General features: G+C 39.4%; 4 protein-coding genes across 4 annotated transcripts in view; 1 reads left to right on the top strand and 3 right to left on the bottom strand.

Annotated features, from left to right (window-relative positions):
- Positions 1 to 430, bottom strand: part of LOC148755274 (olfactory receptor 7A17-like) — a 2,760-nt gene extending 2,330 nt beyond the window's left edge. The window contains exon 1 of the mRNA XM_088791725.1: positions 1 to 430. This exon is cut by the window's left edge and continues 2,330 nt beyond it. Coding sequence (XP_088647851.1) covers positions 1 to 427 — 427 coding nt within the window. The 5' untranslated portion in view covers positions 428 to 430.
- A 10,156-nt stretch (positions 431 to 10,586) lies between these two features.
- LOC148755273 (olfactory receptor 7A17-like) lies at positions 10,587 to 11,616 on the bottom strand. Its single transcript, XM_088791724.1, has one exon. The coding sequence runs from the start codon at positions 11,608 to 11,610 to the stop codon at positions 10,687 to 10,689; it is 924 nt and encodes a 307-aa protein (XP_088647850.1). The 5' UTR covers positions 11,611 to 11,616; the 3' UTR covers positions 10,587 to 10,686.
- A 12,735-nt stretch (positions 11,617 to 24,351) lies between these two features.
- On the bottom strand, positions 24,352 to 25,305 carry LOC109439627 (olfactory receptor 7A17-like). The gene has a single exon (XM_019719917.3). The coding sequence runs from the start codon at positions 25,297 to 25,299 to the stop codon at positions 24,352 to 24,354; it is 948 nt and encodes a 315-aa protein (XP_019575476.3). The 5' UTR covers positions 25,300 to 25,305.
- An 18,704-nt stretch (positions 25,306 to 44,009) lies between these two features.
- Positions 44,010 to 44,957, top strand: LOC109454325 (olfactory receptor 2Z1-like). Its single transcript, XM_019744824.3, has one exon. It carries the CDS (start codon positions 44,010 to 44,012, stop codon positions 44,955 to 44,957), a length of 948 nt encoding a protein of 315 aa, XP_019600383.3.
- The last annotated feature ends 27,132 nt before the right edge of the window (positions 44,958 to 72,089 follow it).

Raw genomic sequence — 72,089 nt, 5'->3', positions numbered from 1 at the left:
GTCCACAGAGCCGGGTGTGCATGATGACCGTGTAGTGCAGGGGATGACAGATGGCCACGAAGCGGTCATAGGCCATCACGGTCAGGAGGAAGACATCCAACACTGCAAAGAGTATGAGAAAATATATTTGTGTGATGCAACCTTCATAACTTATGACTTTATTCTGTGTCTCGATGTTCACCAGCATCTTAGGGATGGTGGTGGAGGTGAAACAGATGTCCACAAAGGACAGGTTGGCCAGGAAGAAGTACATGGGCGTGTGGAGATGGGAGTCTGAGCTGACAGCCAGGATGATGAGCAGGTTTCCTAACACAGTGATCAGGTACATGGAGAGGAAAAGCCCAAAGATGAGGGGCTGCAGGTCTGGCTCCTCTGAAAGTCCCAGGAGAACAAATTCTGAAACTCTTGTAAGATTTTCTGCTTCCATGTGGTCTAGACGACTATGAGGATAGATGCAAATAACATGACTAATTTTAACACAAACTTGCATTACTCACATATTTGAAATGGTACAATTTATACTTTGCAGTCAGACATTAATTTTAATATTTTGTGTATGGATATGGTCCCTTTATGGGATACCCAGTGCCACCTCACATAGGGCTGACCAGGTTTCATGTTTTGTCTAGGCATTGCGTATTGCATACTCAAGAACAAAACTTCCTACAATTCAATGATGGAGAAAGAATATAGAAGCAAATCACAAAATTACATGTTATTTTTGGTGGTGACAGGTGGTATGGAGAAAAGGAAAGACGGTCGAAAGCAGAGTGACTGCAGCATTCTGTTTTTCATGGATATGTAGCTAAGGCCTGCAAACAACGCGACATTTGAACAGAGACCTCAAGTAAACGAGAAATTCTGAGATGTCCTAAATTAAATCACAGTGGGACTGGATAGTGAGAGAAAGAGACAACAGTAGTTAACCAGCTAGTAGCGATGAGCCAACTAAAAAGACTGCTCACATTCCTGAATGAATGTTGGATCTTTGAAGCAACTTCTGTAGCCACCACTAGATGCCACCACATCCTGCAGGTACGTGACCTTTTAAGACTGTTGCCTATAAACAATCAAAAGTAGTAAATCTTTCTTCCTTACAGATTGTGCATCTGTCCTAGAACTGCACCCACTTCACCTTTCCCGACCCCCCTTATTGTAGCCAATGTAAATTCTTTCGAAACAACTTACATCATTCTTCCCAAAAACATGTATAAAAAAGCCCATCAACTCCAGGACAGTGGACATGTTTGTCTTTTCCACCTAGCCCTGGTGCTGGTGGTTTATGGCACAGGACATGGTCCTTTATTGGCTAGCTTTGGATTAACAAATCCTTTGTGTTAGAAAAGCTTTAGGCCCTGAAAGTTTTTTGTTTAATAAAGAGAGGAAGGGAGATGCAAATTTATGTGGAGAAGTGTGTGCACGCAGACAGATTTGCCATGCAAAGTTCCTGAGGAATATGCTTGTTTCAAATGTTCAAGTCAAAAAGGGAAGCCAGTGTTTCAAGCGAGAGTGAGGCAGACGATGAAAGAAGGTGTCAGAGAAAACTGGGTAGTGAAGTGGCCTCACTGCTACTGCTAAAACCTCAGACACAGGATCTTCCTCATCCACACTACCTCTTGCATTTTATTAGTATTATTGTAAAGGTGTACCATGCATGGAAATATTAGGTTGGTGCAAACATAATTGTGGTTTTAAAGGTTAAAAATAATTGCAAAAACTGCAATTACGTTTGCTCCAACCAAATAGATCCCCTCCTTAACATCTTTGCTTGATTGAGTTCTGGCCCCTGTATTGCAAGATTCACCAGGAGTATATAAGTCCTAGTCTCCCTTTTCTGGGGATTGCTCAGACCCAGAACTCTCTCTCTCTCTCTCTCTCTCTCTCTCTCTCTCCAACAAACACACACACGCATGTGCACACACAGAACATCATAGCCTTCTGGTTGTGTCATTTCCATGTCTGTCGTCTGTCTCAGGCCCAGCCACACTATTTCAGTTAGAAACGGCAACAACCCTCGATGGCCGGATCAGTGATCTTTCCCCAGTGTGCTGTAGAAATATTCCCCAGCAATTCCAGTTCTTAAGCCTGCCGGGGACACATAAACTACTGCTCCATGTTGGAATAGCCATTTTTTGCTGGGTATTTAAACAAACATTTAAAACAATCTGTCCAATAAGAGGAGAAAGAGAGGGCAGTGGGGATAAGAATAAAGTGGATGAGGAAAAAGAAATTCAACAAGTGCAGGTGGTCCCTGAGAGACTGTGAGGAAGAACAATCTCCCTTGGTTCTGGCAGCTCTCCAACCCTGATGACATTTCCTTGATGCCCAGATAAACAATAAGAAACCCAAAATAAACTTGTCCAAAAGACCAAAGTACTAGTACGTTTATCGTGTCAAACACCCTTCAGATTATACACCTAAGAGGTCATGAACAAAGGATTAAATCAACACTTCACAAAGCAAAATATATTAAGGATCAAAAAAATTGAACATTTTTAGTATCAAGATTTGTTTTTCTTGTGCCTATTCTTGTTATTTGAGCAATTCACTTTTATGTGGCATGATTGGGGTGAGGCTGGCCCCTTTCTCCTTTTTCCTGTTATTTTTTCCCGACATCTTTTCTATGTTATTCATGGGCTTTGGGTTTTGATCTCTTTGGTGACAAACCCAATGGGCACACTCTGGTCCTTGTTCTGGTCTCCATCCGACACACAAATACCTCCCCAGGCCATGCTTTGAAGTCCTGCTCACACTCTGACAATTCTATCTGTTTACCCTAAATAACTTTCTTCATATGATTCTGCCTGAGGACATTACTGCAAACACACATTGATTTCATTGTTCTCTGTCCTTGCTGTTATGCTGCACGATGCAGAGGGGGAGGGACTTCACCTGTTCTGTTCACTTGTGTATTTTTCACAAACACATGTGAATGCAACATATGTGCACTTACATAGGAACAAATCCAATAATATGAAAAGTGACAAAATGAAAAGAATGAAGGGATAATGAAACCAGGTTAAAATGAGTAGTTTTCAAACAACCCTAGTAAGCAAAATTAAATGGAGAATCAAACACTAACTGAAACAAGATTTAAAAATACCAATTTAATGATATTAACATGGATTAATAATTAAATTGTCAAATTACTGGACATAAAGGAATATAACATTTAACGTCCCTGGAATGTTCTGTCACATATCAGATGCTCCTAATGATTATTGGTTTAATGAACCTGGAATGAAGTCTCAATATATATGAAGATTTGCAATATGGCAAGCTTATATTTCAATTTAGTTAGAAAAGGATGAATTGTTAAATAAAAGCTGGCTTAAATGGCTATCTTTCTGGAAGAATATGAAATTGGTTCCCTTCCACAAACACCATACAAGAAATCAGAGATTATGACCTCAGTAAAGAGTAACCAGTACATTTTATGTGAATATCTAGAAACCACATATAAAATTTACAGATGTGAAGATCCATTTTAATTAAAGCAAGAAACTCAGTAGATCCCCATATCAAAACATCTGAAGATGAGCGAATCGGGGCAAACAGTGGAGGAAAGAATAGATAAGAGCAGAGATGGTTGCCACAGAAACAGCAGGGATCTCACTGCCCATCCCAAGACAGGGGACAATTTAGGCTGCAGGGGCACTCTCTGGTGCCCTGAGCATTCTTGCCTGAATGACCAGCATATAATATGCTGAACCCAGACATTGAGGCACACTGAATCTAAGAAACAAACAGAATACTAATTATCTCAATCCAAAAAGGCCTTCTTCAAGACACATTATATTAAAACTGTCAAAAACTAATGACAAAAAAAAAAAAAATCTACCGAAAGATCCAAGATGGCAGAGTAGATAATCACTGTGCCTGTGTTCCTTCCACAAACTCAATAAAATGGCAACTAAATTATAGAACAAACAACGTGGAGAACCATCTGAAGTCTAGGCAAAGAGAAGTCCTATAACTAAAAATGTAAAGAAGCCATGTGGAGACAGATAGGAGGGGCCGAGATGCAGAATGGGCCCCACACCTGCCTGTGGCAGTTGAGAATCAGGAGGGATATCTGGGCTGCATTGGTTCCTGCCAGAGAAACAAGGGACTCCAGGCCCCACACAAGGCTCCCCAGCCCAGAGTACAGGTACCAAGAAGATGAGCCCCACAACATCACATCTGTCTGTAATAAACAGTGCAGGTTCTGACCGTTGGGTGGGTCAGAAGACTGCGGGAACCCAGACGTCCTCTTAAACAGCCCGCACACAGACTCACTCACTCTCTGGCACTCACCTTGGGCTCCAGCAGAAGGATGGTGACTCGGGGGTCCTCGGACACATACTGGGGGACAGACTGAGGTGTGTGGCCTCATGGAAGGACTGAAGGACAGTTGATATTTTCCCTGTGAGGAGTCCTCCTGTGCACCAGGCAGGCAAGCGCCATCTTGCCTGTGTTGAGCCCGCCTCCCACAGGCCAACTCTGAGTCTGATTGGCCTGGTGAGCTCCACTGCTCTGCCTTGCTGACTAAGCAGGAAATGAGGAGATATTTATAGCTCTCTGTATGTGCTCATCAGGCACATTTCCCTCTTGCTAGCACATGATTCCTCCATGGGAAAATGTTCCAGAATTATGCAAAATTTCCTAATGATTCTCTGTTCCCAAAGACCAGGTTACAAGTCACATGAATCCAGTTCTTAAATTAGTTCTTCTCTAAGAACTGTCCTCCTTTCCATATCTCTAAATCTCTAAGCACCTCATCTCAACTCTGAGTTAAGTTTCCTCCAAGTCTGAGACTGAGGAACCTGTCTGTACTGGGTCCCTTGAGTCTGCAGCACTGACTTGTGGTGATGATCCAGCCCCTGATTTCTCCACAAAATTTTTGTTCTCCTTTGCAACCAGGGGAGAGTGATTCTTTTGATATTAAACCTTGGGTACCACATGCATTGGCTTCATGATAACTTTGCCATAACAATTAGGAATTTCGTACTTACCTCAGAAGTTAAGAGCTGTCACTTAGCCCCTCATTATAAAATGTTTGTTACCCCTAAGGATATATTCAGATCTCTTTATGCACTATAAATGAAACTTAGCACCTTGCAAGGATTTTCTGATTTAATTTTTATGAACATGATGAAGTACATTTTTGAACTCCATTCTGTGTTGCAGAAATGGAGAAATTTAGTGATTTCTCCCTATGTCCACACCCTACCCCCTAAAGTTAATATAGAAATATGCGATTGGGCCTTAACTGTAATTATGTCAGGTGCTTCTAGGTAGTGGTTGCCAACTAGAAATGATTTCTCTTTGGGGATGTTTGGCAATGTCTGAAGGGTTACTGCTAAACACGTACAACCCACAGGAAAGCACCCCCCCCCCCAATTATTATCCTGCCCCGATGTCAACAGAAATTGATGAGAAAACCTAGTCTAAACCAGCACTTCAACTTCAATGTGCAAATGACTCCACAAGCGTTTTACTAGAAATGCAGAATCTGAGTCAGCAGGGCCCTGGGGGTTCAGAGAGTCTGCGTTTCTAACCAGCTCCCAGGGGGTGTTGATGCTGCAGCTCCTGGTCTGTGGCCCACGCTCTGAGTAGCAAAGCTGAGGTCCTATGTCAGAATCAGGTGTAGGCAGTTTGAGCTCTTCTTAACTAAAAAACATATTTGTATGTAATTTTAAAGGAATAGTGTATTCACTCATTCCAAAGGCTGTGATAAATTCTGTTTGTTTCTCTCATATAAGGGACCTTGAGTGACACAAAATAATACACTTCTGAAAAGACTTTGTACTAGACAGAATAAGGGCCTCCAAGATATGTCCACACCCTATCCCCAGTGCCTTTGAATACATTTATATAGCAAGGGAGGATTAGTGTAGAAATGGGACAGAATTACTAATCAGCTGACTTTAAGATGAGCCAGGACCATGAAAGTGGGACTAAGTTAACCACAATGGTTCTGTACTTGTTGAAAAGAGAGACAACAGCGAGATCTGAAAGTGCTACATCGCTGACTTTAAAGATGGAAGAAAGGCCATGAGCCAAGGAATGTAATGACCAGCGATACAAACTGGTTTTGGGGAGAATCAGATTCTCTGCTGAGGATCCAGAAGGACACAGCCCTGCAGACATCTTGATATTAGCCTATGAGATGCATTCAAGCTTCTGAAATCCAGAACTGCAAGAGCATATATTTGTTTGTTTTAGACAATTAGTGCAGGAATACTTTACAGCAGCAAAAGAATCTAATACAGACATTAATTCAATAAAATTAGGTGAGGGAACGGAGTTGAAGCCTCTTCATTCATAAACTTCCCTTTATGTTAAAAAATAGCATGAAATAGAAAATAAATTTTAAATAGATTTGGAGACATTCCAGGCAACTACCATGTACAGTGAAGTCATCATTGCTTAAATGTAAACTGACTATGATGCCTTTTTGTCATTAAGATTTAAGGTACAATAGTTGACCTTAATTTCTCCATCATTGCAGTACAGACTTTTTTTCTCAGTACCATATCCCAGTACCATATTTTTGCATAGTCAGTCCTCAATTTATGTTCCCCAAGTAAATGACAGAATTTCTCATTAAAAATATAGAAACCATGACAACTTGTGGAAAAGGATGAGTGTGGGATAGGAATTCCTACTAACTGTTTCAATAGAGAAAGGAAACAGTAACAAACTCAAGAATATGTGGAGCCTTGTCTGTAATGAAATAATTCAGAGAAAAACTATTAGTATTCCTCATCAGACCTATTAAATAACTTTTCCATCAGAATACCCAGCATGAGAGAAGATACTGCAATGGTGTCTCACGAACAGCTGTTGCAAGGTAGTTCCTACCTCCACTGGTCTGGATCTTTTCAGTGAATACAAAACATGCTCAAATCACCCCATCTTAGAAATTTCATACAAACGTTCTCGCTTAACTGCATCAGCCTCCACACCTAACACTCTATTTCCCTGCTCCCCCAACAGCAAAACTGCTCTGATATGTTTTCATTTTACTTCACTTATTCTACAGGGTCACCTAACGGTACATCCATACCCATCACTTAATTGTCAACTATGGTCCCTGTATTGCAGATTCAAACAAATACATCTTTATTAATGTATTAAACAACTTTACTTTAAATTAGCTACTTAACCAAGCAACAAACACGGTGACCACTTGTCTCTGGGCTAGGCTGACTAAGGTTGCAGTGACTCAGCTAAGAGTTCTCAGGAAGCATCCCCTCTAACTCTTTCCTTCAGTACCTGCTAGGCTCTCACTCACCTGGATGGGGTCTCCGAGACGGAGAACTCTGTGTGGAAGTCAGAATTACTCCCTGGCAGGTTCATGACGGAGACTGAAGCTCTGTCCCCCACGAGACAGCAGGAAGGAGTGAAGCATCAGTTCACAGCCAAGCTTGGAGTCAAAAGTAACACCAATGTCCTGTGCATCAACGTGGTACAAGCTGAGGAACCACACAGAAGAGGCGTAACAATGCTCTCTGTATCTGCTCATCAGGCCCAGTTCCCTCTTCTTATTCCAACTGCTAAGCACATGATTTCCCCCGGGACCCCTGGAATAAACAAAAAGCAAATTTTTCCTAATGATTCTCTGATCCCCAGAGACCAGGTTAGAAGTCAACGAATCCAGTTTTTATGACTCCTTGTCCTGGATCTTGCCTGCTTCTTAGAGGTGTAAACTCCTACCACTTTATGCCATCCCTGAGTTCACATTTTTTGCAAAGTCTGAGGATAAGGAACTGTCAAGACCAGGTCCCTTTGATCCTTAAAGCATTGACTTGTGATAAGGACACAGACCTATAACTCCACACAACTGCTATTCCCTCTTCAGTACGGGGGAGAACTGTCTTCCTTTGATATGTAACCTGGGGCACCACAGTTTTGGCTACGTGACACATTTGTCAAAATGATTAGGTATTTTATACTTATATCACAAGTTAATAACTGTCATTTAGTGCTTCATAAAGGATTTTTGTTCATTATAAGAGATACGTTTAGATACTTTTATGGCCTATATTTTGAGCTCAGCATCTTATAAACATTGCATGATTTAATTTTTAGAAAAGTCCATTCGATGAGGTGGTATTATTATGAACTCTATTCCCCATGCAGAAATGGGGCTTGAAGGGGTTTACTGATCTGCTCAAAGTTACAAACTAATAGGCGATGAGCTTTGGATAGGAATTCTGTCAGAATGCTTTTAGGTTTTGAACTGTGGGCCATTAGTTCTCTACATGAGATGATTTTGACCCTGAGGATATTTGGCGGTGCCTGGAGGGAGGGTGCTAAACACCTACAAAACCCAACACACAAAAAAGCCCCCCAATTGTCAACAGGAGAAGGTGAGTAATCCTAGTGTAGACTAGCACTTTTCCAATTTTGATGCCTATGAATCACCCAGGATTCTAGTTCTGATGAAGAGCCTGGTGGGCCCAGAGATTCTGAGAATCAAACAACCTCCCAAGTATACAAACCCTTTCAAATATAAAGGAATTATATTAAACCATTTGCTTTTAGGATGGCTGGTTATATAACAATAGCTAACCGATAGAATAATTAAAGTGAACTGAACTGAGGGAACATATAATAATCTACTACTTCTTACTTTTGGCATTTGTACTGATATTTGAAGACAGCATTCACAATCATTCTGTTATTCAAATTTATTTCAAACATAACTGCATAAAAGTGACTCCATTGAGGTTCCCTTCCATGTAGTCCGGATAGGGTGGAAGGGCATGCATGTTTCTGCAGGAAAATATATAATTCTTATGGACATGACTGGGCATAATTTTAATTCCTGTGTGATTTAACCTTTGATGATGAAGATTGAAGACATTCCTGAATATAAAGGAGACATATAATGGATGACATTCATACTGTTCATTCCTTGCCTCTTGGGTGTTTATGAAGAAATTTAGAAAACGGGAGATATTTCATTTAAATATTTGATATTTGAAACATCACTAGGAGGAGTGATATTTGTAGACAGCACCCTGGAAGTTTTCAAGCAGAAACCAGAAGATACTTCAATACAAAAAATAAAATAAAACACTCCAAGTAATTCTTCACTCCAATGAATAAGGACTTTTACACATGGACATAGCATTTCACACTTCAATGTGTAGATCTGCAGCACAAAAAAATATATTTACATAGTAATACAATGTATGACTATTTTTCTTCATCATATTTAAGGTCATCTCTGACTCTAACCATTTAGGCCTATTTATGAAAATTTATAATTTCATATAGAATCTTCTTGGAAACATGTATCTGATAGTCAATTTACACTGGTGACTATGAAAGGTATATGGACACATAGCTGGATAAGAGACTGTAAAATATACAGGAGACCAGCTATAAAACATACTAACACATTAAAGTCTACATTATTGGCAAGAGCAGTAAAGGCAGTGCTGTAGAAAATAATAATGAACACGTAAGTAAAACTGCGGTCTCAGATTTTCCTCTACAATAAAATTATGTAAATGACCTTAGTGGCCAATTTTAGCGTGGCCCATAGGAGTAGTATGATGCAGGACTATCCTTTCAGTAAAATAATAGAACAAGTACTTAGAATGATACATGTCATAAGAGAATAAATTATGATAAAAAAAATTCATGTTAACCCATGAACTAAATGAGAATTTCTTAATATTTATGATCCAAGTACTAGAATAATTTCTGTCAGAACTTCAGGCTCTGAGGCTTTGAACTCTGCATTCACGGGCATTTCTTCAGTCTAGTACGAGGTATGATAAAAATACAGTGAATGTTTAAATTTAAAAAAAATATTACAGTAAAATACACATTGCCATTAACGCCTCTCAAAATCCTCCCCCTTGCTTTGAACACATTATCCCATTGTTTTTGCCACTTTCTGAAGCAGTTCTGGAAGTCCTCTTTTGTGAGTGTCTTTAATTGCACTGTTGTGGCTGCCTCGAAGTCCTGAATTGATTCAAAAAGTTTATTTTTCATGGTCATTTTGACTTTGGTGAAGAGCCAGAAGTCGCATGGTGCCAGATCCTCTGAATAAGGTAGATGAGGACACACCATAATGTTTTTATGTCACAGAAATTGCTGCTCCAGAAGCTATGTGTGACATGGAGCCTTCCCATTGTGATCACAAAATACAGTGAATGCTGCTGCAGAGTGCCATCCAAAGAAAGGCAGGGATCTTCAATACGGGAGCTACGTGTCAAACCTTAGGAACAGTGTGTGACAAGTTTCAACTTGTTTGGTGTAGTCAGTTGGGTGTGAGCTATGGTTGAGAAAAGGGGTGTTTTAAAGTTGCGGTAAATCATCCTCCATTATGACAACGCTCCATGTCACACATCACTTCTGGTATATGGCAATTTCTGTCAAATAAAACATTACGATGTGTTCTCATCCACCTTATTCACTGGATCTGGCACTGTGCGACTTCTGGCTCTTCCCAAAGTCATACAGATTCAGGACATGGAGGCAACAACCCAGCGCAACTGAAGACACTCATGAAAGAGGACATCAAGAACAGCTTCAGGAAGTGGCAAGTATGATGGGATAAGTACTTTTGAAGTGAGGGGGAGTATTTTGCGGGAAATTAATGACAATGTGTCTTTTACTATAACAATTTTTAAAATTTATCATATTGTTTGATCACACTTGGCATAGTGGCCTTAGAAAAGCTTATATACCAAAGAATCTTTTCAGAGCCCCTTTTATGTCTTTGTTCCTGAGACTGTAGACAAAGGGGTTCAGCATGGGTGTGACCACAGTGTACATCACCGAGGCTGTTGCACTTGAATGTGAGCTGTGGGTCACCGCAGAGCTGAGGTACACTCCTAGACCTGTACAATAAAATAAGGAGACAACTGAGAGGTGAGATGCACAGGTAGAAAATGCTTTATACTTCCCCAGAGCTGATGATATTCTACATATGGAGGAAACTATCCTATAGTAAGAGTAAATGATCCCAGCCAGGGGACCACCACCAAGCAGCCCGACTAAGAAATACATCACCATGATGCTAAGAAAGTTGTCAGAACAGGCAAGCTGTACCATCTGATTGAGTTCACAAAAAAATTGGGGGATTTTCAAGTCTGCACAGAAGGACAGCCTCAGCACCATTAAGCTTTCTACCAAGGCATTCAGGACACACATGATCCAAGACACCAGAAGCAGCAGTCCACAGAGCCGGGGGTGCATGATGACTGTGTAGTGCAGGGGATGACAGATGGCCACGAAGCGGTCATAGGCCATCACGGTCAGGAGAAAGTCATCCAACACTCCAAAGAGTAGGAAAAAGTACATCTGTGTGATGCAACCTTCATAGGTTATGACTTTGTTCTGTGTTCTGATGCTCACCAGCATCTTAGGGATGGTGGTGGAGGTGAAACAGATATCCACAAAGGACAGGTTGGCCAGGAAGAAGTACATGGGCGTGTGGAGGTGGGAGTCTGAGCTGACAGCCAGGATGATGAGCAGGTTTCCGAGCACAGTGATCAGGTACAAGGAGAGGAAAAACCAAAAGATGAGGGGCTGCAGGTCTGGCTCCTCTGAAAGTCCCAGGAGAACAAATTCTGAAATTCGTGTACTATTGTCTGGTTCCATGAGGTAGAGGTAACTACCAGAAAATAGAAAAAATAAATAACTAATTTTTACATAAGCAACATTAGTAACTAAAAATAAATGCTATGTTTATATTTTATAATCAAGATAATAATTTTCATATTTTGTGTATGGTCTGGTGCCATTGAGGCACCTCTAGTGCCATTTCTCATAGAATCTCCTATTGTACCATCAACCTGTTCTATAAAGCTAATGTATACCTATTGTTTTAATGAGAATATCTTTCATGCATTTGTGAATCTATACTAAATATAGACTATGTTCAAAGCCCTGTTCAGAGTATGAGTTGGTGAACAACAAGTTTCTACAATCTAATAATGGAGAAATGATATCATCAAATAAAATTAATTTGTGACATACCCAATGTGCTATGAAAAAAAAAGGAGCTCACATATAACTGAGAGAGTGGAGGAGCATGTTATTTTTTTTATAGAGTTCAGCCAAGACCTGCCAACAGGTGACACGTTAGCAGACACCTTAAAGAATACTAAGCAGGAGACACAATTTAATCTGGGGAAGTGTTTGCCTGAAGAAACAGCCAGTGCAAAAACCCTGAGGAATACGGCTGTTTTAGAAAATCAAGGTTCAAAATGAGCCAGTGTGTCAAGGGCATTGAGCAAGGCAGAGAGTGATGGGAGATGGTGTCAGCAAATGTTAAGGAAGGAACAAGATGGCCTGACTGTTGCTGTTGAAACTTCTAGTCACAGGGAGTCCCTGGTCCACACTATGTACAACTTGCACCTAATTAATCTGGTTGCAAAGGCACTTAGTGAGTTGAAAAGGATCTCCTCCTTAGTACCGTCTCTCAATAGAGTTCAGGACCTTGTATCAAAAACCACCTTGGTATATATGATACCAGATACCCTTGCTCCCAGGACGGCTCTCAGTTCACAAGACACACACACACACACACACACACACACACACACACACACACAGAGCATACTGTGGCCTCCTCATCTGTGTTATTTCTATGTCATTCTCACTTCCTCCCACACTATTTAGGCTATGAGTAGATACACCTCAAGTTGTCCAGATTAAGAATCTTCTCCAAAAATATTTAAAATGATACCTAGATATTCCTATTATAAGTCTCCCATGGACAAATAAGCTTAGGGTTCCATATTTGTATGTCCATTTTCTGCCCTGTATTTTAAAAAAACATAAACAATATGTTAAATAAACGTACAGGGAGACCGAAAAGAATGGACATGAGAAAGGAAAAAGATCTTACAATAAGCTCAGGTGGTCCCTGAGAGACGATGAGGAAGAAAAATCTTCATTGGATTTAGGTGACATTCCAACCCCGATTACACCCCACCTTGAAGCCACGCAAAAATAATTAAGGAGAAAAAATATAAATGTGTTCAAAGGACAAAAGTAGTAATAAATATATGGTGTGAAACATCTTACAGATTGAATACCCCAAGTGAAAACTGGCCCAAACAACAAAGGTTGGTTGTCTTTAATATCAAGCAGTAGAAGACTGCTTTTATCTGTGCCTATTCTCTAATTATTTGACCAGTTGGTTTTTAGTGGTGGGTAGCAGATAAGGCAAGCAACTTTTTCACTTCTGTTATGTGGGATCTTTTCTTTCTTTTTTTTTTTTTTGGACTTTGGGTTTCGATCTCATTTTTGACCAATCTAGTGAGTACCGTTTAATTCTCGTTCTGGTTTTCATCCAACATGCAAAGGCTAGACCATACTCTATAAAATCCTGCTCACACCAAGACAATTTCATCCTTTTACACTACCCTTCTTCATATGATTTAAGCCTACGCACATTACGTCATGCAAACATTTATTTTGCTACACTCTGACTTCACCTTCATAATGCAAGATCAAAACAAGCAAGGATTCACTTGTTTTCTTCACTTTTGTGTTTTCACAAATGTATGTGAATATATGTGCACTTGTGTATGAACACATTTAAGTAAATATAAAGTTATGAAACAAAAGGGATGTCAGGGGGAATGAAACCAGGTTAAAGAGAGTGATTTCAAAGAAAATTGCGCAGAGAATAAAAAATTAAAAGAAATTAAGACATAAAATAGCAATAGTTTAATGATATCAACACGGTGGTAATTAAATTGGCAAAGGCATAGACATAGAACTAATATATAATGTTCCTAGAAATTATGGCACAGAGCAGATGCTCAGTAATTGTTTGTTGAATGAATCAGGAATTAGGTCTCAGTATATAAGCACATTTAAAACATGGTAAGGTTGCATTTCAATATATTCAGAAAGATTGGAGTGTTGAATAAAACCTGGAAAATAAATATAGACTTGGAAGAAAATGATATTGAGTCATACCTCGGTCATATTACAAAAAATCACAGGGTTGCCTACTCATTGACTACTTAGTAACCAGTTCTTTTTAGGTGAACAGATGGAAAACTACTTATTAACATCTTTGGGTGGGCCAAATCATTTTTAAAAGGTGACAAACAGAAGAAAAAGATAGACCTATTTAACTAAATTAAATTTAAGACATTTTTATAGCCAAAACATCCCCCAAAGTCAATTGAGAAGTAATCGTTTAAAAAAATATTTGCAAGGCTGATAATGAAAGAATAATAAGAAATATAATATACGGGCATATAATAATGCTCAAAAATGGCAATCAAATAAATGAATCTTTGATCAAATTCAGAAATAGTTTAGAAAACAAAAATTTCTTTCACAAAAAATTTCACACCTGTCATCTGGGAAAATAACTAAAAGAGCTGTCTCATTGATTGGGGTGGAACTTTTAAACAGGTAGCAAGGGGGTACTTTTTCTGGGAGTTCTCTAAAGTGTTAAAACAATCTGAAGACAGCCATAAATACTGAAAGTAAACATATTCTTTAACTCTGGCTTTCTCAGTCTCTGCACTGTTGACATTCTGGCCAGATCACTGTCTGTGGTGTGGTCTCTCCTGCACATTGTAGGGTGTTTAGAGCATCCCTGGACTCTACTGTCACCTCCCATGTGACAGTCAAAAACATGTCCAAACATTGTTCAATGTCACCTGGAGAAACAATATTGCCTCTGATGGAGAACCAGAGTTTTCACATATTAACCACAAAACGTTCGTATAATTGTTATTAGGTTGGTGCAAACGTAATTGCAGTTTTCACATTGTTGTAATTTGATATTTGATATTGGAATACATTCTTAAGTAAATGTGGCTATGTTATATATCATTTTAATGCACATTTCTTGGTTTATGTTTTTTGTAATGATTTATTACCTGCTGTTTCTTTTATATTTATTTTAGACTATGGAAATGATGTTAGACAAAAAGCAAATTCGAGCGATTTTCTTATTCGAGTTCAAAATAGGTCGTAAGCAGAAGAGACAACTTGCAACATCAACAATGCATTTGACCCAGGAACTGCTAACGAACGTACAGCGCTGTGGTGGTTCAAGAAGTTTTGCAAAGGAGACAAGAGCCTTGAAGATGAGGAGAGTAGTGGCGGGACATTGGAAGCTGACAACGACCGACTGAGAGTAATCTTGAAGCTAATCCTCTTACAACTACATGAGAAGTTGCCAAAGAACTCAACGCCAACCATTCTACAGTCATTGGGCATTTGAAGCAAATTGGAAAAGTGAAAAACCTCGATAAATGGATGCCTCATGAGCTGACCCAAAATCAAAAAAATCGTTGTTTTGAAGTGTCGTCTTCTCTTATTCTATGCAAAAACAGCGAACCGTTTCTCAATCTGATTGTGACGTGTAACGAAAAGTGGATTTTATACAACAATCCGGCCACTGAGAACAAACTCCAAAGCACTTCCTAAGCCAACTTGCACCAGAAAAAAGTCATGGTCACTGTTTGGTGGTCTACTGCCAGTCTGATTCACTACAGCTTTCTGAATCCCAGTGAAACCATTACATCTGAGAAGCATGCTCACAAAATTGATGAGATGCACTGAAAACTGCAATGCCTGCAGTCAGCACTGGTCAACAGAAAGAACCCAATTCTTATCCACGACAATGCCTGGCCACACGTCGTACAACCAACATTTTAAAAGTTGAATGAATTGAGCTACGAAGTTTGCCTTATCCATCATATTCACCTGAACTTTTGCCAACCGACTACCACTTCAAGCATCCTGACAACTTTATGCAGGGAAAACGCTTCCACAACCAGCAGAATGTCGAAAATGCTTTCCAAGATTTCGCCAAATCCCGAAACAAGGATTTTTACACTACAGGAATAAACAAACTTATTTCTGTTGACAAAAATGTGTTGATTGTAATGGTTCCTATTTTGATTAATAAAGATGTGCTTCAAACTAGTTATAATGATTTAAAATTCGTCGTCCAAAACCGCAATTACTTTTGCACCAACCTACATATAACAATGTATTGAGAAAGTATATGCAAGGCTTCCAAAGTGTGACTAGCACAACCACACCATAAATTATTATGTAGACATGGAAACAATAAATCAGCATCACCATACCTGATTGGAAGAGAGATCATGAGGTATTATTGAGTAAGAAGGAAGAGTAGACACATCAGGAAAAAGACTGCACTAACACATACACAGCATTTCTGATGTGCACAGGATGCTGTGCATGCATATGTATAAAAGCATAGGGATATGGATGTGCGCATAACATAGGAAGAGAATTTTTAAAAGAGATTAAGAACTTATGGAATAAATATCATCAGTAGGAAAGAAATTACTTTTAAATATAGTAGTTACAAAACAATTGTATGAAACAAAACTAAGTGAGAATCAAATTAGACATATAAAGACATAAAGTAACACTAACTTAATGACATTAACATGGGTCACTAATTCCAGATTAAATTTCGATAGAGTGGAAATAAAAGACTAGAAGAGCTTTTAAAATTGAGGAGGAAGCAGTACCTAAGTTATCATTTCTTCCTTTATAAAGATATATGGATGCAAATATGCTTATTGAAGATAAAGGTGATCTTTTGTCAAATACAGAAAAGAATACCTTCCAGAGGATGGTAGAAGATGATGCAACTTTTGGAAATAAATATAATGACAAAAGGCCAAAAGGAACAATGAGGAATAACAGACATATGAAAGCAAGTTGGCCAAATTAGACAATCTGGAAGAAATGGATAAATTTCTAGAAGCATACACTCTTCAAAGACTAAATCAAGAAGATACAGAAATTCTGAACAGACCGATTACTACCAAAACAATTGAATCAGTAATCAACAAGCTCCAAACAAACAAAAGTCCTGGACCAGAAGCCTTCACAGGTGAATTTTACAAAACATTCAAAAAAGAAAACCTATTCTCCTTAAACTACTCCAAAAAATTCAGAAGGAGGGAAGGCTCACAAGCACATTTTACGAGGCCATTATTACTCTGATCCCAAAACCAGACAAAGATGTTACAAAAAAAAAAAAAAAACTACAGACCAATATCCCTAATGAACATAGATGCAAAGATCCTCAACAAAATACGAGCAAACTGGATCCAGCAATACATTAAAACGATCATACGCCACGATCAAGTGGGATTAATCCCTGGTATGCAAATTTGGTTCAATATCCACAAATCAATTAATGTGATAAACCACATTAACAAAATGAAAAATAAAAATCACATGGGAATATCCATAGATGCAGAAAAAGCATTTGACAGAATCCAGGAGCCTTTAATGATAAAAACTCTTAGCAAAGTAGAAATAGAGGGATCGTATCACAACATAATAAAGGCTATATATGATAAACTCACAGATAACACCATACTCAATGGGGAAAGGCTAAAACCTTTTCCCTTAAAATCAGGATCAAGACAAGTTTGCCGCTTTCACCACTTTTATTCAACATAGTTCTGGATGTTCTATCCACAGCAATCACACAAGAAAAAGAAATAAAAGGCATCAAAATTAGAAAGCAGGAAGTAAAACTGTCATATGAAGATGACATGACACAATATATTATAGAACCCCAAAGAATCCATGAAAAAACTATTAGAACTGATAAATGAATTTAGTAAAGTAGCAGGATACAAAATTAATATTCAGAAATCAGTTACATTTGTATACATGAACAATAAACTAACAAAAAGAGAAATCAAGAAAACAACCCCATTTACAATTGCTTCAAAAACAATAAAATACTTAGGAATAAATTTAACCAAAGAAGTAAAAGACTGTACTCAGAAAATTATAAGACACTGAAGAGAGAAATTGAAGAAGATACAAATAAATGGAAACACATACCATGCTCATGGATGAAAGAATTAATATAGTTAAAATGTCCATACTACCTAAGGCACAGATAGATTCCACGCAATTCCTATCAAACTACCAATGACATTTTCCTCAGAAATTGAACATATAATCCTAAAATTTATATGGAACCACAAAAGACCCCGAATGGCCACAGCAATCTTGAAAACTAAGCACAAAGTGAAAGGTGTCACGATACCTGACATCAAATCATACTACAAGGCTATGGTAATCAAAATAGCATGGTACTAGTATAAAAACAGACACATAGATCAATGGAACAGAATAGAGGGCCTAGAAATAAATTCATTCCTGTATGATCATTTAATCTATGACAATGGAAGCAAGAATTTACATTGGAGTATAGACAGTCTATTTAATAAATGGTGCTGGGAAAACTGGACTGACACATGCATAAAAATGAAACTGGACAATCTCCTTATGCCATATATACGAACAAATTCAAAATGGATTAAAGACTTAAAGGTAAGACCCAAAACCATTAAACTCCTAGGAGAAAGTACAGGGAGTAAATTTGCAGACATTACCCTGAGTAAAATTTAAACTAATCTATCCCTGGGCAAGAAAAGTAAAAGAAGTAATAAATATTGCATCAAACTAAAAAGTTTTTTTCACAGCAAAGGAAACCATCAATAAAACAAAGAGGGATCCTACTGAAATGGAGAAGATATTTGTCAGTGATACATCTGATAAGGGGTTAATATCCAAAATTTATAAAACACTTATTCAACTCAATACCCAAAAAACAAAACCCAATAAAAAAATGGGCAGAGGATATAAAGAAACATTTCTCAAAAGAGGAGATACAGATGGCCATTAGACATGAAAAAATGCTCAGCCTCACTCATCATTAGAGAAATGCAAATAAAAACCACAATGAGATACCACCTCACTCAGGTCAGAATGGCTAGCATCAATAAATCAACAAACAAGTGCTGGCGAGAATGTGGAGGAAAGGGAACCCTCATGCACTGTTGGTGGGACTGCAGGTTTGTGCACCTACTATGGACAACAGTATGGAGGTTCCTCGAAAAATTAAAAATAGAACTAGTTTATGACCTAGCAATACAACTCTTGGGTATTTATCCAAAGAAATCCAAAACACTAATTCGAAACAATATATGCACCCCTATGTTTATTGCAGTGCTATTCACAATAGCCAATACATGGAAAGAACCAAAATGTTCATCGGTAGACGACGCAAATAAGGAACTGTGGTCCATTTATGCAATGCAGCATTACTCGGCTACAAAAAATAATTTAATCTCACCATTTGCAACGATATGGATGGAGCTAGAGAACATTATGCTAAGTAAAATCAGTCAGACGGAGAAAGAAAAATACCATATGATCTCACTTATATGCAGAATCTAAAGAACTGAATAAATGAACAAAGTAAACAGAAATAGTCTCAGAGATATACAGAAAAAACTTATGGTTGCTAGATGGAAAGGGGGTCGTGATGAGGGAGAAGGGAAGGGGATTAGAAAGCATAAATTAGTAATACAATATTGTCACAGGGATATGAAAGAGACTTTGGGGAATATAATCGATAATGTTGTAAAGATTTTGTAGGGTGTCAGATGGGCACATGTCTTATTACGGAGACCACTTCAGGGATGGTGTAGATGCCCGACCACTGCTATGTACACCTGAAGCTGAAGCTGAATAATATTGTATGTCAACTATAATTTTATATATACATAATATATATTATATATATACATATATGTATGTATATATATATTTATACATATATATATCATACATAGAGTCATGGGATATAGAGTTCAGCATAGGGAATAGAGTCAACGGAATTGTAATAGATATGTATGATGTCAGTGGGGCAGCAGATTGGGAAAGGGGGTTGTCCCTTGTGGAGGGTGAAATGTCTGGCTATTGCATTGTTTTGTGCACCTGAAAAAAAAAAAAAGAAAGAAAACAACTTGGCAATATTACAAAGGGTGATTTACTAGCACTAAGTATACAGGAGAACATTCAATTTCATTTTGGTTTATAGCAAAGATTCGCAAGGAAAAATGTAAAAGTAACAGCTGAATTCTTTCAGGAAGAGTGAAAAAAAGGAGAGAATACAATATGACTGAGTGATAGATTTGAGCTTACACTATTAATAAATACAATTCCCCACATATACATACATAAAGAACTCAATGACAAAAAGTGAAGTAGGGGAAAGAAACTCCAATTTCTTGTTAACAGGAATGCAGTCAAAAACAGGAATGAAAATACATATGTTGATGGAAGGAGAACTGGCTCTGGGTGGTGAGCACACAATGTGATATATAGATGATGTATTATAGAATTGTATATTTGAAAACTATATAATTTTACTAACCAATTTCACTTTAATACATTTAATAAATCTTAAAAAACAGGAATACAAAATACTCTGCCCCCACTATACAAATGTAAAAACTTGTACAGACAATTTACAATAGAGAAAACAAATAAATAAATAACTCACAGCTATATTCAGATCACAGGTAATGAAATAATTGTAAACTTAAGCTATTCAGCATACCTCTATTTATTTATCAATTAAATTCTTTTTAATAATTAAAGATGAATAATGCCATTTGTGACAACATGGATGGATCTTGAGATTATTATGCTAAGCGAAATAGACAGAAAAAGTCGAAAACCATATGATTTAACTGATATGTTGTATATGAAACTCAAAATAGCAAAGTAACAAAACAAATGAAGAAACAAAAACTCATAGACACAGACAATAGTTCAGTGGTGACCAGAGTTAAGGGGTGAGGGACGTGGTAGATGAGGGTGAAAAGGATCAAATACATGGTGATGGAAGGAGAACGACTCTGGGTGAACACGCAATGTGATACATAGATGATGTAATACAGAATTGTACACCTGAAACCTATGTGACTTTACTAACAATTGCCTTCCCAATAAACTTTAATTAAAAATAAATTCTTTTTCATGGGAATACCCAGAGTAAAAGATACTATGAAATGCATGTCTCATGAGGCACTGTTGCAATGTAATATTTGCAAGCAATATATTGGATCTGGATCTTTCTCATCAATATGGAAACAAGGTTGAAAACACACCATTATAAAAATAAAAATGAACTGCCCTCATTTCCCTGGGTATCCCTCCACCCTAATACTCAATTTCCTCCTCCATTTAACTGCAAATCTCATTGGATGTATTCCTCTTTTACTTGAAATACTTTATGCCTCCCGTTGCCATGTCTAACATGGTTCCATCAGTTAATCATCAACAATTACCCAGGTATTGCTGAGTTCAACATTCACTTCCTCTTTCTAGCATCATAAATAAATACTTAATTCGTTAACCAGGCAAGCAAACAACAGACATATCTAGGCTCTGGACTAGGCTGGTGACTGTAAAGTGACCCCAGGTAAATGTGCTTGGCTTTGATTCTCTCTGACCCTTTCCTGCAATACCTACAGGACTCTCAGGCTCACCTTATTGGGAACTCTGAGGGGAAGGTCTCCGTGTCAAAGTCCAATCTCCGGATGGTTGATGATGGGGTCTGAAGCCCTCTCCCCACGCAAGACAGTAGCAAGGAGTCAAGCATTGGTCTCCTAGACAAACTTAGGACTCCATAAGCAACAACCCGGTCCCATAGAGCCCAGACTCACACCTGCTGAGAGACTGGGGATGAGGAGATATTTACAGCTCCCTATACTGCTCATTAGGTACATTTCCATCTTGTTACTCCATCTTCTATGCACATGATTTCCCTGTGGGTCTGGACAGAGGGGAAAGTTTCCCCGGAGAGTCTATGTGCCCGAAAGACCAGCTTAGAAGTCAAGTGAATCCTGTTTTATTATGGTAGTTCTTCCTCATCAAGTCTGCTGGCTCCCAGAGGACCAAGCTCCCAGCACCTTATCCCAAACCTGACCTAAAAGTTTTTCTAAATTCAAGACTGAGGAGCCAGTCTGGATTACAAACCGTGAATCTCCAAAATATTAACATGTGGTAGAGATACAGTCCCGGACATCTACAGAAAATTGCTATTTTTCTTTTCAGCAAGGGGAAGAATGACATTCCTTTGATATAAACCGTCAGTCTACACTCTGGGCTTCATGACACATTTGTAAAACCAATCTTGAATTTCATACTTATCTCACAAGTCAAGAGCTGTCATTTAGTCCTTCACTATGATATAATTGTTTTTTAATTAGATTTATAGGAGTGACAATGGGAAGTCAAATTACATAGGTTTCAAGTGTACAATTCTATGATACATCATCTATACATAACATAGTGTGCTCACCACCCAGAGTCAGTTCTCCTTCCATCACCATATATTTGACTCCTTTACCCTTTTTTACCACCTCCTACCCTCCCTTACCTTCTGGTAACCACTAAACTATATTCATAAGAAACCTGTTTGGTTTTTTTTGTACTATAATCTACGCTTAGAATAGGAAAGTAAATAGGTTCTTCCTTGTGGCCTGCAGAAGAAATATAGCTCTGTAAACATCTTGATTTTAGCTCAATGAGATCCATAATCTGTTTCTGACCTCAGGAATTCTAAGAGCATATATGTGTTTGTTTAAATCACTACTTTCCTAATTTTACATGAGCATGAAAAATTGAAAACAAATTTTAAATGTTTTTTATTTTTAAATCACAGTTGACATTCAATACTACATTAGTTTCAGGGCTAGATCATAGTGGTTAGACATTTTACCTGTGACATTATCTTCCCGATAAGTCTAGTACCATTATACAATAAAATTTTGTTCAGAAAACTGAGATAAGTGCCTTGATTCATTCATTTAGCCTCCCCTGAGTAAAGGCATTTTGTGCTGCAGCAAACAGTAAGCAAAATAAATTTATCATCAGTTTGAAGAAATTCAACTCTTTGGCTGGTAGAGAATGTCTTACTGTATAAAGGTAAATGTGCTTCTGATTTTGATGCCTTTGAAGCATTAAGATAGGAAAAGTAATTCATCATTTTAATTTATGTCTACCATTTACTTTAAATCTTCGTGTCTAAATTTCTACATCTTTTAAGTTCATGTTAATTCAAACATTCATTCTTTTCAGTTTTATCCTGTACAATGTTCTCTCGAGTTTCCTTTCGACAAAGTATGAAATTACAAATCAGTTTGTGTTTGTGTACATATATACGTGTATATGTTTATTTGACATGGAAATGTAAGCAATAAACACACACATACACATACACATACACATACACATACACATACACACAACTTCACCTTTGAACATGTTCTTTGGACTCAACAAAAGATGTCCCACACATTTAACTTATTTCTTGCAACATTCATCTGAATACATATTGACTATTCCACATTATCTTCAGAAATAAGGAAATTGAGGCTGAGGTATAGTGAATGTTTAACAATTACATGAAAAGGCCATTAAGTTTACTCTGCACTTTCTTGACTTATACACAAAACGAAACATGAGGTATGGACTATAATTTTGGTATGGTTCTTTTTATTCACCAAATTGTACATTTCAACTATATACCATCCACATTATGTAAATATACTCCAATTAATTACTTAGAAGGAAATAAAACTGACACAGCATCCATCACAGTAGGATACAGAGCACAGGTAGCCGATTCACACTGGGAAAAAAGCAAAGTGTGATATTGGATATAATAACACTAGAAGTGAATTACACATGGGCACCATTCCTCCTTACTCCAATGAACAATAAATATTTTGCATAGTAATACGATGTGTGGTTTAAAATTTTGCTTCATCGTATTGAAATTCATCTGTGATTTTAAAGTGGTGTTATTTCAATATAGTTATTACAATTTATCTCTCAATTAAGACTCTTCTTGGAGACATATATTTGATAATCATTTTGCCAGTGCCATCGTGCCCACCAAGCTAAAAGAGAACAGGATTCTAATGAGGAGAATAAACCCAGTGACCATCTGTAAAACATACTACTATGTTACAGTGTATATTATCAGGAAGAGCATATAAAGGAATGTCTAACACAAAGTGAAAAACAGTAGTCTCAGATTTCCCTGATTTATCAAATTATTAAAATTGCCTTGGTCATCAAGTGTAGTTTTTTTATTTTCAGTTTTTTCTATTTGAGTGCTATTACTCATGACAATTCTCTTAGGAAACAAAAGAAAAATTATTTGGTATGATATGCTGTTTGAGAAAAATTATTCTTAAAAAAACCTATATCATTACATTAGATAAATGAGAATTTCCAAATATTTCTGATCCACGGTTAAAAATAAATTTGGGATAGTGAAAACAATGAAGGGAAGAGCCGTTGGATATCTGTGAGAGCCGAAACCTGAATTGAGTTACACATGTTGAATAGAGGAGGCGTGTCAAAAGAAATGCAAATTCCAGAAAATAAATAGAAAGAGCAAGTTCTATTTCCATAGTCTGAAAATAATCATAATATCTGACTTTGAGCCTTTGACCTCTGCTTTCATGGATACTTCTTCAGTCTTTAGACAATTGGTCTATTTGTGGTTAGCTTCACAAACAATGCTTTTAGAGCCTGTATGATGTCTTTATTCCTGAGACTGTAGATGAAGGGATTCAGCATGGGTGTGATCACTGTGTACATGACCGAGGCTGTAGCACTAGAGTGTGCATTGTGGGTCACAGCAGAGCAGAGGTACACTCCCAGCATAGTACAATAAAATAAGAAGACAACTGAGAGGTGAGACGCACAAGTAGAAAACGCTTTATACTTCCCCTGAGCAGAGGACATTGCACGTATGCAGGAAACGATCTTGCAGTATGAGTAAAGGATACAAGCGAAAGGACCAACACCAAGCAGGAGAGCTGCAAAATACATCACCATGTTGTTAAGAAAGGTGTCAGAACAGGCAAGTTGGATCATCTGGTTGAGTTCACAGAGAAAGTGGGGGATTTGCAAGTCTGCACAGAAGGACAGCCTCAGCACCATTAAGCTTTGTAATAAGGAATTCAGGATACACGTGATCCAGGACACCAGAAGCAGCAGTCCACAGAGCCGGGGGTGCATGATGACCGTGTAGTGCAGGGGATGACAGATGGCCACGAAGCGGTCATAGGCCATCACGGTCAAGAGAAAGACATCCAACACTGCAAAGAGTATGAGAAAATATATCTGCGTGATGCATCCTTCATAGGTTATGACTTTGCTCTGTGTCTCGATGTTCACCAGCATCTTAGGGATGGTGGTGGAGGTGAAACAGATGTCCACAAAGGACAGGTTGGCCAGGAAGAAGTACATGGGCGTGTGCAGGTGGGAGTCTGAGCTGACGGCCAGGATGATGAGCAGATTTCCTAACACAGTGATCAGGTACATGGAGAGGAAAAGCCCAAAGATGAGGGGCTGCAGGTCTGGCTCCCCTGAAAGTCCCAGGAGAACAAATTCTGAAACTCTTGTAAGATTTTCTGGTTTCATGTGGTGGAGGTGACTATGAGGATAGATGCAAATAACACGATTAATTTTAACACAAATTTGCATTACTCACATATTTGAAATGGTACAAGTTATACTTTGCAGTCAGACATTAATTTTAATATTTTGTGTATGGATATGGTCCCTTTATGGGATACCCAGGCCCAACTCACATAGGGCTGACCAGGTTTCATGTTTTGTCTAGGCATTGCGTATTGCATACTCAAGAACAAAACTTCCTACAATTCAATGATGGAGAAAGAATATAGAAGCAAATAATAAAATTACATATTATTTTTGGTGGTGACAGGTGGTATGGAGAAAAGGAAAGACGGTCGAAAGCAGAGAGTGACTGCAGCATTCTGTTTTTCATGGATCTGTAGCTAAGGCCTGCAAACAACGCGACATTTGAACAGAGACCTGAAGTAAACGAGAAATTCTGAGGTGTCCTAAATTAAATCACAGCGGGACTGGATAGTGAGAGAAAGAGACAACAGTAGTTAACCAGCTAGTAGCGATGAGCCAACTAAAAAGACTGCTCACATTCCTGAATGAATGTTGGATCTTTGAATCAACTTCTATAGCCACCACTAGATGCCACCACACCCTGCATGTACATGGACTTTTATGACTGTTGCCTATAAACAATCAAAAGTAATAAATCTTTCTTCCTTACAGATTGTGCATCTGTCCTAGAACTGTGCCCACTTCACCTTTCCCGACCCCCCTTATTGTAGCCAATGTAAATTCTTTTGAAACTTACATCATTCTTCCCAAAAACATATATAAAAAATCCCATCAACTCCAGGACAGTGGACACATTTGTCTTTTCCACCTAGCCCTGGTGCTGGTGGTTTATGGCACAGGACATGGTCCTTTATTGGCTAGCTTTGGATTAACAAATCCTTTGTGTTAGAAAAGCTTTTGGCCCTGAAAGGTTTTTGTTTATTTAATAAAGAGAGGAAGGGAGATGCAAGTTTATGTGGAGAAGTGTGTGCACGCAGACGCATTCGCCAGTGCAAAGCTGCTGAGGAATATGCTTGTTTCAAATGTTCAAGTCAAAAAAGGAAGCCTCTGTTTCAGGTGAGAGTGAGGTAGATGATGAAAGAAGGTGTCAGAGAAAACTAGGGAGTGAAGTGGCCTCACTGCTACTGCTGAAATCTCTGGCACAGGGACTTTCTCGTCCACACTACCTCTTGCATTTTATTAGTCTTATTGCAAAGGTGTCCCATGCATGGAAATATTAGGTTGGTGCAAACATAATTGTGGTTTTAAAGGTTAAAAATAATTGCAAAAACTGCAATTACGTTTGCTCCAACCTAATAGGTCCCCTCCTTAATACCTTTGTTTCATTGAGTTCTGGCCCCTGTATTGCAAGATTTACCAGGAGTATGTAAGCCCTAGTTTCCCTTTTCTAGGGATTGCTCAGACCCAGAACTCGCTTTCTCTCTCTCTTTCTCTCTCTCTGTCTCTCTCTCTCTCTCTCTCCCCCAACAGACACACACACACACACACACACACACACACACACACACACACACACGCATGTGCACACACAGAACACCATACCCTTCTGTTTGTGTTATTTCCATGTCTGTCGTCTGTCTCAGGCCCAGCCATACTATTTCAGCTAGAAACGGCAACAACCCTCGATGGCCAGATCAGTGATCTTTCCCCAGTGTGCTGTAGAAATAGTCCCCAGCAATTCCAATTCTTAAGCCTGCCATGCACAGGTAAACTGTTGCTCCATGTTGGAATGGCAATTTTTTGCTACATTTAAAACAATCTGTCCAATGGGGGGGGGGGGGGTGATAAGAATGACGTTGATGAGGAAAAAGAGATTCAATAAGCTCAGGTGGTCCCTGAGAGACTATGAGGAAGAACAATCTCCCTTGGTTCTGGCAGCTCTCCAAACCTGATGACATTTCCTTGATGCCCAGATAAACAATAAGAAACCCAAAATAAACTTGTCCAAAAGACCAAAGTACTGATACATTTATCGTGTCAAACACCTTTCAGATTGTACACCTAAAAGGACATGAACAAAGGGATAAACCAACACTTCACACACAAAAATATATTAAGGTTCAAAAAAATTGAACATTTTTAGTAGCAAGCAGTAGATTTGTTTTTCTTGTGCCTATTCTTATTATTTGAGCAATTCACTTTTATGTGGCATGATTGGGGTGAGGCTGGCCCCTTTCTCCTTTTTCCTCTGACATCTTTTCTATGTTATTCATGGGCTTTGGGTTTTGATCCAAACCCAAACTTTGGGTTTGGTGACAAACCCAACGGGCACACTCTGGTCCTGGTTCTGGTCTCCATCCAACACACAAATACCTCCCCAGGCCATGCTTTGAAGTCCTGCTCACACTCTGACAATTCTATCTGTTTATCCTAAATAACTTTCTTCATATGATTCTGCCTGAGGACATTACTGCAAACACACATTGATTTCATTGTTCTCTGTCCTTGCTGTTACGCTGCATGATGCAGAGTAGGAGGGATTTCACCTGTTCTGTTCACTTTTGCATTTTTCACAAACACATGTGAATGCAACATATGTGCACTTATATAGGAACAAATCTAAGAATAAGAAAAGTGATAAAATTAAAAGAATGAAGGGATAATGAAACCAGGTTAAAATGAGTAGGTTTAAAACAACCCTAGTAAGCAAAATTAAATGGAGAATCAAACACTAACTGAAACAAGATTTTAAAACACCAATTTAATGATATTAACATGGATTAATAATTAAATTGTCAAAGTACTAGACATAAACGAATATAATATTTAATATCCCTGGAATGTTCTGTCACACAGCAGATGACCAGTGATTGTTGGTTTAATGAACCTGGAATTAAGTCTCAATATGTATGAAGATTTGCAATATGGCAAGCTTATATTTCAATTTAGTTAGAAAAGGATGAATTGTTAAATAAAAGCTGGCTTAAATGGCTATCTTTCTGGAAGAATATGAAATTGGTTCCCTTCCCCAAACACCATACAATAAATCAAATTTTATGACCTCAGTGTAAGGGTAACCAATACATTTTTTATGACATCTAGAAACCACATATAAAATTTACAGATGTGAATATCCATTATAATTAAAGCAAGAACCTCAGTAGTAAGTGATGTCAGAAGCATAGCGGCATGAGGATGTCTTCAATCTCTCCCCTTGAAGCTACAACAAGTTGAACAGCTATAATTCAACAAATGATTTCCTGCACAACACACAAATATGACTGAGAGATCCCCACATCAAAACATTTCAAGATGAGTGAATTGGGGAAAACAGAGGAAGAGGGAAGAGACAAGAGCAGAGATGGTAGCCACAGAAACAGCAGGGATCTCACTGCCCATCCCAAGACAGGGGACAATTTAGGCTGCAGGGGCACTCTCTGGTGCCCCGAGCATTCTTGCCTGAATGAACAGCATGTAATATGCTGAACCCAGAGATTGAGGCACACTGAATCCAAGAAGCAAACAGAACCCCTAATTATCTCAATCCAAAAAGGCCTTCTCCAAGGCACATTACATTAAAACTGCAAAAACTAATGACAAAAAAAAGAAAAAACTATTGAAAGATCCAAGATGGCAGAGTAGATAAACACTGTGCCTGTGTCCTTCCACAAACACAATAAAACAACAACTAAATTATAGAACAAACAACCTGGAGACCATCTGAAGTCTAGCCAAAAAGAAGTCCTATAACTAAAAATTTAAGGAAGAAGCCACATGGAGACAGATAGGAGGGGCCGAGATGCAGAATGGGCCTGACACCCTGTGTGCAGCAGTTGAGAACCAGGAGGGATATCTGGGCTGCATTGGTTCCTGCGAAGGGGCAAGGGACCCCAGCTCCCCACACAAGGCTCCCCAGGCCGGAGTACTCGTACCAAGAAGACGAGCCCCACAACGTCTGTGTGTAAAAAAGTGGTGGTTCTGACCATTGGGTGGGTCAGAAGACTGCGGGAACCCAGACGTCCTCTTAAACAGCCCGCACACAGACTCACTCACTCTCTGGCACTCACCTTGGGCTCCAGTGGAGAAATGAAGACTCGGGACACCTCGGAGACATACTGGGGGACAGACTGAGGTGTGTGGCCTCAGGGAAGGACTGAAGGACAGTTGATATTTTCCCTGTGAGGAGTCCTCCTGTGCACCAGGCAGGCAAGCGCCATCTTGCCTGTGTTGAGCCCGCCTCCCACAGGCCAAATCTGAGTCTGATTGGCCTGGTGAGCTCCACTGCTCTGCCTTGCTGACTAAGCAGGAAATGAGGAGATATTTATAGCTCTCTGTATGTGCTCATCAGGCACATTTCCCTCTTGCTAGCACATGATTCCTCCATGGGAAAATGTTCCAGAATTACGCAAAATTTCCTAATGATTCTCTGTTCCCAAAGACCAGGTTAAAAGTCACATGAATCCAGTTTTTAAATTAGTTCTTCTCTAAGAACTGTCCTCCCTTCCATATCTCTAAATCTCTTAGCACCTCATCTCAACTCTGAGTTAAGTTTCCTCCAAGTCTAAGACTGAGGAACCTGTCTGTACTGGGTCCCTTGAGTCTGCAGCACTGACTTGTGGTGATGATCCAGCCCCTGATTTCTCCACAAAATTTTTGTTCTCCTTTGCAGCCAGGGAGAGTGATTCTTTTGATATTAAACCTTGGGTACCACATGCATTGGCTTCATGATAACTTTGCCATAACAATTAGGAATTTCGTACTTACCTCAGAAGTTAAGAGCTTTGATTTAGCCCCTCATTATAAAATGTTTGTTACCTCTAAGAGATATATTCAGATCTTTTTATGCGCTATAGATGAAGCTTAGCACCTTGCAAGGATTTTCTGGTTTAATTTTTATGAACATGATGAAGTACATTTTTGAACTCCATTCTGTGTTGCAGAAATGGAGAAATTTAGTGATTTCTCCCTATGTCCACACCCTACCCCCTAAAGTTAATATAGAAATATGTGATTGGGCCTTAACTGTAATTATGTCAGGTGCTTCTAGTCAGTGGTTGCCAACTAGAAATGATTTCTCTTTGGGGATGTTTGGCAATGTCTGAAGGGTTACTGCTAAACACGTACAACCCACAGGAAAGCACCCCCCCCCCAATTATTATCCTGCCCCCGATGTCAACAGAAATTGGTGAGAAAATCTAATTTAAACAGCACTTCAACTTCAATGTGCAAATGAATCAACAAGCGTTTTACTAGAAATGCAGAATCTGAGTCAGCAGGGCCTGGGGGCTCAGAGAGTCTGCATTTCTAACCAGCTCCCAGGGGGTGTTGATGTAGCAGATCCTGGTCTGTGGCCCACGCTCTGAGGAGCAAAGCTGAGGTCCTGTGTCAGAGTCAGGGGCAGGCAGTTTGAGCTCTTCTGAACTGAAAAACATATTTGCATGCAATTTTAAAGGAATAGTATATTCACTCATTCCAGAGGCTGTGATAAACTCTGTTTGTTTCTTTCATATAAGGGACCTTGAGTGACACAAAATAATACACTTCTGAAAAGACTTTGTACTAGACAGAATAAGGGCCTCCAAAATAGGTCCACACCCTATCCCCAGTGCCTTTGAATATGATATTTATGTAGCAAGGGAGGATTAGTGTAGAAATGGGACAGAATTACTAATCAGCTGACTATAAGATAAGCCAGGGCCATGCAGGTGGGACTAAGTTAACCACAATGGTTCTGTACTTGTTGAAAAGAAAGACAACAGTGAAATCTGAAAATGTTACATCGCTGGCTTTGAAGATGGAAGAAAGGCCATGAGCCAAGGAATGTAATCACCAGCGATACAAACTGGTTTTGGGGAGAATCAGATTCTCTGCTGAGGCTCTAGAAGGACCCAGCCCTGCAGACATCTTGATATTAGCCCATGAGATGCATTCAAACTTCTGAAATCCAGAACTGCAAGAGCATATATTTGTTTGTTTTAGGCAATTAGTGCAGGAATATTTTACAGCAGCAAAAGAATCTAATACAGACATTAATTCAATAAAATTTGGTGAGGGAACGGAGTTGAAGCCTCTTCATTCATAAACTTCCCTTTATGTTAAAAAATAGCATGAAATAGAAAATAAATTTTAAATAGATTTGGAGACATTCCAGGCAACTACCATGTACAGTGAAGTCATCATTGCTTAAATGTAAACTGACTATGATGCCTTTTTGTCATTAAGATTTAAGGTACAATAGGTGACCTTAATTTCTCCATCATTGCAGTACAGATTTTTTTTCTCAGTACCAGATCCCAGTACCATATCTTTGCATAGGTCAGTCCTCAATTTATATTCCCCGAGTACATGACAGAATTTCTCATTAAAAATATAGAAACCATGACAACTTGTGGAAAAGGATGAGTGTGGGATAGGAATTCCTACTAACTGTTTCAATAGAGAAAGGAAACAGTAACAAACTCAAGAATATGTGGAGCCTTGTCTGTAATGAAATAATTCAAAGAAAAACTATTAGTATTCCTCATCAGACCTATTAAATAACTTTTTCATCAGAATACCCAGCATGAGAGAAGATACTGCAATGGTGTCTCACGAGCAGTTGTTGCAAGGTAGTTCCTATCTCCACTGGTCTGGATCTTTTCAGTGAATACAAAACATGCTCAAATCACCCCATCTTAGAAATTTCACATAAACGTTCTCGCTTAACTGCATCAGCCTGCACACCTAACACTCTATTTCCCTGCTCCCCCAACAGCAAAACTGCTCTGATATGTTTTCATTTTACTTCACACATTCTACAGGGTCACCTAACGGTACATCCATACCCATCACTTAATTGTCAACTATGGTCCCTGTATTGCAGATTCAAACAAATACATCTTTATTAATGTATTAAACAACTTTACTTTAAATTAGCTACTTAACCAAGCAACAAACACGGTGACCCCTGGTCTCTGGGCTAGGCTGATTAAGGTTGCAGTGACTCAGCTAAGAGTTCTCAGGAAGCATCCCCTCTAACTCTTTCCTTCAGTACCTGCTAGGCTCTCACTCACCTGGATGGGGTCTCCGAGATGGAGAACTCTGTGTGGAAGTCAGATTTACTCCCTGGCAGGTTCATGACGGAGACTGAAGCTCTGTCCCCCACGAGACAGCAGGAAGGAGTGAAGCATCAGTTCACAGCCAAGCTTGGAGTCAAAAGTAACACCAACGTCCTGTGCATCAACATGATACAAGCTGAGGAACCACACAGAGGAGGCGTAACAATGCTCTCTGTATCTGCTCATCAGGCCCAGTTCCCTCTTCTTATTCCAACTGCTAAGCACATGTATTTCCCCCGGGACCCCTGGAATAAACAAAAAACAAATTTTTCCTAATGATTCTCTGATCCCCAGAGACCAGGTTAGAAGTCAATGAATCAGTTTTTATGACTCCTTGTCCTGGATCTTGCCTGCTTCTTAGAGGTGTAAACTCCTACCACTTTATGCCATCCCTGAGTTCACATTTTTTGCAAAGTCTGAGGATAAGGAACTGTCAGGACCAGGTCCCTTTGATCCTTAAAGCATTGACTTGTGATAAGGACACAGACCTATAACTCCACACAACTGCTATTCCCTCTTCAGTACAGGGGAGAACTGTCTTCCTTTGATATGTAACCTGGGGCACCACAGTTTTGGCTACGTGACGCATTTGTCAAAATGATTAGGATTTTATACTTATATCACAAGTTAATAACTGTCATTTAGTGCTTCATAAAGGATTTTTGTTCATTATAAGAGATACGTTTAGATACTTTTATGGCCTATATTTTGAGCTCAGCATCTTATAGACATTGTCTCATTTAATTTTTAGAAAAGTCCATTCGATGAGGTGGTATTATTATGAACTCTATTCCCCATGCAGAAATGGGGCTTGAAGGGGTTTACTGATCTGCCCAAACTTACAAACTAATAGGCGATGAGCTTTGGATAGGAATTCTGTCAGAATGCTTTTAGGTTTTGAACTGTGGGCCATTAGTTCTCTACATGAGATGATTTTGCCCCTGAGGATATTTGGCAGTGTCTGGAGAGAGGGTGCTAAACGCCTACAAAACCCAACACACAAAAAAGCCCCCCAATTGTCAACACGAGAACGTGAGTAAACCTAGTGTAGGCCAGCCCTTTTCCAACTTGGATGTGCCTGTGAGTCACCCAGGATTCTAGTTCTGATGAAGAGCCTGGTGGGCCCAGAGATTCTGAAAATCAAACAACCTCCCAGGTGACGCTGATGTCACAGGTCCTGGTCTGAGGATCACTGTCTGAGCAGCAAGGTTGGGGCCCTGGGTTAGAATCAGGTGCAGGTAGTTTTAGGTCTTCTGAACAACAAATTGTAGCTGCATGTCATTTAAAACAATTAGTGTACACATTCATTCCATACATTATTAAAAATTCATTATTCACATGTATTTTATATAAAGATTCATGAAGGACATCATATGATATACTTCTGAGAAATATCTTGTTTGATTCTTTTATATAAGGGCCCGTGGGTGACCAAATAATACATTATTGAAAAATATTTTATAGTAGACAGAATGAGCACCTCCAAAAGATGTCCACATCCCAGCCCCCAGAAACTTGTAATGTGTCATTTTTCATAGCAAAAAAAGATTAAGGTAACAGATGGAATACGTTTGCTAAGCAGCTAACTTTAAGATAAGATTAACCAGGCATCAAAAGCAAAAATAAGTAAATGTGACTATATCAAACCAAAAAGCTTTACACACCAAAGAAAACCATCAATGACATAAAAAGGCAACCTACTGAATAGGAAAAACTTTATCTGATATTGCAAATGATATATCTGATAAGGCATTAATATCCAAAACATATAGATAACTCATATAACTCAACATAAAAAACCCAAACAATCCAATCCTTAGGGCAGAGGACATGAAGGGACATTCTCCAAAGAAGACATACAGATGACCAACAGACACATGAAAAGATGCTCAATATCACTAATCATTGGGAAATGTAAATGGAAAATACAATGAGATACCACCTCACACCTGTTAGAATGGCTATTACCCAAAAGACAACAAATAACAAGTGTTGGCAAGGATGTGGAGAAAAGGGAACCCTCGTACACTATTGGTGAGATTGCAAATTGGTGCAGCCACTATAGAAAACAGTATAGAGGTTTCTCAAAAAATTAACAATACAGCTACCTTATGACCCAGCAATTCCACTCCTGGATATTTATCCAAAGAAATCCAAAACACTAATTTGAAAGATATATGCATCCCTATGTTCACTGCAGCACTATTTACAATGGCCAAGATATGGAAACAACCAAAATGCCCATCAATAGATGACTGGATAAAGAAACTGTGGTACATATATACGTATACAATGGAATATTACTTTGTCATAAAAGAGAATGAAATCCTACCATTTGCAACAACATGGATAAACCTAGAGGGTATTATGCTAAGTGAAATAAGTCAGACTGAGAAAGGCAAATACCATATGATCTCACTTATATGTGGAATCTGAAGAACAAAATAAACAAACAAACAAAAGAGAAACAGACACATAGATACAGAGAACAAAGTGATGGTTACTAGATGGGAAGGGGGTTGTGGGGCTGGGTAGAAAGGTGAAGGGATTAAGAAGTACAAATTGATAGTTACAGGAGAGGAACAGTGATATAAAATAAGCATGGGGAATATAGTCAATAGTATTGTAAAAACTGTGTAGTGTCAGATGGGTAGTAGACTTATTACCCATCTGGGGATAATAAGAGGGATCACTTCATAAATTATATAAATGTCTAACCACTATGCTGTACACCTGAAACTAATATAAAATAGTATTGCATGACAGCTATAATTTAAAAAATCATGGGGATGTATAATGCATCATGGAATAAAGTCAATAATGTTCTAATAACTATGTACAGTGTCGGGTGGGTAGTAGACCTGTTGGGGTCGTCACTTTGTGAGTTATGTAAATGTCTGATCACTATATTGTTCTGTATGCCTAAAACTAATTTAAAAAAATAAATTCTTTTTAAAAGTTCAAAAATAAAATAAAATAAATTTCAAGTAAAAATTTAGAAAAACTGAGAAGACACAGGGTTTTATTTTTTTAGCCATTCCCATCATCTCAGGTTTATCTCTTCCAAAGTGATGGCTTGTCAGCATAAAAGAGGAAATTAAGTCAATTCTAAAAACAAAAAAACAAAACAAAAACCTGAACTAAAAGTGAGTGATTAAAGAAAACACAGGTGAAATGGTTTTTATCCTTTCCTGTCTGACTTATTTCACTTAGCATAATACTCTCAAGATCCATGTTGTTGTAAATGGCAATATTTCATCTTTTTTGAGGCCAAGTAGTAATCCAATGTGTATGTATATATGTACCAATCTTCTTTATCCACTCATCCATCAATGGACACTGGGGGTGCAGATATCTTTTTGAATTAATTATATCATAGTCTTCAGATAAATACCCAAAAGAAAAATTGCTGGATTATATTGAATTATAATGTTGTACACCTAAAACATATATAATGTTATTAACCAATGTTACAGAAAGAAAGAAAGAAAGAAAGAAAGAAAGAAAGAAAGAAAGGAAGGGAAGGGAAGGGAAGGGAAGGGAAGGGAAGGGAAGGGAAGGGAAGGGAAGGGAAGGGAAGGGAAGGGAAGGGAAGGGAAGGGAAGGGAAGGGAAGGGAAGGGAAGGGAAGGGAAGGGAAGGGAAGGGAAGGGAAGGGAAGGGAAGGGAAGGGAAGGGAAGGGAAGGGAAGGGAAGGGAAGGGAAGGGAAGGGAAGGGAAGGGAAGGGAAGGGAAGGGAAAAGGAAAAGGAAAAGGAAAAGGAAAAGGAAAAGGAAAGAAAAACACAGGTATATTCCACAGACTATCTCCCTGGTCACACTTTCCCAGTACAATGCAGTCTTTGGGTGATAATGCCCAAATTTCATAAGATGTGTATATCTCTCAATAAAATGTCTTCTGGCTACACAGGAAAAGTTTATATTTACCTTAAGCTAAATGCAAGATTTCAAATAAAACAATGTGTAGAAAATGTGCCCGAAGTGATAACAGATGTAAAAGTGTCTCAGGTATCACTGGTGATAAGAGAGGTTATCATAATATCACACTCAACGTGAGTCATTCCTTGCTTTGTGTACTTGTCCTGAATTTGTTTCCTCAGGGCTTTCTACATTTTGGCAAAAGCAAAGGTTAATTTTCTACAGTGAGCCCTCCAAAAGTTGAGAGAGTGAAGAAAATCTTGGAAAAGTAAGCAAAGGAATAGAAATATGACCTCATACCAAACAACTGTTAGCAACTATGTCCATTTTGCAATCAACAGGAAGGAATGTTTTAAGTATTTCATATCCTCATACGATAATTTATTACTGATACATAAACCTTTTGTTTTTAGCTACATTTCAGGAAATTGGTTGAGACCTTTGGATTGATTATAATACAAGCTTTCTCATTTAAGATAATAAAATATAGGATCCAGTGGACAGTTTTGTGTACATTTGCTTTTTGGAAGTAACTGACATTAAGCAGTAGATACCTGAATTAAGAAAATGCAAGAGTGGCTAGCATTTGGAAATGGCAAACGTATGAAGGTGGTATACAAATGATTAATCTTTGAGGCACACATCTGGAATACTAATATTTTCTTGGCCATCTTTTTCTCTTACTCTGTTCTTTAGAACAAATGACTCATCACAAATAAGTTTAATCATGGCTTATTCCATTCATTCATCCATCCATCCATCCATCCATCCATCCATCCATCCATCCATCCACCCATCCATCCATCCATCTTTGGAGCAAGTAAACGTGCTAGGTTTAAGGATCACCTTTTGACCACTTTTCCATATCTTTATTTCTTTTTCCAAACCTCTGTCTGCTCCAGCCCTTCCTGTTCAATAAACATTGGTGTGTCCATGTTCCTGGACTAGCAGTTATATAGAAATAAATACAGCAGATTCCTTGCCATCAAGAAACTCATGGTCGGGATGGCTGGATGGCTCAGTTGGTAACAGTGCGAGCTCTTAACAAAAAGGTTGCAGGTTCCATTCCTGCCTGGGATGGTTGGCTGCCCCCGCAGCATCTAAAGATTGAAAATGGCACCTGGACTTGGAGCTGAGCTGCACCCTCCACAACTATATTGAAGGACAACAACTTGGAGATGGGCCCTGGAGAAACATACTGGTCCCCAATATTCCCAATAAATTTACAAAACAAAAGAAAAGAAACACATAGTTCATGGTAATGTGCCTTAAAATGTGATCTATGAACTGTTATTGGTACTTGAGGAAAAAGAAACTTGGCATAAATCAGCAACATCACTAAGCTTTAGTTCAACTGACATTTATTTCATAACAATATTTTCTCAATGTGGGAAGTCGTGTGTTGAATTGATTTCTGGAGCAAGCTGTTCATCTCCACGCAGACTGTCACCACTGCTCTGAGTACTGGTTTAGAGTCTACTTAGAAAGTAGATTTCATGACAAATATCAAATCCAATTGGGAAGGTCTAGTTGCATGGTGTGCTGAGTTGAGAAACTCCATTTAGGCTCAGACGTAGAAGGTACTGAGATGGATTACTAATGTCTGCCATGGGCAGTGGTCGCATGGTACAAGGAATTTGCTAATAGGTACCTTCTGTAGATCAGTTCCTGAAAATATGTTCCTTTCATTCCTGCTTCCATCCTGGTTCCATCTTGTTGCTACCTGTCTGACTCAGCTTTGGTTTGAGCAGCATTGTTGGTAACTCACTCTGCCTCGGCCTTGTCTGTAACTTCCTGCCGTGGGCTACTTCAAGGTAGCCTGTCTCTTTGGTCTCTGCCCTTACCCCCAGCTCTGGCCATGGACACACAATAAACTCATGGACATGAGAATAATCTGCCTCTATACTAATTTATCGTCTGATCTTAGAAGCCCCTCAAGAATGGAATTTAGAGGAAAAAATGCCCTGACCCAGGGAAGCTGCCTCCTGGCTGTCCCACCACCATCACTGCCTCATTACTTAACTCAGGAGAAATCTTCTGGACATCAGAATTTTTTCTGAATGTAGGGTCAATTTGCTGTAATGAATTCCCATATCTCTTCCTCCTGAGGAGATATAAACAAAAAGAATTGGATCTCAGTCACATTCACTTATCCAATCAGTGCTGCCCATTTTTCCCTTGGTAGAGAGATGAGTAATGTTTGTCCACAGTTCTCCAGGGACAATCCAAATATCAAGGGCTCTAGGCTCCCACTGCAACTAATTTTCTCTCTAGCAGAAATGGAGATGCAGAGGGGTTTCTGATACAACAGCTCTCCTTGGAGGCTCCATCCCCAGATGGTGACATCTGTCTCTGCCTACACAGAGGCAGCACTGGTTAAGTAAGTGCATAATGCTGTAACCCAGAGAGATTTTATCATGGTTTTTCTTGGAATGAGAGTGGTTCACATGCTCATGACGTGTTGAGAAAGATCCTCACTCTGCACACAGACCTGCTGAGTGGAGTGGAGGTGAGAACTTGGAACCCAGCCTTGTGAGGATTGGGGTCCCAGGCATGATTTAGACATTGGACATCAGTGGCAGGGTGATCCAAAGAATTGCTGATGTTGTTTTCCACAGACAGGGTGGGTTGAGTGTATACAGGTATTTGAATGGAAAGATGGATTTTTGTCTACCTCTTTGATCTGAGCAATCTACAGGCAAATGTCTTATTAGGCTGAATGCTTATTCTTCCCTTATCTGTCTTCATTGCTATGAACCCAAGAAAGTCAGGCCTCTAGATGGCAGGAAGTCATCTATGTTGACGTTCAACCCATGTTGAAGGTTAACTCCTGTTAACCTTCCATAAAAGCTGTTGGAAGCATCCAGGCATGGGCACCTGACCTTGGTCATGGGGCTGATACCAGAACAACCTCTCTGGCATGGATTGGGGTCATCTTCAGCTCACCTTCTGAGGCCTGGCCATCCACAACAGTGATCAGCCCCCTAGAGGAGTTCTCAGTTCTGAACTCCTGGGCAGAAGAGCTCAGTACTAACTTCAAGAAAGATGCCACAAAAGAGTTGAGGGTGCCTAGGATTTGGAATCAGATGGGAGCTCAAACTGTATCCCGTCCTCTTTAGCAGCTGTGTGACTTTAGGTTGGTTACTTACCCTCTCTCAGCCCCTGGGTCAATACCATTAATTCCAACAAAAATATTGTTTCCCTTGCAGAATGTATTCATTCACCAACTCCTTATTGAGTAAGCTCTGCTGTGGATCCTTGAGCTGGGGTAATTGGAAGTGAGCATTAAGTAACAGTAATCGACTGTGTCCTACAAACTTCCATTTGGTTAATTAGGTGGCCAAGGGTCCAGATCATGCCTGGTCAGAGTGGAGAGATGTGAAAGTTTTATTGGCAACAAGAAGGTGAGTCATGCTGGCACCTTCCCCCTGGCCATTCAGCATCAGCAAAGGGACCCCCAGACCCAGATTTGACATCACTCAGGAAAATGGGGAAAGCAAGAGGTGAAATCACAACTTGGAAACTTGCCGAAGGGGCTCCTCTTCCACGCACATAAGAAGTATTGATTTAGTAGTCCCAGTGAGAGGATCCAGATTAAAGTGAGTCATGGCTAGCTCTGCCCAGCCCTGCCTGTCTGACTGACTGACAGGGAAAGGTTGGACGGAAACATTCTTTTCCAAAAGAGGTCTTGGGGGGAAAGAATTTAACAGCTCAGGACACAAGCGGATCACAGCCAGAATCTCTAGCCACAGAGGAACTGCTGGTTAGAAACTGCAAGAATCCAGGGCTGTGCCTTTTAAAGAAGATGGATCAATAATCAGTGGGACAACCTGGGCACCCTGGAAGGAAAGGTATGTTTATGGGCATCAGTACAGTGCGTGTGTGTGTGTGTGTGTGTGTGTGTGTGTGTGTGTTACAAACCTATTACAGTGTCTTGGGGGGAGTGTGTTGAATGCAAAGGGAATAACCAGGGCTTTGGAATCAGATCCCTCTTTTGTTCAAATCTTGGCTCTGTTACTTCCTTGTTGGGTGATGCTGGACAAGTCACTACACTTCTCTAAACCTCTGTCTTCTCATTCAAAAAGATACAGATAATATCTACAGGTAGTGTTTCTTTTTTCATTGTGATAAAATATACATAACAAAATTTACCATCTTAACCACTTTTAAGTGTACTTTGCCATTAAGTACATTCACATAGTTGTGCAACCATTCCCACCATCCATCTGCAGGACCTGAGAATTAAAGTGTAAAACACCTTATGCCTCCTATACAGTCAGCGCTCAACTGGCATCAGCTCCTTTCAGAGAGAGGATATGTGAGTGGATAGAGCAAGTGTCCTTTGGACAGTTAAGTAGCCCTTGATAGGAGTCTGCAGTAAAAGCTCTTTACCGGCTGGGAGACTTGGTGATTTGGGGATTGGTTGGTTATAAGTTGGCAGTCAGGATTAGGTTTGTTTTTTCTGTATGAAGACATAGAAATAATGAGGTATTCCCAGGGTTTTTGCTGGGTCTGAGCTTAATACAATTTTAGAATAAACACCTGTCAGAGGAATTGCTGATTAAAGCCACTGCAGGTCACAATTATCCTGTCTCTAAGCCAAAGGTTCTCAACCGGGGTGATTCTTCCTCTCTGGGGAATGTTTGACCACGTACGGAGCCATTTTTTGTTTTCATGTCTAGGGGTGGAAGGGAGTGCAACTGGTATTAAGTGGGTTGAGGCCAGGGACGCTGCTAAACTTCGTGCAAAGCACAAAACATTTCCCCTCTGCAAACTTATCTGTCTCCAAATAATGTTAAGGTGGAAAAACCCTCTTGTAAACCAATGGAGTTAGGGATGAAGGAACTTTTAGAGACCCTGCTATGGGATCTCAGAGGCCAGAGATGCAGTATGTGAGTTCCTACCCAGGAAGTACAAGGACACCATAGAGGAGCACTAAAGAGGATGATCTAGACAGAGTCAGGCTTGACCACAGAAGAGGCCGTAATATTGAACCTAGTGGACCCCCCCTTACCCATGAGGGACATGTTCCAAGACCCTAGGGGATGCCTGAAACGGCAAATAGTACCCAAACTATATATATTATATGGTTTATAATGTATTCTATTATATATATATACTTTCACTTAAAGGAAGCACTTTATGGCTTCTCTTTGGTATATCTGAATTTCCAGCTTCACTACTCTTGCACTTTGAGGCCATTATTAAGTAAAATAAGGGTTACATGAACACAAGCACTGTGATACTAAGATAGTTGATTGAATAACCAAGTCTGCCACTAAATGACTAGTGGTGGGTAGCATATACAGTGTGGACACACTGGACAAAGGGGTGATTCATGTCCTGGGCTGGACAGAATAGGATGGTGTGAGAATTAATCACGCTACTCAGAATGGTGTACAATTTAAACCTTGGGAATTGTTTATTTCTGGACTTTTCCATTTAATATTTTTAGACCATGGTCATGTAACTTAAGGTAAGGGGGGACTATTGTAATAACAATAGCAGCTAATAGTGATGAGAATGTCCTATGTGTCTGGCATTGAGCTAAGCACTGATCATTTAACCAGTACTCTTTAATGCTTTTGCCAAGAGCATTAGTAATAATTCTATAATTATACAATTTATAGATATAGTTAATATGTACTATAATTTACAATTTATTGAGCACTTGCCACATGGCAGGCACAAAGCTCTTAACATTTATCATTTCATTTCATCTTCACAACATCGCCTGTGACCCAGATTAATGCCACCCATTTTATGGATGAAGAAACTGAGGTTGAGTAGCTAGGTGTGGTCATGCTGTTAAAAAATACTTGAGCTGGGATCCAAGCTCATTTTAATCTTACTCCTGGGTATACTCTCCTAACCACCAATCCATACAACCCATATACTAAATTTCTTCTGCCTGGAACAACTTTCCCTCCTCTAGCTGCCTGGGAAACTCCTACCTGAACTGCAAAACTCAGTTACAATGCCTCCTCCTCTGTGAAGCCTTTCCTTATCTGACACCAGGAAGGGGTTCATTTCCTGAGTACCCAAAGCATTGTGCATGTGTCTATTATATTGCTTATCAAACTATTCTGAAATGATGTGAACAATGTTCACTTCCCCTCAAACTCTAAATTTTATAACCACAGGGCTAAGTTATCTTTCTCTTTTATGTCATTGACTGACTTTGGAGAATGCCACCAATGAGGCAGCCCATTCCATTTTTGGTTGGATTTCACTGTTAGAAAGTTCCTTGTTAGGGTGAACCACACAGCCATCCTCTTTAACATACACCTCCCAATAGCAGGAAGCAGTTTGTTCTACCGCATCCCGCTCATTGAAGCTTTTCAGATACTGAGGGCATCTGTCATTTGTCCCAAGAATCTTCCCTGACCACGTCATGTGGTGTCCCCAGCCATTTCCTACAGAAAATTCTACAAAGTTCCCTCACTGTACTTCCCTCTTTCACAAAAATCTTGTTCATTTATCTCCTTGTTTGTCATTTGTACCCTGACAGAAACTGTGGGGTCTAGGGAAGCGGGACCTTGCTTGGTGATTCACCTTTGTATGTCTTATGCTCAGCCCAGAGTGTGACAAACTTTGTTGAAAGCATAGGTGAACAATAGTTTGGGGGCTTGAATGTAATAGGAAAATCAGAATGGTAAGAAATTAAAGACAGCCTTGAAGGTCATCTCAGTAAAGATGGCAGCCTTAGGACGAAGAGCTCTAGTGAGGACCTCAATAGACTCCACTTGCTTTTAAATGACCTGTCTTGCTGCCTCTCTAACTATCCGCAGTTGGGAATAAACATTTTTCTGGTCCTGCATTGTCAACTGTTGGAATTATGTGTGCTGTATTGTATTCCAGGGCAATCTGGGTTTACCTGGGGGCTTGGAGGTTGCCAAGGGAATTAAGTATTCCTGATGAAAGTGTGCAGCTCCTTTTCATGGCCATCTTTTTTGTCCACCTCATTCACTCAGGCAATATTTATTAGAGACTCACAATCTTCAAGGCCCGGTGCCTTACTCTAGTCCTTGAAATTGACTCAGATTACCCACAGGTTGCTACTCCCCCATCCAATGCAATAAAGTCACCAATAATAGCTGAGCTCATTGACAACTGTCCTACCCACCTAACCCCAGGCCATTTGATCTCCAACATGGACCCAAGTGCCTCTATGACTCAGATTCCCTAGATTCACATCTTCCATTTGACTCTAGTGCTGGCTCATAATACATTTCTCTTTGCTCCAAATTCTCATCCAGGTATTTGGACCGAGGCCCATTTCTCTGTTTTCTTGCTAAGATTGTTGCTTCAGCTCCATCATCCCCTATTTCACCTCCCAGCCTTTTCAAATCTCAACTCTGCTTTGCGCCCAGAACCACTGAGATGAGGGCTATTGAAATGTTCTACTGGAGCTATGTTAGTGTCTTTGATGTGGACCTCAAAATTTGGACGAGTCAGTGGAAAGCTCTTGACTGGAGTATGGCCAAGTATCTTATTCAGAGATGCAAGTTACTGTTCTCTTACCCCATGCCTATGACAAGTATTACTGATTATGGCTTTCCTCCCTACTGATTCTAGTTGTGACCTCATAACTCTTCCCAAGATGACACTCTAGGCAGCCACTACCAAGAGACGGTCATTGGCAGGTGGGATTAAATGTTTGTGCCATTCCCACTCAAGCTTCTTCCATTGGTCTCCTGTTCTACCTGCAGCAAAGGTATGTCATGTGAAACATGGGGGATATGAATATGAATCAATCAGTGACCTCTGACTTCCTTTTGGTGGGCCTCTTCAGTCACTCAGGGTCACCTCAGCTACTCTTCTCCCTGGTGGCTGCCATGTTTATCATGGGCCTCCTGAGCAACACTGTCCTGCTCTTCCTGATCTGCATGGATTCCCGGCTCCACACACCCATGTACTTTATGCTCAGTCAACTTTCCTTGTTTGATGTTGGCTTCCCCCTGGTCACCATCCCCAAGATGGCATCAGAATTCCTGCAGGAAGAAGGTTCCATCTCCTTTGGGGGTTGTGCAGCTCAAATATTCTTCCTTACAATGATGGGTGTGGCTGAGGGCATCCTATTGGCCCTTATGTCCTATGACCGTTATGTTGCTGTGTGCTACCCCCTGCAGTATCCTGTGCTTATGAGGCAGCAGGTGTGCTTGCTCATGGTGGGCTGTTCCTGGCTGGCAGGTGTGCTCAATGCCTCCATTCAGACCTCCATCACTCTGCACTTCTCCTACTGTGCCTCCCGCATTGTGGACCACTTCTTCTGTGAGGTGCCAGCCCTGCTGAAGCTCTCCTGTACAGACACTTCTGCCTATGAGTTGGCGCTGTCCGTCTCCGGGGTGCTGATCCTTGTGCTTCCCCTTTCCCTCATCGCCACTTCCTATTGCCATGTGTTGGGGGTTGTTCTACGCATGCACTCAGAGGAGGCCCGAAACAAGGCTTTCACCACCTGCTCTTCACACATCACAGTCGTGGGGCTCTTTTATGGTGCAGCTGTGTTCATGTACATGGTACCAGGTGCCTACCACAGCCCACAGCAGGACAACGTGGTCTCCCTCTTCTACAGCCTAGTCACCCCAATGCTTAACCCCCTCATCTACAGTCTGAGGAACCGGGAGGTGAGAATGGCTTTGGTTAAAGTGCTCAACAGAGCTGGGGTCAGGCCAAAGTGATGACCACATAGGGGGCTGCTGGTGTGGTTTCAGCCGTCCTCCACCCCACGCATCACCTCAACACACCCACTTGTAATGCAGCTACTAAGATCTTATGTTAAAGGCTGAGTGTCTAGCTTCTTCCCATCCCAAGACTAGCTGGGTTCATGTTTTCTCCCATGGATTTATGGAAATTAATGGTAGGATCCCCAATCACTTTTAGTATATTCTTTCCCTATTCTTTAGTACTATTTATATGAATGAAAGGCCCTACTTTGTAAAGTTGAGATCTCCCTATTAATGAATGTCTTCATCTTCCCAGACTGTAATGATAAAATTGTGTGACTTAAACAACAGAAATTTACTTTCTCACAGTTCTGGAGGCTGAGAAATCTAAGATCAAGGCACCAGCTTATTCTATTCCTGGTAAGGGCTCTCTTCCTGGCTTGTAGACAACTGCTTTCTCACTGTGTCCTTAGATGGCAGAGAGAGAGTGCTCTGGTGTCTCTTCCTCTTCTTATAAGTGCATCAGCCCTATGGAATGCCCTTATTATCTCATTTAACCTTTATTACTTCCTCACAGGACCTATTTCAAATACATTCACATTATAGGACTTCAGTATATGAATTTGGGGGGACACAAACATTCAGTCCACAACAGTGAATTAATCATTATAATTATTAACAATCATAATAATTAATAATACAAATATATTTTGTATAAGTAAGATATATAAATTATAATGATAAATATTAAGTAATTATAATAAGGTGAGATTAGTAAAAATAATTATATTAGTAACACTAACATTTGTTGAACACTTGATTTGACAATTGTACATCATTTTATTCTCTCAGCAACTTTGTAATGCAGAAACTGTGATGTTTTCTGGGTACAAAAAAATAATGAGTCTCCCAAAAGAAAGAGCCCCCAGTGGTTGCACATGGGGAAGTGCCAGAACTGGTATTTGAACCCAAGGTTTTCTGGTGGTAAAGACGCAATTCTTGAAATAATTGTGCTTTGTTCATTGTTGAGCAGATGATAACTGCAGTGAGTTCTATGTTTGTGTGTGTTGGGAGTTTGGACCAGGAAACATCAGAGTGACCACCTCGATATTAGGATATCCATTCTCTATCAAGGAGTATTTTGTCAAGGCCTTTTTACGTTAATTATTTCATTTTATTTTTTTGTTGAGAATTGGGAATAATTGACAAATATAATTATATATATTTAAAGTGTACAACGTGAATTTCCAGTCAAGATGGTCGAGTAGGTAAATGCTGTGCTTGCCTCCTCTCACAACCACATCAAAATAACGAATAAACTACAGAACAACATCACTGAGAATCTCCTGAAGTCTAGCTGAACAGAAGTCCTACAACTAAGGATATACAGAAGCCACATCAAGACTTGCAGGAGCAGCAGAGATATGGAACGGGCTGGTCCCATACCTGTGTGTGGTGGTTAAAAATCAGGAGGGCTGTCAGCTGAAGAGGTCCACCTTGAGGAGTGAGGGGTCCCAGTCCCACACCAGGTTCCCCAGCCTAGGGGTCCAGTGCTGGGAAGAAAAATCCTCACAACTTCTGGTGGTGAAAACAGGTAGAGATTGTGACTGAGTGAGATGAAGGCAGCTGGAGTCCCAGGCATTTCACTTAAAGGACCCACTCAAGGACTTACTCTCTGATTAACTAACTTGCTCTGGCTCCAGTGTGCTTGGGTAGCAGTAGGAAAGTTGCCAACGAGGAGGAACTGAATCTTCTGGCTCCAGGGTGAAAGCTAGAAGGACAGCTTTCTCCAGAAGTGCCGGCAGAGGCACTGTTCTTTTGTGGAGCCTTCCCCTCTCCCAGCATGCAGATGTAGGTGACCACCATATCTTAATCCCTATCAATCTGGCTAACATTGTTTGCCCCACCCTGGTGATTCTTTGAGACCCCACCCCATCCAATTTGTGGACCCACTCAAGCCACTTCTAGTAGCTTTTCCATACAAATGGCCTGTCTTGGCTCATACTGTGACTTTCCTAATCCTAAAAATCTCTCAAAAGTTCACAAAACCAAAACAAGCAACATCTGGCCTTGGCAGGCCCTGTACCCCTTGCTGAGCAGCTCCAAAGCCCAACACTAGCAGCATCCAGCTCAGTTCACGGCTTGGCCTCTCAAGGTACCTCCAAGCTCAAAGTGGGGGGCTGCCATCTGTGAATTTCTTTGTGGCTCATGCCAGGTGGCCCCAGGTAGGGCACAGGCTGCAGTTGAACTTGGCTTTCAGCAGGGCCCCCCCAGGAGGCCCTGGGGCCATCATGCCCAGTGCGTGGCTTCATATTAAACCAGAGCACCACCCATCTGCCTCCATAGACAACATACCCAAAGGGCAAACTTGGCAGGCACCATAGCCCTGCTAAAGTGAATCCTGCTTCATAGGGTCAAACCTGGCAAATCAGTTCCTCCACTGTAGTCATGGCCAGTCCTTACAACCAATCAGCCTGAGGGTCAATCCCTCCCATTAATGTGCAAACAGCAACCAAGGCTCAACTACAATAGGAGGGCACACACAACTCACACAAGGGATACACTTGGAGCACCCAGCTCAGGTGACCAGGGAGACTGTGCCACTGGGCCCTACAGAACACCTACCACATATAATCACTCTGCTAAGACTGAGAGGCCTAGCAGCTCTATCTAATACATAGAAACAAACACATGGAGGCAGCCAAAATGAGGAAAAAAAGAAATACATCCCAAATGAAATAGGAGAAAACTCCAGAAAAAGAACAAAACAAAATGGATGCAAGCAACCTACCAGGTATAGAGTTCAAAACAGTGGTTACAAGGATGCTCAAAGAACTTAATGGGAACTTCAACAAAGAGATAGCAAGAATAAAAAAGGACACAGAAACCATAAAAAAGAACCAGTCAGAAGTGAAGAATACAATAATGAAATGAAGAATGCACTAGAAGGAATGACCAGCAGACTAGATAAAGCAGAGGATCAAACAGCAATTTGGAAGACAAGGTAGCAGAAAACACCCAGTTGGAAAAGCAAAAAGAAAAATGAATCCAAACAAAATGAGAAACGTTTAAGAGACCTCTGGGACAATATCAAGCATAAAAACATTCACATCATAAGGACACCTAAAGGAGAAGAGAGAAAGCAAGTGATTATAAACATATTTGAAGAAATAATGACTTGAAAATTTTCCTAACCTGGTGAAAGAAATAGATATACAAGCCCAGGAAGCGCAGAAAGTCCCAAACAAGATGAATCCAAACAGGCCCACACCAAGACACATTATAATTAGAATGGCAAAGGTGAAAGATAAAGAGAGAATCCTAAAAGCAGCAAGAGAAAGGCAACTAGTAATTTATAAGGGAGCTCCCATAAGATTGTCAGCTGATTTCTCAACAGAAGTTTTGCAGGCCAGAAGGGACTGACACAAAAAATTCAAAGTGATGAAAAGCAAGGACCTACAACCGAAATTACTCTACCCAGCAAAGCTATCATTTAGAATTGAAGAATAGATAAAGAGCTTCCCAGACAAGAAAAAGCTAAAGGAGTTCATCACCACCAAACCAGTATTACAAGGAAAGTTAAAGGGATGTCTTTAAGATTTTTTAAAAAAGTCAAAATTATGAATAATAAAATAACAATAGCTACATATCTGTCAACAACTATGTTAAATGTTAATGTATTAAATGCTCCACTCAAAAGATATAGGAGGACTGAATGGATAAGAAAAGAAGATCCTGACATATGCTACCTACAAGAGACTAACTTCAGATCAAAAGACACACACAGACTGAAAGTAAAGGAATGGAAAAAGATATTCCATGAAAATGGAAATGAAGACAGCAACAACAACAACAACAACAAAAGCTGGACTAGCAATACTTACACCAAACAATATAGACTTTAAAACAAAGGCTATATGAGGAGACAAAGAATGAGCCTGTAATCCCACTTCAGGGTATTTATCTGAAGAAACCTAAATGCTACTTTGAGGGGACGTGTGCATACATATGTTCATTGCAGCATTGTTTACAATGGCTAAGATGTGGAGGCACCCTGGTTGTCTGTCAATGGAAGAATGGATAAAGAGGAGGTGATATATATATATATATATATATATATATATATATATATATATATATATATGCATATACATATGTGTATATATATATATATATATACACACATACATATACGTATATACAATGGAATATTGATTGGCCTTAGAAGGGAATGGGTTCTTGCAGTGGCATGGATGGACCTGGGCGGTATTGTGCTGAGCGGTGTGTCAAACAGAAAAAGACAGATGCAATGGGATTTTGCTTATATGTGGAATCTAAAGAACAAAATAAACAAAACAGAAACAAACTCATAGATACAGAGAACATATTGATGGTTACCAGATAGGAGGGGGTTGGGGGTGAGTGGAAAAGGGGAAGGCTATTAAGACATACAAATTGGTTGTTACACAGTAATCATAGGGATGTAGGGTATAGCATAAGGAATATAGTCAATAATATTGTAATAACTATGTATGTTGTCATATTGGTACTAGATTTGTTGGGGTGATAGATGGGTAGGGGTTCAGGGCAGGGTGAAAAAGGTGAAGGGATTAAGAAGTACAATCCGATAGTTACAAAATAGTCAAGGGGATGTATTACAGAATTGTACACCTGAAACCTATGTAACTTTACCAACCATTGTCACCCCAATGAACTTTAATTAAAAAAAACAAAAACAAAATCGTCATGGGGATGTAAAGCACAGGGAATATAGTCAATAATGTGGTAATAACTATGTACAGTGCCAGGTGAGCACTAGACTAGTCAGGGGGATCATTTGTTAAATGATAGAAATGTCTAACCTCTATGCTATACACCTGAAATATAAAATAATATTTAATGTCAACTGTAATTGAAAAATTTTAAAAGGGGGGGGGAAGGTGAAGGGGAACAAGAGGACCAAATTTCCAGGTGTAAAACAAATAAGTCATGGGGATGTAATGTACAGCATGGGGAATATACTCAATAAGACTGTGATAGTGTGGTATGGTGTCAGATGGTTGCTGGACTTATAGTGATCACTTCTTTAGGTATATAAATGTTGAATAACTATACTGTACACCCGAAAGTAATATAACATTGTATGTTAGCTACATTTTAATAAAAATATTTTTTAAAAAGTTAGTGTGTGTGTGGGTGTACACCATACACCAAATATACCCTTCCATATATCCTGAAAGCCTTAAGCTTTAATCACATATGGTCAGAATTTTTATTATGTTTACATGTACTATGAACATAAGTACCTTACAGATTTCAACCACTGCTTTGAAGATACCCTTCACATTTTCCTTTGTTTATTTGCATACTATTCAGTCATCATCCTTCATTTTACTTAGCATCTCAAAGCACTGACTGAGATTTCATATAATATTTCCACAGTTGAATAATTCCAGGCAAATTTGCAGGTCATTTATATAAAAATAATGCTTTGTACCACAATATATTATTAATTTGCTGAAAAGTGGTCCCACTCCTGGACTCAAGTGCCCGGAATTGGATGAACCACAGTGGGTGGTTCATAACAAATTCTTGTGATTTCTCTGTTGGCCCATATTTATTGTTTTAAATAGATACTTCCAGTAGTGTGCTTAATTATCACCTCATTAGATTCTTTAACCTAGAAACTAAAACCTTCTACCCAACCAAATATTAAGGCATGGTAAGAATATCCTTGGGCATACAAATTCTTAGAATTATTAATACACAGAAACGTGTATTGGAAAGATTTTGGATAAAGTGGGTAATCAAAAGGAGAGAAAAACCCAGGGGATGTTTTCATTCATTTACAAAATAACCTTGGTAATATTTGGTAAACACTGTAAAAGAGGAACGATAATCATAGTAACCCATAACTAGATGTCTAGGTAATATCAGCACAGTGAGGGTTGGGGGAGACATAGTGACGACCTTCTACTGAAGATCAAAATTCTCTTATGGGCAAGAAATAACAGACACCTTCTCAAAGCTGTGAATAATGTGTAAAATGATGACCAATGAACCTATTTTCCCCTGCAGACACCTCAATTTGTGTGTAGCCAGCACTGTGGTCCAGGATTGAGGAAAATTCCAGAGGAAGGAAAGTCTAACTGTTGTCTTGTAGTGTTTTTTGCTCAGGGAGAGAAATTTCCAATCAGACAGGAAGAAAATACACAACTACCCTATGATAACTCTACACCATAAATATTTCCAAATAAAAAGGAAACCAGGGGAGTTGGCAACAGGGTCATAGTGCACCTTTGTTCTTGATTCATGCATTCATGCATTCTTTCAGTAGATACAGTTTATAATCACTACTGCCACCTCTACTCTCACTACTGTCAGAGTTGACTGAAATGTAAACTCTGGTCTGGCTGTGCTTATCCTATTAGGCTCCACAGTGGCACAAATTGCACCTTTCCTTACCATCTAGGACTGAGTGAGACAATCTCTTTCTGTGATGTCACAGCAGACCATGCTAAAGTCTGCCATGAAATATAACACATGCAATTATCAAGGCAACCTATGAGTGTCTTGAAAGCTTGAGACCTATACTTTTCATACCCAGCTGATAAGCACAGAGCAAGTGCATATTGTTATAAAAATGTTTTATTACTTTATGTATCAGGTTCTGAACACTGTTCAAGATATCAAATGTGCATAATTAATTCCCAGACCCTTCCCTTTGGAATACTATAATACAGTAGGGAAGAGTAATGTGTAAAAAAAAAAAAAAGAAGAAGAAGAAAAATGAAGACACAACATTTTAATAAAAGCCACAACCTAGAACCTCTAAAAAGTAGCTGTTACATGAGATATAATTCAAGGAATTATATATCAAAACAAAATGTGTTATTGTAAAATATAAACTGTAGAAGGATTAAATAATTCTTTTATTTTCTAAAATATAAAAAACATAATAATTTGAATTTTCCCATAGATACTATGCAATTCCAATTATCTTAACAGTAGGACTCATAGGGTTTCAATCACTTGACAGAGTAAATAGGTATTTGCAGCTATAAATAAGCTAATAAAAAAGTCACTTGCCCTTCTCATAAACTTATTGAAGGATGTGCAATACCAAACAAGTTTGTATAGTAGACAGAAACAGAACACAAGACTAATGATCCACAATACAACATACACATTTATGTGTGTCAAGCATGTATCTGGAAGAACAGAGATGAAAGTCAAGAGCAGTTGTTGATGATTCTACTGTGTTTCCCTGAAAATAAGACCTACCCAGACAATCAGCTCTAATGCGTCTTTTGGAGCAAAAATTAATATAAGACCCGGTATATTATTATATTATATTACATTATATTACATTATATTACATTATATTACATTATATTACATTATATTATATTATATTATATTATATTATATTATATTATATTATATTATATTATATTACATTACATTATATTATATTATACCTGGTCTTATATTATAGTAAAATAAGATCTTATATTAATTTTTGCTCCAAAAGATGCATTAGAGCTGATTGTCCAGCTAGGTCTCATTTTCAGGGAAACACGGTATGAAGAGGGAATGGGTATCTAGGGAAAAGAAGCATGAATGAGAATTATTCTGATTATTTTAGAATTTTGTACTGCTGCATGATTATTATGAAAAATAAGACCTTTAAGGGCGGAGTAGGCAAATTCCCAACTTATTTATTAATAAAATGTAATTGAAACACAGCATGCCCATTAATTACATATTGTCTATGACTGCCTTTGTGCTTTAACAGCAGAGGTGAGTAGGTGCAGCAGAGAGCATATGGTCCGCAAAGCTGAAAATATTTACTATCTGTCACTCTACAAAAAGTAAAACCATGCTTTAAAGTGTAAATGAGTGGAAATTTTTAAAATATTCACCCTATGCTTCCATGATTAAAAATATCAATTTCTCCAAAAATGTAGAGCAGCAATACAAATCCATTCAGAATCCGAATTATTTCAGAGTGATCAGACCATTTTCAACATTTATATGGGGGAAAATGTACAAAAATAGTCACAAAAAGTAAAAAGTAGAATGAGGAAAGACTTGATCAACCAGGAATCAAGTTATACACTGTCATGCGGGGAGTCATGCGGGGTCTCTAGTCCCACTCCCCACATAAGAACGCAGGACACGGTGAGGCCAAAAAGGAACACCATTGGAGCCACAGACAGGGGAGTCATACCACTACAGTCTCGCTAGCGGCTGGGTTGGAGACTCAGGAAGCAGGAGCCACATGATCCACAACACGCCGTCCACTTGTCTCTGCCAACCAACCTCACTTGCTAGCTGCAATCTGCTGTGTTAACTTCAATCCACTCTTGCTAGCTCAGCCACCATCTTCTCACTGGCCCCCATTTTCTGCTAGCGTAACCACAGCAGTTATATTACTGGCCACTGGCTCACTGGTTACAGCTGACGGCCAACTAGCCATAGCTGATAGCCATCCAGTCACAGTTGATGGCCATTTCTACCTGAGCCAGCACCTTTCCACGTGTGGCTGAGAGCCTGGAAACTGCACTCCTGGCTCTGTCCCCACACTCCACCCCTACAGGGTCTCGCCTCACAATCTACGAGACAAGCATCTTCCGCGAGGGGCCCTGTGCGAGGAGCCTGGAGGTGAATGCAATATCCTGGATACAGCCAGGGTTTCTCAGGGCACCACCAGTTCTTCTGGGCACAGCCAGACTTCCTGGGCTTCCCAGGGTACCACTCGTCTCCCCGGGCACAGCCAGGGCCTCTCAGGGCACTGCAACTCTCTCTGGGCACAGCCAGACTTCCTGGACTCAGCCAGGGCTCTCAGGGCACTGCCACTCTCTCTGGGCACAGCCAGACTTCCTGGACTTAGCCAGGGTTCTCAGGGCACTGCCACTCTCTCTGGGCACAGCCAGACATCCTGGACACAGCCAGGGCTCTCAGGGCACTGCCACTCTCTCTGGGACTCTCAGGGTACTGTGCTAGAACAACAGGGACTCACAGTCAAGGTGCTAGAAAAACAGCGACTCACAGTCAAGGTGCTTACATATTCTCGATGGCGGCCGGTCAAGACAAAGGAAGCAAACATCCACCGGTACATGGTGGTATGTTCCCAAGCAAACAGTCAAGCGGTCCATTAAATTAGGGATAGAAGGCAATTCCCCATAATCCATAGTCATTCTCCAGGGCTGTGTGTTAGCCTCACAATGTGTGCCCTCTCCGCAAGACGAGGGTTCCAAGTCCAATATGGGGGTGAGGGCCTCAGCAAGAACTTCCCAGCCCACAGGGCCGCAACGAAGTTCACTTTCTCCGGCCTATGCTGGTTGGGGAACCATCCACGTCTTCCCACCCCTCCACAGGTGCCCAGCTCTCCGGGAGCTGCTCCTCCTGATCATCCTGAGACTGAGCTTTCATACATATAAACTGCTCCATTACTTTTCGGAGAGTTTCGGTGGACACCACACCCTGCTTGCTGCGCCATGTGTTGTGCAGGGTGTCATGTGGGGTCTCTAGTCCTGCTCCCCACATAAAAACGCAGGATATGGTGAGGCCAAAGAGGAACACCCATGGAGCCATAGATAGGGGAGTCAAACCACTATAGTCTCACTGGCAGCTGGGTTGGAGACACAGGAAGCAGGAGCCACACAATCCGCAACACACCGTCCACTTGTCTCTGCCAACCAACCTCATTTGCTAGCTGCAATCTACCATGCTAATTGCAATTTGCTCCTCCTAGCTCAGCCACCATCTTCTTGCTAGCCCCCATTTGCTGCTAGTGTAGCCACAGCAGTTATATTAGTGGCCAATGGGTCACTGGTTACAGCTGACGGCTAACTAGCCACAGCTGATGGCCATCCAATCACAGTTGATGGCCATTTACTACCTGAGCCAGCACCTTTCCACGTGAGGCCGAGAGCCTGGAAACTGCACTCCTGGCTCTGTCCCCACATACACAAAAAAGAAACCAGGAGAAATTAGAGTAGTGATTAAAAAAAAAAAAAAAAAAAAGATTTCTGGGCCAGCCCGGTGGCTCAGGGGGTTAGAGCTCCATGCTCCTAACTCCGAAGGCTGCCAGTTCGATTCCCACATGGGCCAGTGGGCTCTCAACCACAAGGTTGCCAGTTCAATTCCTCAAGTCCCGCAAGGGATGGTGGGCTCTGCCCCCTGCAACTAAGATTGAACACGGCACCTTGAGCTGAGCTGCCTCCCGGATGGCTCAGTTGTTGGTTGGAGCACGGGCTCTCAATCACAAGGTTGCCAGTTCAATTCCTCAACTCCTGCAAGGGATGGTGGGCTGTGCTCCCTGCCACTAGCAACGGCAACTGGACCTGAAGCTGAGCTGCACCCTCCACAACTAAGACTGAAAGAACAACAACTTGAAGCTGAACAGAACCCTCCACAACTAAGATTGAAAGGACAACAACTTGACTTGGAGAAAAGTCCTGGAAGTGCACACTGTTCCCCAATAAAGTCCTGTTCCCCTTCCCCGATAAAATCTTTTTTTAAAAAAAAAGATTTCCCAGAAGGTCTAGGTGAAGTTTCTTCCTCAATGTGTGAATAAGAAAATCTTTAACTTTGCCCCAGGAAGTATTAGAAACTATAGAAATACAATACTTAGTATGAGGAGGACACTAGGGACACTAGAAAAAAAAGTTGGGAAGAACCCATGCTCTTGGTGACGTCACTGAACCATAGGATGAACCAAACTAGACCCACTATATTCTGAAGATCCAGTTTGACTGCATTTTGTCGTAACCTGTAGCTGAAAGCCTTCTTCCTGAGATAAGAATATAGAAACTTAATTAGGTGTGCCTTGCCTGAGTATTACATCAGTGACAGTCTGTATGCACAACAACAGCAAAGGAGACCATTTATTAAACAGGATAGAAATGAATAACCTGTGAAACTAAAACGCTGCATCTCTGCTCTTTCCCCAGACGCAGAGCAGTGTATCCAGTGCCCAGCTCGAGCATAGGGGCCGATAACCGGGCTCTCAACTACGTCCTGCTCATCTCTCTCCTCCTGTGCTTTCTCTGCTTCTTACTCTTCTTTATCCGTCCCAACACCACTACCTGCATCCTCCGACAGATCACATTTGGGGCTGTGTTCACTGTGGCTGTTTCCACTGTTCTGGCCAAAACCATGCCTGTGATTCTGGCCTTCAAAGCCATGGAGCCAGGAAGAACAGGCACCTGCTGGTGTCAGGGGCTTCTGTGTCATTCCCATGGGCTCTCTGATCCAAGTGATCGTCTGTCGAGTCTGGCTAGGAACTTCTCCCCCTTTCATTGACATAGACACACATTCCAAGCCCAGAAACCTCATCATCGTGAGCAACAAGGGCTCGGTCACTGCGTTCTACTGTGTCCTGGGATACCTGGGCTCCTTGGCCCTGGGGAGCTCTTCCTTGGCTTTCCTGGCCCGGAACCTACCGGACACCTTCAATGAAGCCAAGTTCCTGACGTCCAGCATGCTGGTGTTCTGCAGTGTCTGGGTCACCTTCTTCCCCGTCAATCACAGCACCAAGGGCAAGGTCATGGTGGCAGTGGAGATCTTCTCCATCTTGACATTTAGTGCTGGATTACTAGGCTGCTACCTTATTCTATGACTCAATAAGAACTGTTTGAAAGGTCTGAGGAATAGAACAGGTCCCAAGGAGAACAGATATTCTGAGGTTTTATCTCATAAGTCTCTATCACACTTTTAGGCTTTTACACAATTAACCACCTTGGTTGTTTATCAGCTATTACAAAACAACTCAAATTGTTTGAGCTCTTTATTTATCAAGGGGTTTCCTCTCTCTTTTCAAGTTCATATGTACAACTACCTTCAATCATCAAGATTCACAAATAGGACTTCTAACTCTGATTAATGACTATCCTCAAAGTTTTTGCTATTGAATCTAGTCATTCCTTCCAGCATTAAACACATTCTCTATTTCTTTAGCCACCCTCTAACCTGGAAAACTCATTTTATAAACTTAGAAATTTTCAGATCACTCTCCATTTTGCCTTCGCTGTTTTCTTTCATCACCTGACAGTTACTACAAAGATTCATATTTGGGTAAAATATCTCAGTTATATATACTGTCTTTTATGTTGTCTTCTGACTCCTTTCAAGTTTTTAAACTTTAGTTTTAATATATACTTGGAATTGTTTCCTGAAGGCAGAGTTAGTTGATTTTTTAAATCCAGTGTAAATCATTTATTAAATCATCATTCCCAACTTACTTAAAATGCTAACTTTATCACATGGTAAGCTTCCATAAATACAAAGAATTGTTCCTGGGCCCTCTGTACTCCTCCCTCAATTTTTTATTTTTGTTGGTTTTCTTCTCTCCAATAACAAACTTTAGAGAATGTTTTGGTAATTACTCTATATTCCATTATGGTTCTTTATTTTTCTTAAAAGTTCTTATTTCTCCTCATTAGACTTATAGTCCATATAAATTTCTGAATCAATATTTCCATTTCTAAAAAATATATCACAGTTTTAATTTACTACTTTGAATAGTTTGATGAAAGTGTCCTCCCGAAAATTTTATTCCCTTTCATAATGCATTATCATTTTTGTTTTATTTTCTCTATTGTATTTTTTTTTCGGTCATTGATTTCTATTCTTACTTTTAATATTTCCTTCTCTGCTTGCTTTGATTCTTTTGTTCTTCTTTTTCTAATTTGTTGAGGTGGAGATTTGATTATTGATTTGCAACCTTTCCTGTTTTCCAATGTATGCATTCAGTGTTATAAATTTCTCTTGGCACTGATATAGCTGAATCTCACAAATTGTGGTATATTTAATTTCATTGTCATTCAGTTCTATGTATTTTTAAATTTCCTTTGAGAGTCTTTACTTAAACAATGGATTATGTACATATATGTTGTTTAACTTCAAATTGATTGGACATTTTCCTGTTATATTTGTAATTGACTAGATATTGATTCCATTGTCAGAAAACATAATCTGTATGATTTCAATTCCTTTGAATGTGTTGAGGTTTGTTTCACAAACCCAAATATGATCTATCTTTGTGGATGTTTCATAGGTGCTTGCTAAGAATGCATAGTCTGCTGTTGTTTGGTTTATTGTCCTATAAATGCCAGTCGAGTGGTTACAAATGTCAATTGGATACTGTTGTTTGATGGTATTATTCATTTCCTCTATACTGTTGCTGACTTTTTGTCTAGTAATACTCTCACAATTACTGAAGGGGGTGTTGAAGTCCTCAGTTACAATTTTGGATTTCTTTATTTGGTTATATCAGTTTTTGATTAATGTATATTGATGTTCTATTGTAATTACTATGTCTTCTTGATGAATTGATCCTTTTATCATTGTGCAATGACCCACTTCATTACTAGTAAATTTCTTTGATCTCACATCTACTTTAGTTGATATTAACATAGACACTTGTTTTTTTGTTTGTTTGGTGTAACTTTTTCCATCCTTTACTTTCAACTTACCTATGTCAATGTATTTGAAGTAAGTGTCTTATAGATAGCATATACTTAGGTCATGGTCTTTTATTTATTTTGACAAATTCACTTTTAATTGGTGGTGTATTTAATTTGTATGTATTTTAGCATTACTGAAGTGTAATTGATATACAAAAACTATGCTTTAAATGTATCTTTATGGGTTTGGACATAGGCATACAACTGTGATAATCATCATCACAACCAAGGTGCTAAACAAATCCAACACTATCAAAAATTAACTTGCATCCTTTTCTGTGTGTGCATGTATTTTTGTAAATACACAGGTGATTTAAGTGTCAATAACAATTGGTTATTTATTTTTGGTTTATAACTCCTCTTTTTTAACTACATGATTTAAAAAGATAAATGCCTAAACCAATAATTATAAAATTATGTTAATGAGCACACAGTCTATAAAGATGTAATTTGTGACAAAGCAATATAAAATGTGTGTGGGGGGTGCAGCTATATTAGCAAAATTTTTGTATACTATTGAAAAAAAGTTGGTATTACATCAAAATAGATTGTTATAAATTAAAATGTTAATTGTAATCCCCAGGACTACTAAACAAATAACTAAAAAACAAAAAGTAACAGACAAAAATAAACTGATATATACAGGTGACAGAATGGTGGTTACCAGAGAGAAAAGAGGGTGGGAGGAGGGTGAAATGAGTAAAGGGGATCAGATCATGGTAACAGAAGGAAACTAGACTTCAGGTGGGGAGCATGCAATAGAGTACACAGATGTCAAAATATAATCTTGTATACCTGAAAAGTATGTTATTATAAATGTTATCCCAGTAAATTCTTTAAAAAGAAATGAGAAGGGAATCAAAATGGTCCACTAGAAAATATCTAACACAAAAATTAAATAATAATGGAGAAATTGAGGAATAAAAATTATATAGGATATGTAGAAAGCAAATAACAAAATGGCATAAGTAGGTCCTTCTTTATCAATAACTACCTTTTTTTTTAATAACTACCTTAAGTGTAAATAGATTAATCTGTCCAATTAAAAGACAGATTTTGGCAGAATGAATTTAAAAATCTAAGTATATGTTATATTTCAAAGACTCACTTTACATCTGAAGACACTAATAGGTTGAATGTCAACAGATTCAAAAAGATATTCTATGCAAACAGAATCCAAAAGACAGAGAGTGTAGCTATATTAATTTCAGGCAAAATAGACTTTAATACAAAACCGTTACAAGACACAAAGAAAGACTTTACTTAATAATAAAAAGGACAATTTATCAAGAAAATATAACAAGTATAGATATATATATACCTAACAACAGAGCTCTAAAATATATAAATTCAAAATACAATTGAGAGGAGAAAGAGGTCTACAATAATGGTTGCATACTTCAACACCCCATTTTCAATAATGGGTAGAGCAACTAGTTATAAGATCAACAAGTCAACAGAGGACTTAATCCTATAAGCTAACTAGACCTAACAGACATATAAAACACTCCAGCCAACAACAGAATAGACCATTTGTAAGGCCACAAAAAACATCTGAATAAATTTAAAAACAATAAAATCATACAAAGTATCTTCTCTGACAATAGAGTCAAATTAAAAATGAGTAACAAGAGTGACATCAGAAACATGGTGGCGTGAGGGGTCCCCTTGATCTCTCTTCTTGAAGTTACAAGTTGAACAGCTATAATTCAACAAAGGATTCCTTGCACAACATACAAACACATCTGAGAGATCTGTACTCCAAAACATCTGAAAGCGGGCTCACAGGAATGAACAGGGGAGGAAGGAAGAGAGAAGAGCACAGACAGGTGCCACAGATGCAGCTCGAACCTCACTGCCACGACACAATGCAGAGCTCACGGATAGGGGAGGATTTAGGCTGCAGGAGCACTCTCTGTGGCCAAGAGCATTCCTGCCTGAGTGATCAGCATATAATACGGCTGAAGCGATATGGGCAGAGACTCTGGGGCAGAGACTGAATACAGAAGTGCCACAGATGTGGTCTAGCAACCCTACCAGGCAAAACAAAGCCATGAAGCCTGGACGCCTTCCCCCACACTGCCAGAGCTCACCTTGCCTCCCTGCACCCTGCCAGAGCTAGCAGAGGGCCCCAGAAAAAAACTGTAGCAATGAATGTGAGGTTAAAAAAAGAATATCTACAGCCCTGAGAACTGTAGAGATAGTTCCTGAGCAGCAGACACACACTGTGGCTAATCCCAGTGACAAGGGTGGAGATACAGAGGCGAGGCATCTGTGCTCTGGCAGTAGCCATTACTGGGAGAACAAAACCACAAACACACCAGCAGCCTCTCCCAGCACGGCCCATCCCCACCTTTCATGGCTGATCCCAGAGAGGGCACCTGGAATAGCTCAGGCAGCGCAGCACTTGCAAAAGGCTGCAGGGGCAACACTGGGATATCAGGCGCTAATAACTCCATCACCCACCATATTCTGCTCCGGGGGTGGTGCCCTGAGAGTAAGGCAACCTGGTCACAGAGAAGATGCCTACCTCCCCAGGGAACACAAAGCATCTTCCACTGTGGGAAGCCACAAGAGGACAAGAGAAAATAAAATGCTACAGTGCCACCTACTGGAATACAAAAGAAAGACCTCTTCCTATTAACCTGATGCAGAATTCATTCCAATAAATGTTCCCATTAAATGCCTTGAACAACCAAGATAACAAGGCAGCTCAGAAAGAAAATTTAAAAATATCTCCAGAAAACAAATTTAAAGTCATGGAAATATGTGACTTAAATGACAGAGAATTCAAGATTGCCATTCTGAAAAAACTCAATGAGATGCAAGAAAACTGAAATAGGCAATTTAATGAACTCAGAAATAAAATCAATGAACAAAATGAATACTTTACCAAAGAGATTACGTTTTTAAAAAAGAACCAAATAGAAATTCTGTAGCTGAAGAACTCAATAAAAAAAGATGAAGAATGAAATAGCGAGCTTAGGAAATATAGCTGACCAAAGGGAGGAAAATATTAGTGATATCAAAGATAGAAATCTGAAAATGACACTGATGGCAGAAGAGAAAGACTTGAGAGTTAAAAGAAGTGAAAAACCGGGACCCGCCTCATGGTTCAGGCGGTTACAGCTCCGTGCTCCTAACTCCAAAGGCTGCCGGTTCGATTCCCACATGGGCCAGTGGACTATCAACCACAAGGTTACCAGTTCAATTTCCTCGAGTTCCGCAAGGGATGGTGGGCAGCACCCCCTGCAACTAAGATTGAACATGGCACCTTGAGCTGAGCTGGCACTGAGCTCCCACATGGCTCAGTTGGTTGGAGCGCGTCCTCTCAACCACAAGGTTGCTGGTTGGACTCCTACAAGGGATGGTGGGCTGCGCCCCCTGCAACTAGCAACACAACTAGACCTGGAGCTGAGCTGCGCCCTCCACAACTAAGACTGAAAGGACAACTTGAAGCTGAACGGTACCCTCCACAACTACGATAGAAGGACAACAACTTGACTTGGAGAAAAGTCCTGGAAGCACACACTGTTCCCCAATAAAGTCCTGTCAAAAAATAAAAATAAAAAAATAATAATAATAGTAATGTGCAGAAAAGGGTATACCTTGAAATTCTTTTTTAAAAAAATTAAAAAACAAACTCTTCAAGAACTATCTGATTTCATCAGAAACAGCAATATAAAAATAATGGGCAGGGGCGGCCGGCTGGGCGGCAGTGGTTGGAGTGCGGTGCTCATAACACTAAGGTTGCTTCCCATGGGCCAGTGAGAAACAACGGCTTGAGCTTGGAGCTGAGCCACTAGTGGGCGGCCAGCCAGTTGACTCAGTGGTTAGAGCACAGTGCTCATAACACCAAGGTCACTGGTTCAATTCCCACATGGGCCAGTGAGCTGTGCCCTCCACAACTAAATTGAAGACAATGACTTGACATGGAGCTGATGGGTCCTGGAAAAACACACTTTTCCCCAATATTCCCCAATAAAAAATAAGAAAAAAAAAATAATGGGCATACCAGAAGGAGAAGGGAGAAATGGAGAGCCTATTCAAACAAATATTCAGTAAAACTTCCTAAACCTATGGAAAGAACTGGATCCTCAAATCCAAGAAGCAAACAGAACACCTAATTATCTCAATTCAAAAAGGCCTTCTCCAAGGTACATTATATGGAAACTGTCAAAAATTAATGACAAAGAAAGAATTCTTAAGGCAGCCAGAAAAAAGATGATGGCAACCTGTAAAGAAAAGCCTATTAGATTATCATCAGATTTTTCAGCAGAAACTCTATAAGGTAAAAGGGAGTGGAATGAAATATTCAAACTATTAGTAGAGAGAAATTACCAGTCAAGAAAAATATATCCAGCAAAGTTATTCTTTAGATACAAAGGAATAATAAAAACCTTTCCAGATATACAGAAGCTGCAGGAAATTTCCACCACAGGCGTGCATTACAGGAAATACTGAAGGGGGTTATTCTACCTGAAACAAAAAGACAAAAGGGGTACAAAACAATGAGCAAAATGACAGACAGACAACAGAAACAAGACATTGCAACCTTTATTCAGAATAGAGCACTATACACTTAAATATAACATGAAGGTTAAAGGAGGTAAAAAACACTTTTAAAAGAGAATAATATTGCTATTGCAACTCAGAAATGAACTCCCAGCATAATTTGTGAAAACAAAATAATAAAGGGGGAGGGAGTAAAGGTCTGAATGTGCAAAAAAGAATGGAGATAAAATGCATACAGAAGAAAAAGGACTGCTATAATACAAGAAACATTCTTTTACATAAACTTGATGGTAACCACACAAGACAAACCAGAAATGTGGCACATAACATTTAAAAAAAGGGAAAAAAATCATAGAATACTACCAAACTAAAATAACAGAAAGGAACACAAAGGCAAAGAAATAATGGAGACACTGAAATACCAGAAAACAAAAGATAAAATGGCTATAGGAAATTCTCATATATCAATAATCACCCTAAATGTGAATGGACTGAACTCACCCATAAAGACACATAGCAGCAGATTGGATCAAAAACAAAACCCAACCATTTGCTGCCTTCAAGAGACACATTTCAGCTGCAAGGACAAATATAGACTCAAAGTGAAAGGATGGAAAATGATACACCAAGCAAATGGCATACAGAGAAAAGTGGGTTTAGCCTTACTTATATTTGTGATGAAATAGATTTCAAGATAAAAAAGGTAACAAGAGACAAAGATGGACATTTCACAATGATAAAGAGAACAATACATCAAGAAAACAACACTTTTCAATATATATACTCCAAATTAAGGAGTACAAAATATGTAAAGCAACTACTAACAGAACTAAAAGGAGAAACTGACAAAAACACAATTATAATAGGGGACCTAAATACATTGACAGGTATGGATTGATCATCCAAACAGAAAATCAATAAGAAACTATCAGCCTTAATGACACAGTAGACCAAATGGACATAATCGACTTTTTAGAATCTTTCACCCCAGAACACAAGATTATACATTCTTCTCTAGTGCACATGGAACAGTCTCAAGGAGAGACCATGTGTTGGAACACAAAACTAGCCTCAACAAATTTAAGAAGACTGAAATCATACCAAGTGTATTCTCCAACCACAATACTTTGAAATTGACCAACTGCAAAAAGAAAGTGGGAAAGTCCACAAACATGTGGATATTAAACAACATGCTATTAAAGCATGACTGGGTCAAAGAAGAAATGAAAGATCAAAAGATACATAGAAACAAACGAGAATGAAAGTACAACATATCAGAAATTTTAGGATGCAGCCAAAGTGGTAATAAGAGAGAAGTTTATATCATTATAGGCTTATCTCAAGAAACAAAAAACAATCCCAAATAAATAACCTAATATTACATCTTAAAGAACTAGGAAAAGAACAAAAAAAAAACCCAAAGTCAGTAAAAGAAAGGAAAAACAACAATTAGAGCATAATTAAATGAATAGAGAACAAAAAAGACAACTAAAAATTAATGCAACAAAGAGATAGTTCTTTGCAAAAAATAATAAAATTGAAAACGCCCTGGCTATATTCACTAAGGAAAAAAGAGAAAAGACACTAATAAACAAAATCAGTAATGAAAGAGAAGTTATGACAGATTTCACAGAAGTACAAAGTATCATACAAGAATACTATGAAAGACTGTATGCCAGCAAACTCAATAGCCTAAAAGAAATGGACAAGTTCTTAGAAATTTATAACCTTCCTAGACTAAATCACAAAGAACTAGAAAATCTAAATAGACAGATCAACAGTAAGGAAATTGAAACCATCATCAAAAACCTCCTGAAAAGCAAAAGTCCAGGACCAGATGGCTTCACTAGTTCTTTAAATTCTACTAAACATTCAAAGAGGATCTAACACCTATCCTCTTCAAATACTTTCAAAAAAGTGAAAAAGAGACAATACTTCCTAACTCATTTTATAAGACCAACATTACTCTGATACCAAAATCGAGTAAGAAAAACACAAAAATAGAAAACTACATACTAATACCTTGATGAATACAGATGCAAAAATCCTAAACAAAATACTAGCAAATCACATACAATACATTAAAAACATTACATATCATGACCAACGGACTTCATTCCAGGCACACAAGGATGATTCAATATACAGAAATCAATCAATGTGATACACATGTAAACAAAATAAAGAATAAAATTAATATGACTATATCAATATACGCAAAAAAAGCATTTGATCAGATACAACATCCATTTATCATTAAAACACTTAATAAAATAGGTATAAAAGGAAAGTATCTCAATATAATAAAAGCCATATAGGATAAACCCTCAGCTAATATACTTAATGGTGAAAAACTAAAAGCTTTTTCTCTAAGATCAAGAATAAGACAAGGATACCCCATCTCACCACATTTGTTCAACACGGTATTGGAAGTCCTCCCCAGAGCAATCAGGCAACAGAAAGAAATAAAAGGCATCCAAATTGGGAATGAAGAAGTTAAATCGTCACTCTTTGCAGATGACATGATGCTATATATAGAAAACCCTAAAGACTCCACCAAAACAATATTAGAAACAATAAACAAATACAGAATAGTTAGAGGATACAATATCAATTTACAAAAAAAAAAAAAAATCCATTGTATGTCTATATACTAACAATGAAATTTCAGAAAAAGAAATTTTTAAAAATTCCTTTTGCAATTGCAACAAAAAGAATAAAATGCATAGTAATAAACTTAACAAAGGATGTGAAGGGCCTATACACTGAAAACTACAAGACATTATTAAAAGAAATCGAAGAAGACACAAAGAAGTGGAAAGATATTCCATGTTCATGGATTGGGAGGATCAACATAGTTAAAATGGCCATATTACCCAAAGCGATATACAGATTTAATGCAATTCCCATCAAAATCCCAACGGCATTTTAAAAGAAATAGAAAAAAAAATTATCAGATTCATATGCAATGACAAAATACCTCAAATAGCCAAAGTAATCCTGAGAAAGTAGAACAAGCCTGGAGGTATCACACTCCCTGACTTCAAATTATACTAAAAAGGAACAATAATCAAAACAGCATGGTATTTCCAGAAAAGCAGACACACAAACGAATGGGCTAGAATTGAGAACCCAGAAATAAATCCATATATATATGGGCAAATAATTTTCAAAAAAGGAGCCAAAAACCTACAATGGAGAAAAGAAAACCTCTTCAATAAGTGATGCTGGGAAAATTTGAAAAGCCACATGCAAAAGAATAAAACTACACTGCTATCTCTCACCACACAATAAAATTAATTCAAAATGGATCAAAGACTTAACTATAAGGCCTGAAACAATAAATTGCATAGTAGAAAACATAGGTAATAAACATATGGACATTGGTCTTAGAGAGGGTTTTATGAATCTGACATCAAAGACAGAGGATGTAAAAGCAAAAATAAATGAATGGGGCTATATCAAACTAAAAATTCTGCATAGCAAAGAAACCAACAAAACAAGGAGGCAACCTACTGAATGGGGAAGATATTTGCAAACAACATCTCCAATAAGGAGTTAATGTATAAAGAACTCATACAACTCAGCAACAACAGGGAAAAAAACCCCAAACAATCCAATTGAAAAATGGGCAGAGGACCTGAACAGACACTTCTCCCAAGAAGACATACAAACAGCCAACAAATATATAAAAAGATGTTCAACTTCACTAGTTATTAAGGAAATGCAAATCAAAACCACAATGAGACACCACCTCACACCTATTAGAATGGCTATTATCAACAAGGCAATTCATATCAAGTGCTGCAGAGATTGTGAAGGAAAACGAATGCTCACACTGCTGGAGGGAATAATAATTGGTGCAGCCACCATGGAAAATGGTATGGAGTTTCCTCAAAAAATTAAGAATTACCTACAACCCAGCAATCCCTCTTCTGGGTTATCTACCCCCCAAATCTGAAAACATTTATCTATCAAGATATATGTAACCCTATGTTCATTGCAGCATTATTCACAGTGGCCAAGACAGAAAAATAACCAAAGTGTCCTTTGATAGATGGTTGAATAAAGAAGATGTGGTACATATACACAATGGGATATTACTCAGTCATAAGAAAAGATGAAATACTGCCATTTGGGACAACAAATGGATCTTTAGATTATCACGGTAAGTGAAATAAGTCAGACACAAACAGTCGAGAACCATATGATTTCATTCACAACTGAAAGCAACAAATAAACAAGACAAACAAACAAAAACTCATAGACACAGACAATAGTTTAGTGGTTATGAGAGAGTAAGTGGGGGAGAGGGGAGGATGAAGAGGGCAGAAGGGGTCAAATATATGGTGACGGAAGGAGACTTGACTTGGTGGTAAACACAATGCAATATATAGATGATGTATTATAGAGTTGTACACTTGAAACCTATATAATTTTATTAATTAATGTCACTCCAATAAATTTAATTTAAAGAACAAGTAACAGAAGGATACGGATTAAACAAAATTATTAAGATGACAATACTAACCAAAGCGATCTACAAATTCAATGCAAACACTATTAAAACTCCAAAGCTTTTTATGTTGTTGCAGAAATTGACAAGCTGATCCTAAAATTCATGTGAAATTGCAAGGGACCCAGAATAGACAAAACAGTTGTGAAAAAGAATAAGACTCACGCTTTCTGATATCAAAGTTTACTTCAAAGCAACAGTAATGGAGACACTCCGGCACTCACAAAAGGACAAACAGGTAGATCATTGTAATAGAACTGAGTATTTGCATGTAGAGGCTCCTCCGAGCGTGGCATGTAGTAATATGAAAAAGATCCAGAGGGTGTATCAATAGAACAATAACACATAAAGTGTAAAATATGCAGCATATTACCTATTCTGTAACTGTTATGGTCACCTGCCCAGGCAGGTGGACCCCCAGTGAGATGTGGTTCAGATGATACACGGATGACCACACACACAAACGCACACACACACACACACACACACACGCCCCAAAATGAAAAGGGTTTATGTTACTTCCATAATGGAAGTGTCTGGGGAGGGCAGTGTAGACCCCTCAAGTAGGTGGGAAATGCCTTGGGAGAGCAAGGAAAGGAGCCTGGCCTGGGTTTTTTATTGAGATTAGGGGGTGGGCTAGGGTGAGGGTTCAGTACAGGGGCAAGGCCTTCTGTGCATTGAATCACTTGCCAGAACCAAAGGAAAGGGCACCCCGGCTTTCTTATCAGCATGTACAGACGTGGGGCACAGGGGGATGAAGGAGGGATGAAGCTGTCAGCAAATATCAAAAAAGGAGTCAGAGACTCTGGTCTTTGGTCTGTTGTGTGAGATGCTTAGAATCCAGGCTCCAATCCTCAAAAGAAAAAAGCCAAGGAACTTAAAATCAACAACTCTTCATTCAGAGAATTTAGGGCACAGGATAATATGATGTCTCCAAAATTAAAGAGACCAGAAAGTTGCCATTTAGAAATGTGCCCAGAATATTTGTTCTTAACAAGGCATGTCCTCAAAACAATTTATTTCACAACAGCGTAACTCAGTGCAATTTTTCCAGAGACTAACCCAACGAGAGGGAAATAACCAACCTAAGTCTCTTCTAGACTTTTCTACTCTAAAAGGTGAGACCACTGTGAAGATGGTATTTTTCCCCCTATATGGTGTCTGTTCCAACACCACTTCCCCACTTATTTGTTACCAAATAGGTACCCTATTAATTCATTTCAATTCTAACATTAACTATCCAGAGTTCACATCAGATTCTACAGGATAAGAGCTCAGTGCCACACACTGCCCCTATTTCAGAGGCCAGCCACAAATGGGGTGCTTGTGCTACCAATATTTCTACTGAACTCTATAAATTCATAGATTCTCTTGACTCCTTAAGATTTGGTAACTTACTGAAACAATTCTGGGAACTCAGCAAAGTGCTGAACAAGTAGTGCCCTTTATCCACGGTTTTGCTTTCCATGGTTTCAATTACCTGTGGTCAATCAGTCCAAAGTATTAAAAGGAAAATTCCAGGAATAAGCAACTCATAAATTTTAAATTGTGCATTGCTCTGAGAAGTATAATAAAATCTTGTTTGTCCTCCATCCAGCCTGGGATGTGAACCATCCCTTTGTCCAGCGTATCCATGCTGTACGAGGTCGGACAATTAAGTTTGCAAAAATCTTGCAACAATGTTGCTAACCTTTTTTTATATCAGAGGGATTATTCATTATGCATTTGTACCAACTGGACAAACATTTAACCAAGTTTACTATTTAGAAGTGCTGAAAAGGCTGCGTGAAAAAGTTAGACAACATGAACTTTTCACCAATTCATGACTCTTGCATCACGACAATGCACCAGCTCACACGGCACTGTCTGTGAGGGTTTTTAGCCAGTAAACAAATAGCTGTATTGGAACACCCTCCCTACTCACTTGATCTGGCCCCCAGATTTACCCAAAGATAAAGGTAATACTGAAAGGAAAACATTTTGATGACATTCAGCCCATCAAAGGTAATACGATGACAGCTCTGATGGCCATTCCAGAAAGAGTTCCAAAATTGCTTTGAAGAGTGGACTAGGTGCTGGCATTGGTGCATAGCTTCCCATGGGGAATACTTCAAAGGTAACCATAGTGATATTCAGCAATGAGGTATGTAGTACTTTTTCTAGGATGAGTTCGTGAACTTGTCAGACCTGGTATATGCTACCCTCCCATTAGTCACTTAGTAGTCATCTATCAAATTGACTATTGAGGTATAGCAGTGCTTCTGCTCAAGTAACTTAGTTTACTTAATAATGGCCCCAAAGCACAAGAGTAGTGATTCTTGCAATTCAGATATGCCAAAAAAAAAAACACTGTAAAGCATTTAAGTGAAAAGGTGAAATTTTTTGACTTAAGAAAAAACCATATAGGGATTGGTACTATGCACGGTTTCATGCATCCACTTGGGGTTTGGGAATATATACCCCGTGGATAAGGCGGGACTACAGTAGTATTACTGCTTTACTATAAAGAATACAACTCAGGATCAGACAAAAGGCAGAGATACATAAGGGCAATGTGGGGTGGAGGTACGGTTGAGGGGAGTAGAGGTGGACGGGGTGGGGGGGGGGGCTGTTGAGCTTACACACCCTCCAAGGACACGTCACTCTCCCAGCATCTGGTTGCGTTCAACGCAGAAACCCTGTGAATCCTGTCTTTAAGGGCTTGGTGGAGGTTTCCTTACATGGGCACAATTTATGAAAGCATTGGACATTAGTGATGAAGTAACTCTCCAGCCCTTCTCCTCTCTCCAGAGGCTGGGAGCTGGTGCTGAAAGTTCTAAGCTTGTAATCAAGTCTTGGTGTTTCTGGTGTCCAAACCCATGCTGAAGCTATCTAGGAACTGGCCAGGTTTTGCTATTTTTTGTGAAGAGTTCATCAATTATTGCTTAAAGTTTATGCCTGCACTGTCTTCCCCATGGGTTCAGCCAATTCTTTCAGTTGGAGTGTGCTCTTGCTATATTCACTGTTCTTTTATTAACAAATCAGAAGCCTCTCATTGGGCCACCCAGCTAAGCCTGTAGTAAGTTGGTCACTATGAATGTGGAAAATCACTGGTGGTTATTGCATCCAGTCAGGATGTTCCATTCCACCAGAGCTACAATCGTGAAGAACAGAACTAAATGACAGAAGCTGTTAAAGGATCTGCTTCATTGAAGGCAACAAGTAACAATTTGAGAAGGGCCTGTATCAGACCTGGAGGAACTTCTAATGACCTGGACTGAAGATCAGACACAGAAGCCTGATCCCCCTCAGCACCATGACAGTCGTGGCCAGGGCACCAAGTTTGTTTGCAATGTTGAAAGAAATGTAGGCTGGACTAGACTACAATGTTGAATTTACTGTTAGCTCTGGGTGGTTTAAATGGTTCAAGAATTATCCATTATATAATGTGAAGGTGAATGCTGAGTCTGTGAGTGCTGATGTGAAGGAAGCTGAAGAATTTTTGGAAACTGGATAAGCTAATTGTGGAATAAAATTACTTGCCAGAGCAAATATTCAGTATGGATGAAACCTCCTCCCTATTCTGGAAATGGATGCCTGAAAGGACTTCCATTCCTAAGGAGGCCATGTCAATGCCAGGTTTCAAGGTTTTTAAAGACAGGATCTCGGTCTAACCTGGGGCAATGTTGCCGGCTACCAATTGAAACCCTTTGGAAGCTGGCAGTGAGAAGCCCAGGGCCTTCAAGCATATCAGTAGGCACACAGTGCCCGTGAACCCCAGGAATAAGAAGTCATGGATGACCCAGCTTCCTTCCCAAGATGCCCTCCTAAATTACTATGGCAGCAAAATGGAGAAGTTCTGTTTGGAGGATAACATACCTTTCAAGCATTATTGTTGACAATGCTCCTGGACATATTCCTTTTAATGGTGATCTTCTTCCCATTAGCAAAGTAGTGTTTCTCCCACCAAACACCACCTCCATGATCCATGCAATTGATTGAGAAGTTATAGCAGCTTGGATGGACTACTACCTGAAGACCTCTGCCCAGGCCATTGCTGCAACCGAGGAAGACACTGAGAAGACACTGATGCAATTCTGGGAGGATTACCGCACCTATGACTGCATCAAGAGCCTTGCTTGGGCTTGGGGTGATGTCACCAAGGAGTGTATGGATGGCATCTGGAAGAAGACACTCAAGAGGTTCGTGCATGACTTCAAAGGATTTGCCAAGGATGAGGCAGCAAAAATCCACAAGGCTGTGACTGAGATGGCAAATAACTTTAACATGAGTGTAGATGAGGGGCTCCGAGAGGGGGTTCCTGAGGAACTAACTATGAGGGGTTGTTGTAATTAGAACAGGAGCAGAGGCAAGAGAAAGGAAAACTACAGAAGACAAAGAACTCCCAGGAAAAATCAGTGAAGAGTTTAGCAGAAGCTTTTGCAGACCTCAACATGCTCCTTAAAGTCTCAAAACATGGACCCAATGATTTTCATTAATAGAAATGTTGATGCTGCATTATCTGCTTACAAACAAATCTGATAAAAACAAAACAATACACCATGGGCATATTTCTGAACAGTGACACCTTCTCAAAAGCCTCAGGCAGGTCCTTCAGGTGTTCCAGAGGAAAGCAGTGTTATCACAGGAGACGACAGCTCC

This window comes from Rhinolophus sinicus, chromosome 15 (assembly GCF_057876585.1).
Source record: "Rhinolophus sinicus isolate RSI-liver-muscle chromosome 15, RSI-T2T, whole genome shotgun sequence".
Classification (NCBI taxonomy): domain Eukaryota; kingdom Metazoa; phylum Chordata; class Mammalia; order Chiroptera; family Rhinolophidae; genus Rhinolophus; species Rhinolophus sinicus.
This window is presented reverse-complemented; position numbering and strand designations above follow the sequence as displayed.

Bases quoted from the DNA above. Each gene is read 5' to 3' on its own strand.
- LOC148755273 (XM_088791724.1), bottom strand. From the start codon at position 11,610: ATGGAACCAGACAATAGTACACGAATTTCAGAATTTGTTCTCCTGGGA.
- LOC109439627 (XM_019719917.3), bottom strand. From the start codon at position 25,299: ATGAAACCAGAAAATCTTACAAGAGTTTCAGAATTTGTTCTCCTGGGA.
- LOC109454325 (XM_019744824.3), top strand. From the start codon at position 44,010: ATGGGGGATATGAATATGAATCAATCAGTGACCTCTGACTTCCTTTTG.